Genomic DNA, 59,373 nt, shown 5'->3' with positions numbered 1-59,373 from the left:
GAATTAAAAAAAAAAAAAGGAAGGAGAGGCAGAATGGCTATATATTTAAGGCTAGAAATTGAACAAAATGTATCATAAAAGTCTGAACATATACCAGGCACAGAAGTACATGAAGTCCCAGCACCTGGGAGGTAGGTGAAGCAGCATCAGGAGCTCATGTCAGCTGAGCTACACCAGAGCCTGCCTCAACAAAGCAAAACAAAAACTCTGAAACTGAAAAAGCTCCAGTATTTCTAAAATACCATAAAGCACAAAGCACTTTATTCTTTGGTTAAATGTGTTCCTTTAAACAAGCTTTATGCTTGTTTTAGGATTTACCTATGAGACTGAGTACATACAGGTATGTGTGTCTCCTGTGTGCAGGAAACCCACAAGCCAGAGAAAGGGTTCAGATCTCCTGGACTAGTGAGCCATCAGATGTGGGTGTTGGGACTTGAACTCTGGCTTTCTAAAACAACAGCAAGTGTTCTTAGCTGATGAACTATCTCTTCAGCCTCAAGCTTTAAAGTTTTAGATTCCTTAAAATTACTGAGTAAATAGGTTGGAGAGATGGCTCAGAGGTCATGAGTTCAATTCCCAGCAACCACACTGTGGCTCATAACCATTTGTAAGGGGTCTGATGACTTTTTCTGGTATGCAGGTGTACATGCAAATAGAGTACTTATAAAATAAGTGAATAAATCTTTTTTTTTTATTGAGTAAAATTAAAGCTTTTAGTGACGAACTTTTAGTGTGCTTTAATTTTATGTGTATGGATATTTTGTTTGCATATCCTGTCCTGGAATTGAACCAGATCCTCTAGAAAAGCAACCAGTTTTCTTAACCTCTGAGCCCTCTCTCTAGGCCTGTCTATCCCCTCAAATTAGAGTTCCTTACACACTACTAACTTAACCAAGATTTAAACAGAAATACTAGGTAAGATGTCCTCCCTCCCCCCGTAAGGGTGGCGGTGGCAGAGTTTTTCTATATGGCCCTGACTATCCTGGAATTCACTATGTAGACCACACTGGCCTCAACTAAAAGATAGCCACCTGTGTCTGCCTCCTGAGTGCTAGAATTAAAGGTGTGGGTCACCGTGGCAGGCTTTTTTTTTTTTTTTTTTTTTTTAAGAAAAAAGCTATAGATATTTTTTTTTACTACTTTATAATAATTATATATGATTACATTTAAGGGAGGTAACACATTTCACCAAAATACTAGTAAAATGTGAATCTAGATTTAAATCCTTTAAAGTTTTACTTTTAAAAGCTATGTGTGGAGCCAGGCACATTGCATATGCCTGTACTCTCAGCACTCGGGAGGCAGAGGCAGGCAGATCTCTGTGAGTTCAAGGCCTCTGGTCTACAAAAGGACAGCCAAGGCTACACAGAGAAACCCTGTTTCAAACAAAACAAAACAAAACAAAACACAAACAACTATGTGGCAGCACAAACTTATTAATACCAGGACTTAGGAGGTGTGAACTAGAATATGCAGTTTGAGACCAGTGTGGACTCGGGCGGTGGATCTGAGTCATGGGAAGAGCGTGACCCAGAGGTAGAACAGCAGCTCGGGATGAGGGAAAGAGCTTAAGCCTGACGCTGTGCAGCACGTGGCTTTGGGGAATCAGAACATTTCTGAGTCTTTGTTTTTCCACCTCTAAAACACTGACTATTGCCAGGTGTGGTGGAGCAGGCCTTTAATCCTAGCATTTGGGAAGTGGGGGCAGGCTGACCTCTGTGAGTCCTGGCCAGCCTGAGCCACACAGTGACACTGTTTCAACAAAACCACTGAATGTGGTTAGGGAGCTTCACAGGCCCCAAGGGTGAACGACACTACTATTCCGCTAAATGGGCACAGTGACAAACTCTTCTCACCTCTTACCTCTGTACCAGGAGATCAGCACATCTCTCAGCCCTATTCAGACAAGTTTCTTGGGCAGTGGATGGTGGCTAACAAAGACTTTGCTGATTGATCAAAGTGTCAGCAGTGCTCAGCCACAACAGGACATTCACAGCACACACATGCCAAAACTCAGGGGCCACTGAGGAAGGTGAAGAGAGAGACCGTAAGAGCTGGAGGTGGAGAGAACAGGAGTGAAAAGGCAGACACTGCTTCAGGCAGGAGTGCAGCAGCACATGCAGGCAAGCCAGCCACCACCTCAGCATGGAGGAGGAGGTACCTCTGAGACCCTGTCCTCAACTGGGAGACCATTGACAGCCATGGCTTCTGGGGGAGGAAGAGTCAGGTTTCTTTGTGGCTGAGGCAGCCATGTCCCAGTGATGGCTCTCCCTCGTAAGTATATGGGCAGCACAAGGCAGACAACGGTAAGTTACTAAGCAGAGCAGAGGACACAAAGATGAAAGAGGGTGGGAGGTAGGGGTGGATCTGGGAGGAGTCCCGGCAACAGTGAGGTGGTGATAAATGTGATCAAATTGCAATGTGTGAAACACTCGAAGAATAAAATTATGTTAAAAAGCTGATAACATCTGTCTTGCTTTGTTAAAAGTCAATCTAGTTCTGCCAATGTAATAAAAGAATCAAATAGCAGATGTTTTCAGGTAGAGGAACTAGGTGGCTAAGAGCAGAGGGATTTTTACTACATCTCTTTCATACCTCATTGGATTTATACGAGTATTATTTATTCCCAGAATAAACATTATTAATGCTCATTCATAATATATTCAGAGAGATTAAAAAAAAAAATCAGTGTTCCTTCTTTCAGTCCTTAGTTCTCCTCAACTGTTATTGCCCTGTCTTTTAGCCTCATCTTCCACAGTGATGACGATTTTTACACCAAGTATATAGTCTATTAAAAAGACACTTTTAGGGGCTGGAGAGATGGCTCAGAGGTTAAGAGCACTGTCTGTTCTTCCAAAGGTCCTGAGTTCAATTCCCAGCAACCACATGGTGGCTCAAAACCATCTATAATGAGATCTAGTGCCCTCTTCTGGTATGCAGACACACACGTGGGCAGAATAAATAAATCTTTAAGGAAAAAAAAAAAAAAGACATTTTAGAAGATGGCGGAATAATTATGAATAGTTGCTGTCCTTGCAAAGAATCCAAATTCAGCTCCCAGAATCCACATCTTGCAGCTCACAATTGCCTGTGACTCTCCAGGGGATTTGATGCCCTTTTCTGGCCTCTGCAGACACTGCACTCACAGAGACCCCTACCACACACATTTTTGTAGTTAAAAATAAACTTTGTAGCTGGGTGATAGTGGTGCATACAAGCCTTTAATCCCAGCACTCGGGAGGCAGAGGCAGATGGCTCGCTGTGAGTTCGAGGCCAGCCTGGTCTAGTTAGTCCAGGACAGCCAAGGCTACAGAGAAACCTTGTCTCAAAATTTTTTTTGTTTTGTTTTCTGAGACAGAGTTTCTTGGTGTAATAGAGACTTGGCTGTTCTGGACTTGCTTTGTAGACCAGGCTGGCCTCAAACTCACAAAGATCTACCTGCTTCTGCCTCTTGAGTGCAGGGATTAAAGGTATGTGCTACCATGCTCATCTAAAAATAAAATCTCAAAAAACAAAACAAAAACCTCTTCTATAGGCAAAACTGTTATAGTCTCATATAACTGTGTAAGAGCATATGACATTGCTTATATATAATATTATCTTAGGTAGAATACCAATATATCTATGTTTTTTCAACCTATTGTCTTTGAGACCAACAGTATTTGTTGCCCTCAGGGTATTAAAGTGGTCACAGCAGGGCAAACTTAACTTCACTGAAACTGAATCTCCAGCCTTGGCATTGTTTTCAGTTATTCATTCAGATACCAACTCCAATAATAAATAATTCATTTCGTAAATTTTCATGTCCATATCAGACTTATAGGCAGACTGATTTTTTTTTTTTAAAGTTAAGTTATTTTAGTTAACCTGACAATTTTGCAATGCAGTTCTTTAGTTGTCATCCTGTACACACTGCTTAAAATCTGTTGCCCTCAACATGGTTATGGACTTGCTGAAGGCAGCACTCACAGTTTTGGAGGCATTCGGCATTTGAAAATTTTACAGGCAAATCCCCACTTTAAACAAAACCACTGAATACCTAGCAGCAAGAGGCCCTGACAGCGTTAGACCTCCGTGAGCATCTTCTATGGACTCGGATAATCTGATGGAACTAAGTATCACTGCTGTTTTAGAGGTGAGAAATCTGACATTCAGGAAAGTAAAGACACGCGCTCACACTCAAGGTCATACAATAGGTTAGGGCTAAAAGTAAAAACTAGAACTGTCCAATCTGAATAAGGCTGGATTGCTAAGGCAGGCCTGCTCACACCACTCACGGTTTTAAAATCAGATAGTATTACAGATACTGTGTCCAAAGTATTTACAGCTGTAACTCTTGCTCCAGTTTGCAGGTTTCTTTTCTTTTCTTTTCTTTTCTGGTTTTTCTACACAGGGTTTAAGGCTGGGATTAAAGGTGTGCACCACCACAATCGGCTCTAGTTTGCAGGTTTCTGAATGTTGGCTCTAAAAAACATTACTTTTAAGTCCCTTTATGATACATCACACTATACCTAATAATTTTTATTGCCCACTTACTTGGGCAAAAGAATTATAAATTGGATCATCTAAAAACTGAATAATTTCAAAATAAAACCAAGTTACTCAGAAACCAACATCTCAGGTATGTTCATTCTTGTGGGAAATTAGCAGTAGGACATTTTAAAACCAATTTCAAGCCGGGCATGGTGGCACACGCTTTTAATCCCAAGCACTTGGGAGGTACGGTGATCTCTGTGAGTTCAAGGCCAGCCTGGTCTACAAAGTGAGCCCAGCACAGCCAGGGGCCAGGGTTATTTTACAGAGAAACTCTGTCTCAGGAAAAGGGAAGGAAAGGAAAGAAAAATCCCAGGTTCTATTTGAGCACCTCCTCTTCTTGTTTGTTTTTTGTTCTCAAAGGCAGGGTTTTTCTGTGTAGCCTTAGCTGTCCTTGGAGACCCACCTCCCTGAGTGCGGGGACTCGAGGCGCGTACCACCACGCCTGGCTGAGCACCTCCTCTTAGTTTTTATTCACATACAAATCTGAGTGTCTATCTGGAGCCCTAGTTCTTATAATGCCTCACAACACGCCACTCTAGCAAGAACACCACTGTTCGAGCAATGACTAAACTTGCAACTTTAAAAAATGAATCTAAATTTAAGAACAGGGAAATCTACATCCACAAAAAAAAAAAAAAAAAAAAAAAAAAGTCTCAACAATGATAAGAATAAGTCTGACCGAAACGGTACAGTGGGTACCACAAAAACTCCGAGAGATTCCCTAAGATAAATATTAACGAAAAAAAAAATTTTTCAACAGAGACCAATTTACTAATACGGAGAACGTGAAGAAACAAGAAAAGCATAAACTTGACTGGCCGCGGCCTGACTTAGCACAGGATGTGTTTCGGACTGCAAGGATGAAAAGAAGTACTGGCCAATACGAATTAGAAGAATTCTTCCTTTAGATCTGAATGCACTTTAGCAAACTTCGGGAGGGAAGTAAATAGGAAACTCGAGTTAACTCTCTTACGCATCATCTAACTAGGGCGGCAAAAAACAAAACAAAAAAAACCCCCAACATTAATTTATCCTTTCTCACTACAGAAATGACCAAGTGAGGGCACCAAGGATGTCAAAAATAAAGGCTTGACAAGGTCCGTCTCTAACCCCGTCCGGGGGAGCTCGATCGGTTGCCCGGAAGGAGAGCCCGAAAGCCCTCGCGGCCACGCTTCCCGGTCTCACCTCTCTGCGCGCGGCTGGACTGGAGCCGTCGGGGCGAGCGCCGCCATCAGCACCGCCAGGCGCGGAAGGGAGGCGCCGGCCACTCCCGCTCGGCCTGCAGCTCCCGCAAGGCGGAGGCCTCTCCGTCAGCCCCCGCCCCCGCCCCACGGTCAGCCCAGTGTCCGACTCGCCGCCGTCTCCGCCTGCTCTCCGGGGAGCGCCACCACTTCCGGGTTCGGCTCCCACCTTTTCTTTCAGAACGCTCCCCTGCCGCGGGCTCTGGGCGGCGGCGCGCCTCTGACGTCACCACCCGGCGACCCCCCCCCCCGTCGGGACCTGCGCAGGGCGGCGGCGGGCCGCGCATGCGCACGGGGCGAGCGCGCCGGAGCGCGGGAAAGCGGCTCTGCGAGGAGACCTGCGGTTTCCCTCAGACGCCCGGGCTGCTCCGTGTTCGCGTTGGCCGAGCCTGCGGAGGGAGAGGCTCGTCACCTCCCCCGACGCGTGTGACATACCCTCCGCCGCACCGTGCCGTCGCTCCTCGGGTGAGGGAAACAGGACTGCGCAGCGCGCAGAGGACGACCCCCCTCCTGAAAAAGAGGGTTCAGGCAGGGAAAGGGAAAGATGCCGGCCGTACAGAAGCCCATGAGGTACGGACATACGGAAGGACACACCGAGGTCTGCTTTGATGACTCTGGAAGGTGAGCGTCTTTGGAAATGAAGGGGGGCGACTCAGGGCGTTCTCCGCGCGACCCGGCAGCGGAGGCGGAGAGGGGAGGGTGAGCAGATAGGGCGGGTTCCTGAGACTCTTGGCTTGGAATTGTCGTGGCAAAGCTAGGATTATCAGGGAAGTTAAAGTCCTTGCCCCCGAGGAGCGCTTTCTCGCCACTCGCATTTTCGTTCGGTGTCATGAGCGCGCTCACTGCACACTGCATGACAAATGCCTCACTCTGTCGAGAATGGCAGCCCCCTCTGGCTTTAGTGAGGCTGTTTCTCTCCGCTCCCTTCTCTTCCCTCCCTCTGCGTTTTAACTTGATGACTTCGAGCCGCCTTTCTTCTGTCTTATTACTAAGCTGTTATTTAATAGGGCCATTTCCTGCCCTTTAAAAAAAAAAGAACTATGCATATTTATTTTGTTTATGGCTATATGTGTGTGTGGCTGAGTATATTTGAGCTGCATGTGGGTGCTGGGAGCCGAACCGGGGTCTTTGAAAGAACACGTGAGTGTTCATAGGCCTGAGCCAACACGCCATCTCCTGTACGTCTCGTTTATCTTTTTAAATGCCATTCCTGTGTGGCTTCCAGTGCCACACCTCTCTGTTCGTTGCTCCGTGAGAAAAGGTATTTGTGTCTCAGGCGTTAAAGGCTAGGCTCACAACCAAAACAAACAAACAAACGTAATTCTACTTTCCTGGGGAGCTAAAGATAACGACAACAAGCCATAACCATTTTCTTTATTGAAGTTAAGGTCTTTTTGGATTAATAGGCATCTGGCACAAATCAAATACAAAATAAATGTATATTTAGGAGTAATCAGAACTACTAAGTGATTTGTGCAGCGGTAAGCACATGGGTAGGGAGACTGGCGTGGGGTGAGGACAGAAAGCCGCTCTAAGGGAGAGCGCCTTGAACGGAGAACTGAGCATTCAGTAGGTGTTAAGAAATAAGATGGCGCTAGGCCTGTGGCTCAGGGGTGCTACATCCCCCAGCCCATGAAAAAGAAAGACAAGGAAGTATAGAGAGTTAGATACACAACGAAAGGCAGTCACTCCTCCCCATCCTGAATTGTCTCTGCAGCCAATAGTTCAGGCGCAGGGCTGGGCCCCTCTCAGCCCCCCTTCATCTGCGTCTGCCTGTGGACTGGTCTGTTCTTGCACAGAGCCCGCAGGAGCATCAGAAGTTGCTGCCATTTGCAGTGGCTGCCTGTCTTGCCCAGAAGATGGAATTTCGCAGCTCCCTCTTCCCACAGTGTTCCCTGACCAGCAGAGGACGTGATGTTAACATCTAGTTTAGGGCTCGATGCTGAGAAGCTCCTTGTCAGCACCTTGTGCAGTCGTGAACCTCTACACTCACTACCCTTCACCCGAAATAGAAGCCTCTCTAATAAAGGCTGAGAGGAGCATTTGTAATGTACATAAATATTTAGAAGGCAGTTTGAGGCTACTCAGCTTAGCTAAACTATGGTACTAAGTATCCACTAGGGTCTGTGACCTCCCCTGCTATGGGCTTTTGAAAGGGTTTACCATACCAACAATGGGGCTCTCCTTTGTGGAATAGACTGAATCCAGACAGCACTTGGTTACCCCCATAACTGCCATGCCACATAGGACCACCCAAGTGGACATATCTTGCCTAGATGCTGGTGTTCTAGTCAAGGTCTCATTTAGCACAGGCCGGTCTCAAACGTAATGTGTAGGCGAGGCTGCCTCTGCCCTCCTAGCACTAAGGTAGTAATCAGTGCTACCGTACCTGGCTAAACACTTTTTTTATGACCCTTCTGGTTTCCCCGTGTGTGAATTAATAATTTTTTTCCTTTCTAAACATTCATTTTATTCGTACTCTTTCCTTCCTTCCCTCTCTCCCTCCCCTAGTTTTTCTTTTTAAAATTATTTTTTGCCATTCACCCTATGCTGTTTTTATTTATTGAAGTTTTTTATGTGTCCAGAGAGGACATAAAAAGAATGAACAAGCTGGGCACGCCTTTAATCCCAGCACTTGGGAGGCAGAGGCAGGTAGATCTACATGAGTTCCAGGCCAGCCTGGCTTACTCATCTTTCTCTCACATTATTACAAAGAAATAAATAATCTTATGTCAAGGAAGAACTGTAGAGAACATTAAACTCATCTTCATAGAACAGATGTTAACCGTTTATTATTGATGTTTATTTGGCAAAAATGAGAAAAAAGTGTTCACTAGTGTCTTGATTTTGTTTCAAAGTATGAAAAAGGTAGCATCTTATAGAGCTTTCCTGAATGTCCTTTACAGTTTTATTGTGACTTGTGGAAGTGATGGTGATGTGAGGATGTGGGAAGATTTGGACGATGATGACCCAAAGTCCATTAATGTTGGAGAAAAGGCTTTTTCGTGTGCTTTGAAGGTACGTGTTTCAGTTGGTTGAAGAAATGAGGGCATGTGACTTTAATGCATGTTTGAAAATTCCCTATTTGGGAACCTAACTCAGGTCCTTTGGAAGAGTAGTTAAGTGCTTGTTACTGCTGAGCCCAGGACTAAAACTATTTCTTATAGAAGCTTTGATTATATCTGATTCATTTTTCTTTCCCTCCCCGGGTTTATTGTTGTTGATGTTTGTTTGTTTGTTTGTTGAGGCAGGATCTTCTGCAGCGCAGGCTGGCCGCAGGCTCACCATATGGCCAAGGGTGGGACCTGTGGTCCTGGGGAGCTCGAGTCCAGGCCTCTGTGACTGCCAGGAGAGCACTCTGCCAGCTGAATTGCACCGCAACCCAGTATCGCTGCTTGTAATCCCAAAAGTTGGAAGCACCTGAGGGAATTCTCAGAGAATTCGTTTTATAATTTTGGTATAGTCACAAAATAGATATTCAACGACTAAAACAGGATAGCTTTTGTATATCTGCATCAGAAAAGATGTTTATAATTGAAAAATTTTTAATGTTGTAGAATATTTGTATAGTGTAATGTATTCCCAGCACCCACATGACAGTTAACAGCTGTCTGTTACTACAGGTCCAGAGTATCCCACACCCTCACACAGACATACATGCAGGTGAAACACCAAATACATAAATAAAATGCCATAACCTCCAAATGTTAGTAAAGATTACTTCATAAAAGTAGCAAACTCAAGCCATCATGGTGGTGCACATCTATAATCCCAGCACTCGGGGAGGCAGAGGCTGGTGGATCTCTGAGTACGAGGCCAGCCTGGTCTACAGAGTGAGTCTAGGACAGCTACACAGAGAAACCCTGTCTCGAAAAACAAAACAAACAAACAATAAGAGTAGAAAACCTCGTATATGCCCAGAGTCTTTTTATATTTTGTGGTTTTTCTCCAAGAATAATCGTGATTGTGTTTGTAATGAAGTCTGTAAGGAAGGAAAAGCTGCTTTGTCACAAATTACCACAAACTCGGTGGCTTCAAACACTAGAACACTGGCTTTACAGTCAAGAGGCAAACAGTTTGCCATGTGCGGTGGCAGCAGAACTGGCTCTTGCTGGTCTCGGGGGTCATCTGTTCCTTGTCTGCCTTCGGGTTGTCACTGTCCGAATTGATGCTTGTCTGCTTATCACTCCATCGCATCTGTGGATTCGCTCCTAGTCTTTATACCATTCTTTTTTTTTTTTTTTTTCTTTTTTTTTTTGGATTTTCGAGACAGGGTTTCTCTGTGTAGCCTTGGCCGTCCTGGACTCACTTTGTAGACCAGGCTGGCCTCAAACTCTCAGCGATCCGCCTGCCTCTGCCTCCCGAGTGCTGGGATTAAAGGCGTGCGCCACCACGCCTGGCCCTTTATACCATTCTTAAAGACAAGATTGTATCGTGGAAACGTAGGGCTGCGCTGTGGTGTCCGTGTCCTTTGCAAAGTCTTCTGCACTGAAACTGTTTTCTATGAAAACCTCTTTTGAGTCTCTTCATGTTTGTGATATATGGCATCTTTTAAAATATAACTATTTATCTTTACCAGAAGTGAAAGAAAAACTACAGGCTAGAGAAGGGAGCTTGTGAAGGTAGAATTAAGTTTTCCGAAGCTAGGAAATTTTCCTCACTAGTGTTCACTATAGGAAAATTGTATACTGAAAAGTTCTCTTTACATGAACTGCATGTATAAGGCTGTGTGGTTTTTCCCGTGTTTTTCATTATTATGGAGATATTAACGGATTTGGATTTGTTAAGCCAGTATGTCTAACCTTTACTTTTTCTTTAAGAATGGGAAATTGGTCGCTGCAGTTTCTAATAACACCGTCCAAGTCTACACGTTCCCTGAGGGAGTTCCCGACGGCATATTAACACGCTTCACCACCAATGCAAACCACGTTGTCTTCAATGGTGACGGCACGAAGATTGCTGCGGGGTCTAGGTGAGCTCATGTCCCACACAGTGTCTGACGGGTGATAGTTTTAGGGCGCTGTCTACCTTTGTTGTTGTTGCCAAGACTTTAATATAAAAAGTTTTTTGAGGACAAAATTGTGAATTAAAAATATGTATATATTGCTTTTAGAGCTGAAAAAGGTCAGAGAAAGGTGACAACGTGTTACAAATTTAATTAATTATTTTAGGTAGAACCCAAATCAGGATTTCTTCAGCATCTCTCTCTCTTTTTTTTTTTTTTTTCTTGGTTTTTCGAGACAGGGTTTCTCTGTGTAGCCTTGGCCATCCTGGACTCACTTTGTAGACCAGGCTGGCCTCGAACTCACAGCGATCCGCCTGCCTCTGCCTCCTGATTGCTGGGATTAAAGGCGTGCGCCACCACGCCTGGCTAGCATCTCTCTTTTTTATAATGTATTTACTGTTTGTTTGGTTGGTTTGCTTTGGTTTCTGAGTCAGAGTTTCTCTGTGTAGCCCTGGCTATCCTGGACTCACTCTGTAGATCAGGCTAGCTTCTCTCTCTTGAGTGCTGGTTCCTGAAGAATTCCTTAATCCTCCTTGTAGGCAAAATAAAATCAACTCATTGGATGCTGAGGTGGGGCTGGATAGATAGAGCTCTCTGCAATGCTTGTAACTGTTAGTTAGATTAGCACTAATAGAAGCTTAGAGGTTTCCAGAGAAACCATTTGTGCAGTGCTTGTGTTTCAACAAGGTGAGAAGTTTTGACTTGTGTTTTCAGGATTTTTATTGAACAAAATGAAACAGCAAGTTATTAAACTTGGGTGACAGTTTGCAAGTTGTTTTTTTTCTTTTAAAAACATAGCATTTACTCTTGGTTTTGAAATATTTAAGCCATGCATTAAAGAGGCTTTTATTGGCATTTATTCATGTGGTTCCTCTTAACTGTTTATAGTGATTTTCTGGTCAAAGTTGTGGACGTGGTGGATAACAGCCAGCAGCAAACATTTAGAGGACATGACGCCCCTGTTTTAAGTCTGTCTTTTGATCCTAAGGATACCTTCCTGGTAATTCTTTCATTCCTTTGTTGTTTGATCAGTTGTGTTTAAAGCTATGGGAGAACTGGCAAAAAAATTTGCCCTATTGGTATAAAAGACTTTAAAAATCAGTTGCACCAATTTCTGTGTGGCATTATAGCCATAATAATTATGTATAATTTTTATATGTAGTAGAGATAATACATATATATATATATATAATATGTGTAATAAATATATAGAGATAATTTGTTTACTTCTGCAGGCATCAGCTAGTTGTGATGGAACTGTCAGAGTGTGGAATATTTCTGACCAGGTAAATTAGTAAGTTTGAATTTAAAACATTTTGTCCCTTTCTATGATATTTTGAGTGTTGCCTATAATATCATTGATCAAAAGTAGTTATTTATCTTTTTAAATCTGTTTCTTTCAGTAAACTTTCATTACTCCAAAATAATCTGATAGAATATAAATGTATTGAACAATAATTCTTTTTTAACACCAACTCACAGGAGTAACTATAAATAGTATTTAACTTTTAAGCTTAATAAATTAAAGAGGGAAATTTAGTTATGTGTTTAGAAGACAACTGCCATGTTTGGGGCCTGTATTAGATGTTGGTAATAGAGAAATAAATAAGACAGAGCCCACATTTGACTGGAGAGTCACATTGAGCTTGAGCTTCCTTGAGCCCAGCCTGGTACAGGTTTTAAAGACAAAGTGAAGAAAAAAAAAAAACCTTTCCGGACAGACAGACGGACCAGTCTGGTCTCCCTGGAGTGATCAGTGGGTCTTTCATTCATAGAGATACTGTGGCTGATAAGGAACAGCCTTCCTTAGTAGCTTGACCAAATTATTTCTAGTTTTGATAATGTCATGCCTTAACCTCTCAAGATTTCTTTATTTTTGTTGGCATGTGTATTTTAATTTATTGAAGGTCTTTTTGGTTTGTGAAAGTCATGTGTGCTTCATGTGCACAGAAAATGCTCTTGTGTAAGACTTGTACTTTTTTGTATCCAAAAGACTTAACACTGTATAGGCTAAGGATGCTAGCAGTGATAAAGTGTGTTCAGTTGCTTTTCCCCAAAACATAATGAATGGAAGAAACCACCTGTTAAGTCTCAGCTTTGCATCTACTTTGAGATAAATTTTTGATTGTCTTTCTTTAAAAATCAGACATGTGCCATTAGTTGGCCAGTGCTACCAAAGTGCAACGATGTGGTGAATGCAAAGGCCATCTGCAGACTCGCATGGCAGCCCAAGACGGGGAAAGTAAGTGACACTGAGTTTCAACTCTTAAATTATTCTATTAGTCCTCGTTAATTTTTAGTGTGACAGTGTGTGCATATGTGCCCTGACATGCTTGTAGAGGGGACAGTGGGCAGCTTTTAAGAAGAATGTGGACTGGCAGGATGTCTCCTTCAAGGGACTGACACCTGCCAAGAAAGCCCGAGTCTCATAAAAGTCAGGATGGACCTTTTCAAATTGTATGTTTTACACGAGCTGTTCTTATATTTTTCTTTTCATTAATGCTTAATGTAACAACTCTGAGACAGGATTACATGCAGTGCTGAAGAGACATGGAAGTCTTACAATAAATGACTCAGTGCTACCTTCTGGGTATTTTCTATATTTATACATGTGCACTACAGCATATGTATAACAAAAAAGTATATACCAGTCTATGAGACTGCAAATGTCTTGGGTGTTCATTTATGCGGAACTGGTTAAATAAATCTTGGTGGTTCTCTCTAATTGTTAGAATAAGGACTGTCTTTTATGTTCTCATGAAGTAGACCTTAAGAACAAACCATCAGACTACAAAATAGTAGGTATAGATAGAATGCTAATACTTACTAGTAAAGAAATACTTCCATGCATGAATACTGAAACATACACATGCACATGCATGCTTTTATGCTTTATTTTGAGAAGGAGCTCAGGATCTAGCTTGCTGTGTAGCTCACCCTTGTTTCTGCCTCTGAGTGCTAAGATTAACAGGCTGGCCTCGAACTCACAGCAATGCGCCTACCTCTGCCTCCCAGGTGCCAGGATTAAAGGCGTGCACCATCACGCCCAGCTTTCGAATCCCTACTTTTATAGTCTGCTTATATTTGCTATTATGAGTAGAATTGGCTCTGATTTGGAGACTTTAAGGACAGGCCCTTCCTTTTGGACCTTGTGAATATTTTCTCTTTGACACAGGGACTGGCTGTATAGCCCAGGCTGCTTTTCCATCAGAATCCTTCTGCCTCTTTTTGAATGCTGAAGTTCTAGACATGTATACCTGCATGTTTTATTTTGAAAAGGAGTTCATGATCAAGCTAGCTATGTGCTCGCATAGGCTGAGTGAGCACTTAGGATATAGATTCACTGTGGTGGCAAATTGGCTAAAGGTGGAGGAGAGCGTCGCATGGTCCTCACGCACGGGTGGCAAATCTATGAAGTGTTCCATGTTTTCCAAAAACTTTATGTTATATAATGCCTTAGATGCTATTTAAAAATAAAATACATTATTAGATTTTTAACTAATTTTTATGTTTGGATGTTTTGCTTGCATGACTGTGCTTCATGGGCATTCCTGGTGTTTGAGAAAGCCAGGGGACATTGGGTTCCCTGGGTCTGGAGTTACAGAGCATTGTGAGCTGCTGTGTAGGTTCTGAGAATGGAACCCAGGCTCTCTGGAAGAGTGTACCCTTAACTGCTGTGCCATTTCTTTAGCTCTGCTTTATTAACCTTTTTCTTTTCTTTCTTTCTTTTTTTCTTTCTTTCTTTCCTTCCTTTATGTATATGAGTGCTCAGTTTTCCTGTCCACCAGAGGAGGGCATTAGATTAGATCCCATTGCATATGGTTGTTAGCTACCATGTGGTTCTTGTCCATTGAACTCAGGATCTCTGGAGGAGCCATCAGTGCTCTTAACCTCGGAGCCCTCTCTCCAGCCCCTAGAAGTAGATTAAAATATAGCGAAGGCTCAGTGCGGCGGCTCAGTGGGTAAAGGTACTTGCTGCCAAGCCTGACAACCTGAGTCTGAGCTACAGGAGCCAACAAAGTGGAAAGAGAACAGACTCACAGAGATTGCCCTCTGACCTCTCCGTACACACTGAGCACACTTGCTTTTTCACACATGCATACACGCAACACTACTATACTACTGCTTTGTTTTTCGCTGAAAGTAACAAAGTATGGACACTCTTTTATTTTTCCTATCAGAATTTCAAGTCAAGTGATTTTTTTTTTTTTTTTGAGTTTTGTTAGTAGCAATTGAAATTCAAATTTGCTCTTATCTTGTAAATTTAGCTAAATTAGCTTTATGCTATTTTCTTGCAAGTTGAATTTATGTAACTTTGTCTTTCCCAATAGTTACTAGCAGTTCCTGTGGGAAAATCTGTTAAGATGTACAGAAGAGGAACTTGGAGTAATCCATTTGATCTGTCAGATCACTCTATCTCTCAGGTGGGCTTTGTAAGTTACATGTGGAGCACTAACTGTAGAGAAGGGTTAATGTACACTTCACCAATACCCGTTGTCAACTATGAAGTGTGTGGGCAGGAGAGATGGCTCAGTGGTTAGAGCACTGGCTGTTCTCCAGAGGACCCAGGTTTGATTCCCAGCACCCACAAGCTGACTAACAACCATCTGCATGTAACTCCAATTTCAGAGGATCTGATGCTCTCTTTTGGTTTCCACAACAGTGCATGCAGATGGTACAGAGGTATACATGCAGACAAAACACCTATACACATAAAAATAAGTAAATAAAAAAGTAAATAACGCTGGATGTCATGGCTCACGCCTGTGATCCAGCACTCAGGAGGCAGAGGCAGGTGGATCTCTGAGTTGGAGGCCAGCCTGGTCTACAAAGTGAGTCCAGAACAGCCAAGGATACACAGAGAAACCCTGTCTCAAAAACCAAAATGAAGGAAAAAAAGTAAATAAAAGAAATGAGCTTATAGGCAGTAAAATTACCATTAATGCTAAGCAGTGGTGTCTCAGGCCTTTAATCCCAGCACTCCGAGGCAAAGGCAGATGATTCTCTTGAGTTCAGAGGCCAGCCTGGTCAACAAAGTGAGTTCCAGGACAGCCAACGCTACACAGAGAACCTATCTTGAAAAATGAAAAGAAATTTAGCTTGATATTAGAGTAATAAATTATTATTGAAATTTTATTGTGTTTCAATAAGACTTGTGATTCTAGTCTCACTTTAGTAGAAGAAAGATTATTAGGTTTTTATATTTATTTATTTATTTATATATATATTTTGGTTTTTTGAGACAGTATTTCTGTGTGTAGCCTTGGCTGTCCTGGACTCCCTTTGTAGACCAGACTGGCCTCGAAATTCACAGAGATCTGCCTGACTCTGCCTCCACCAGTGCTGGGATCATAGACATGGACCACTGCAGCTGGCTTATTTAAGTACTTGTTTTGTTTTGTTTTGTTTTGTTTTCAGACAGGGTCTCACCACATAGCCTTGGTTGGTTTGGAGCTCCCTATGTAGACCAGGCTGGCCTTGAACTCATAAAGATCCACCTGCCTTAGCCTTACTAGGATTAAAGATGTTTGCCATCATGCCTGGCTAGATGTATTCTTTTTTATTTTAAGTGTATGAGTTTGTTTGGTTTGGTTTGGTTTGGGTTTTTTGTTTGCTTCTTGTGAAAGTGGGCTGTGTATGTGCCTGATGCTTGAGGAGGCCAGGGAGGGCTCTGTGTCACCTGGAGCTGGAGCTCCCCATGGCTGTGAGCTGCTACGTGGGTGCTGGGAACCGAGCCCAGGTCCTGCAAAAACAGCCACTGCGCCTAGCTGCCGAGCCACCTCTCCAGCACCCTGTTATTTTTCTTATTCTGTCTCTATCTCTCATTCCCTCGTTTTTTCTCAAGTTTTAGATAAAAAAATAATTACTGGTCTATATTTGTTCACTCTATACTCATGTGTGTTCTTTTGGCTGGAGAGACGGCTCAGAGGGTAAGAGCACTGGCTGCTCCTCCAGAGGTCCAGAGTTCAAGTCCCAGCAACCCCATGGTGGCTCACAACCATTCATAACAAGATCTGGTGTCCTCTTCTAGTGTGCAGACACAACACTGTATACATAATAAGTTTAAAAAAAAAAATCAAAGACTCAGAGTATGAACAGTGACTTGTTAAAAATTCACTTCACTTACTGGCTGTCTTCATTTGATGGTGAACGTTAGGAGGATTCCCTGTAATTGTTTGCTTGTTTGTTGTTTTCCAGGATGGTAACATTGTTTTATATTTCATTTTTTAAATTTTATTTATTTATTGGGTTTTTGTTTTGTTTTGCTTTTTTTTTGAGACAGGGTCTCTCTGTGTAGCCCTGGCTGTCCTAGACTCAATTTGTAGACCAGGCTGACCTTGAACTCATAGCGATCCACCAGCCTCTGCCTCCCGAGTGCTGGGATTAAAGGCATGCGCCACCACGCCCAGCCCTCATTTTAAAAATTAAACAGGTATTTTTCTCTTGGCTAAAAAAAAATATATATATGCTAATAGATGAATATTATTGAAAAAAGTTAAGTAAATATACTTTGTTGCATTTTATATTTCAGATGTAATTAGAATAACTTAGAGTAGAGATTTAAAACTATTATTAACTGTTTCTTTGTAGACACTCAATATAGTAACCTGGTCTCCCTGTGGGCAGTATTTGGCTGCAGGTACTATTAATGGCTTAATTGTAGTTTGGAATGTGGAAACCAAAGACTGCATGGAAAGGTACACTTAATTGTTTTTGTTTAATTAGGAAACATTTGTACATTTTTGACTGTTATTTAAAATGAAAATAGCTCTTACATTATGAAAACCATTAATTTTAAAAAATATTTATTTACTCGTTTACTGTCTGTGTGTATGTGCACACTGTAGAGCACACATGCCACAGTGTATTGTGGACAGAGATCAGAGGACATTGCACAAGTGAGTTCTCTCCTCCCATTGTGAGCATTCTAGAGATCAGACTCAGGCTTGGTGACAAGCATCCTTACACACTGAGCCATCTCACCAGTGCCATGTAATCTTCAAATGGACGTTTTCTCAGACAGTAGAGATGCTCGGTTTATTGTTTTGGGTGGTGCTGAGGGTACATGCTGGACAGGGGCTGCTTGCTGCTGAGGCTCCTGCTCTACTCCAGGGGACTGTGGCTTTAACAGGGCTCACTTTTTGATTTTTAGGGTAAAACATGAGAAAGGTTATGCAGTCTGTGGCCTGGCCTGGCATCCTACTTGCGGACGTATATGTTACACTGATGTGGAAGGGAACCTTGGGATCCTGGAAAATGTTTGTGATCCCAGCGAAAAGGTGTCAAGCAGTAAGGTAAGAAGCAGTATGGCAGAACAGCTTCTTCCAAGTGTTTCTACACTTGTATTGACTTAGAAAATAGGTCATAAACTACCTTGTTTTCTTGTGAAATTACAATTTTTGTGTCTATGTTAGATGTTCAGTAATTATCTCTAGTAAAGCTACTTAAATTTGCTCAGCCTAAAATTTCTCAAATATATTTTGCAAGTAATCGTTTATTCCTTCATTTAGTGCTTTTCTAAATGCTTTTCTTCTTTTCGTTTTTATTTCTTAGTGATTTCCTTTGTAACATACTGTTTTTGCATTTTGTATGAGGATTGTTGGATTAATATATTAGAGATAAAACTTAAAATTTAATAGCTGAAATAGGTCTCTGTTGGCTTATAAACCTTTTTGCTTGTTTTATATCTCCTTGCTTTTTGTTGGTTCACCCTCCTTGACAAAGATAACTTTTCATATTTCAAGTTTTAGTGTAGACTTCTACTTGAAGGTTGTAGATTAAATGTTCCTCTTAAAACCCTATTAAATAACCTTTTCCCTCCCCAAGACAGGGTTTCTCTGTGTAGCCCTGGCTGTCCTGTATTTGCTTTGTAGACCAGGCTGGCCTCGAACTCACAGAGATTTACCTGCCTCTGTCTCTCAAGTGCTGGGGTTACAGGTGTGCACCACCACGCCCAGTTAATTAGATAACTTTTTAAAGTGAGAAATCATAAACGGTAAAGAAGCAAATTAAGTAATGGTAGAAATAAAATGTTGCAGAGGAAAAAATATAAGAGATTATTTTAAATAGATTTTCAGAAAGTTGAATCTTAATATTACAATGGTGGGAAACTGAGGAACAACCCAGCTTGTGTGACTAGAGCCCTCAAATTCAGAACTTAGCATCAGTAAGCACTTTCAAAAGTGAGGCTGGCAGCAATAGGTCTGGCTTGATGAGCAAATAGATCTTCCCGTCTCTTTTACCAGGTGCTGGAAATTTGTTCTCTAGAAAGGAAACACGTAGAAGGTCCTTGGTTGAGGAATTCTAGGTACAATCGAGTGTCTTGGGTTGGGGGGGTTGGGAATAATGGACTGAAGTATGTTTGCCCAAAGTGGTGATGCTTGAACATTCAAAGTGCCAGCTCAGAGGGTGTAGCACAGCGCGTTATATGTGTTGGCTGTCACTATTTTATCACAGTTTTTATTTAGCCGTAAATAGCTTATATGATGCTAGCAGCCTGAACACTGTGCACTGATTAAATCAAAGTGAGAGTACATGTATCTATAGAGAGAGAGTTGAGTTGGTGAACAGTGCAGCTGTGTACTTGGAATACAGATGGTTGTAAAAGGTCACCAAAGTCTCATTTTCCACAGAAGGAAGTTAAGAGGATATGTTAAACAGATGGATAAAAATGGGAGAAATTTTGAAATAACACTTGAATATTGCTTCTAAGCCTGGAAAGAAATACTCAATAAAACACTGAAGGCCTGGAGTGGTGGCACATTCCTTTATTCCTAATGCTTGGAAGGTAGAGGCAGATAGATCTTTGTAAATTTGAGGTCAACCTGAGATACATAGTGTTAACAGAAACAACTATAAGGGGGAAAATGTGAGAAGTGAGTTGGTGTCTGTGCAGAGGGTTGTTTTCAGTTGTATAATACACTTTATAAGGCTGTTTGAGTAATACATGCAAACACACATAGGCGACCTTGATCACAAACACAAGGTGGGCTAGTGAGATGGCTTCTTGGGTGAAGGCAGGCAAGCCTGATGACCTGAATTTCATCCCGGAACCCACATGGTGGAAGAGGAGAACCGACTCCTACAGATTCCCCTCTGGTTTCCACAGCTACATCTCACCCACCACACAAAATACATTAAGTAAATTAAGATACTTTTAGCTAGGAGTGATGGTGTGTGCCTTTAGCCCAAGCACCTGGGAATGCTGGTGCAGAAGTGTCACAGTTTGGAGGACTGCCCAGGTCACAGCAAATTCAAGCCAGCCTGGGCAACTCAGAGCCTGTCTCAGAATAATAAGGAAGGAAATTTCAGTCCAGAGCTCTCTTACGAATCTTTAATTCTATTTGCAATTGAACGTTCTTTCCAGTTTGGCTTTTGAGGCATAGTACGTATTTCTTTCTTACTATTAGTTAACATTCTATCCACTTCACCATAAATGCAAGGCAAAATTAATTTTTTTCCTAATAAGAAAATCCTAAGATATTTTTAGCTAACTTTTGTTCATAAAACTTAAACTTAAGGTTGTTGGGACTAGAGAGATGGCTCAGAGGTTAAGAGCACCACTGCCTGCTCTTAAAAGGTCCTGAGTTCAATTCCCAGCAACCACATGATGGCTCACAACCATCTACAATGAAATCTGGTGCCCTCTTCTGGCCTGCAGGTGTTACATGCAGGCAGAACACTATATACATAATAAATGCATAAATAAATCTTAAAAAAAAAACCTAAAGGTTTTTATTGGAATAGTTAAAGTAATAACATATAGCATCTAGTTATCAACTTAATTACTCATTAAATACATGAGCTTGGTGGTACTTTTTTCTACTCTTTTAAACACTAGTTTCCTAAACATAATTATATTTACTTCCATCTAAAAGAGTTGTGATATACTGCTTTCTAATCTCTTAATGTTTTGGTTAGAATCTGGGGGTACAAAAGTATCAGTGTGCGTTAGCATTTATGGCTTCACTGGCCTATGGGAATAACTCGGAGTCTTTGTGGCGTGTCTGTTCACTATTTCACCTTGCAGTGATCTGAAAGCTTGTTAATAACGACACCTGGTTCCTTAAATGTGTTTTACAGTACAAACGGGAGACTTCGTTGTGACTTTTTCATAGTCATAGGTGACTTCTGTTCTGGAGAACGGACTTTGAGGAGTAAACTTTAGCTTGCATTTTGGCATATTTTTTTTGTTCTCTTTCCTTTGAAGAGGACTGTTAATTTTTGATAGGCTTAGCGGAGTATCCAGCTATATTTGGTTTACAGGGCTTTTCCTGGGGGCTTTCTTCTCTGACGCCCAAGGCTTGACTCAATGGTGAGCCAGGATTTCCCTTTAGGTACTTGGATAGATGCTGGAGGGGCTAGAGCCACAAGTGAGGTCTCTCCCAAGGTGGGTTCGGAATTGTAGCATCTCCTCTGTTCTCAGCAGCTTGTAATTTGGCTGTTTCTAAATTTTATGAATAAATACAAGATATTCCAGATCAAGCCAGTCTAATCCTCTCCCTCTTCATCCTGGCTAATCGAGAAGGAATGTGATTCATGCCTCTCTTTACTGTTAGCGGGTAGTCAGTCAAAGAATTTTCTTTAACTTAAAAAGTAAAAATAGGGTTGGAAATACAGCTAGGTGGTTAAGGACATTGTCTGCACCTCTAAAGGACTTGTGTTCGATTCTTAGCACCCACATGAGAGCTCACGCTGTCTATAACTCCAGTTCCAAGGGGTCTGATACCCTCACACCAATGCACATAAAATAAAATTAAATAAATTATTAAACAATAAAAATAGCCAGGCATAGTGGCACATGCCTTTAATCCCAGCACTCAGGAAGCAGAGGCAGGTGGATTGCTGTGAGTTCAAGGATAGCCAAGGCTACACAGAGAATCCCCGTCTTAAACAACAACAAAAACCAATATGTTTATTCATCAACATGATACAATTTAGGATGCAGTGAAAAAACAAAATTCTCAATCTTTTCCCTCATAGTCAACTTCCTGACATGTTACTCTGAGATTCAGGGACAGTAAGTACATCAGCATTCCCAAGTATTCTCAAGAGTTTTCAAAATTATGGTATTTTGAACATACTTCTAATGTTCTTTACATTCTAATTTGATTAGCTAAATTTTAAAGTCAGGCACCTCGTGGAGCCAACCACATGTGGACCTGCCCGTTTAAAGATTTACTTCGCACTGAAAATGTTATACGTTGAGAGAACACTGAGAGGACTTATACAAAGTGTGCTGTGTGTGTGAATTCTTGGAAAGTATTTTCCTATATATATTGTGGTGGAACATTTCAAGTGCTTTTGGGAGACGGCACCTCGGAACACACAGTGATCTCGTTCCTGCGACGGTCACAGCTCTTCTGCCAGATCCCTGGCTTTCGCCTTGCCCTTGGCTCTCCCCTGGAGGAGCTGCGTGAAACTGGCAGCATCCATGACTCCCTCTACAGGGTGGGTCTGGCCAAGGGTGAGCTTTGAAACCTGCTTCTCTTTTTGCCTCCTTTAGCCTCCCCCCCCCCCCCTTTACCACAAGCTTTTTCATGGGCATTTTGGCAGTGTAGAGAGTGTCCCTTCATGGACACTACATGTTATGAAGGAAATTGGGGTTCCCTTTTGTGAGTTCTTAGTCTTGTTAATTAAAGACTTCAAACTGGACTTAGAAGGACGCCTGAGGACTATTTTACTGGCCTTTGGAAGGAAAGCAATGGTAGTCAAGCTAGAATCCCTGCTAGTTGCTGAGAGGGGGAGATGGAGAAGAGAGTCATGTCATTAAATTAGGAAAGAGCTCAGCAAGCAGCTGTAGAAAGGTGTGAGGGTGGGTTGGGGACATCGCCAGAGAGACAGAAAACCCAGAGTGTAATGGAAAGTACGCCTAGTCTTGTAGCCAGTATCTGAAAAGGAGATGAAGAGTTACTTTTCTTTTTTTTACTCATAAAAGGAGACAGGTTTAGCAGGGCTGCGTGGTGATAGCACTTCAAGTAGCTGACTGTATATGGCATTCGCTTCTATGTCTCTCCCTATAATCCTGACCTGTCCCCAGAGTATAAGGCATTTAAAATAAAGGTATGTGCTAATCATACATTCTTAAATCATAAGTATGTGCTTACGTGGTGGAGTTTGTGTATGTCTTCAGAGGCCGCATGTGTTGGCGGCAGGGTCAGAAGTTTCAGGTCAGCTTCAGTAACATAGTGAGTTTGAGGCCAATATTGGATCTAGGAGACAGTGCTTCAAAAAGCAAAAACACAAAATGATTGCGTTTGGGAATCAAGGCTGTACATTTATGTGCGAGATATTAGGTTTATCTCCACTGTGTTAACAGGAAAATAAAAAGAGCTGCCTTTTGCCTAATTGTTTTTCTAAATCATTTACTAATATGCTTTAATTTAATTTTTCAAGGTTTCTAGTAGAGTGGAAAAGGATTACAATGATCTTTTTGATGGAGATGAAACGAATAGTGCTGGTGATTTTCTAAATGACGATGCGGCTGAGATCCCGTCCTCAAAAGGCCTTGTGAACGATGATGAGGATGAGGACGACATCATGCTGGCTGTGGACCGCCTTAGACAGAGAAGCCGGGTCTTGGTAGATGATGAAAACTCAGTTGGTATGAATTTAGCTTTGTACATGTGATAATCTCTTTGCTGATAAGTTTTCCATGTTATTAAAAACTACCACAGATGGCTTAGTGTTTAGAGCTACATTCTAAGCCCTGTGTTTAAAACATTTCAAATCAACAACCTAAGCCCTGACACCCTGAGTTCAGTCTCAGGGACCCACAGGTGCACAGCAAGCACTCTTATCCTCCAGGCCATCTCCACAGCCCAGCTTTAAAGGAAGCTATGGTGTGTGTGTGTGTGCGCGCGCGTGCGTGCGTGTGCCTGTGTGTGTGCGTGCGTGCATGCGTGTGTGTGTGTGTGTGTGTGTGTGTGTGAAAGAGAGAGAGAGAGCGCATACGTGGAGTTGGTTTTCTCCAGATTTACATGGATTCTGGGGATCAAACTCAGGTTACTAGGTTTGTACAGTAAGCAGCTTAAATTGCTGAGTCATCTCACTGGTCCACCCAGAACTTTTTCTTTAAAAAAAAAAAAAAAAAAGAACCTTTATAAAAATCAAGAATTAGTAAAAAGAGTATTTTTATTGTAAGTGGGTGGTAGCGAACAGTGCAGTGACTGCTAATAAAGTTTGGTGGTGGTGTTAGATTAACAGAAGGCACCATCTGTTCTGCCTCCCAGGACTTTTGCATTATTACTGCATTTCTTGAGCTCAGTGGAAGATGCGAGTCATGTGTCAGTTACCACTAAGTCCACGTGGGAGCTTCACTGTAATAGTCCATAATGCTTTTCTTTTTCTAGATTGTTCATTTTGTGATTGTCTGTAATCCTTTGTTCTGTAGATGCCGCAGTGCTAAAAACTGATCTTCACAAAGAGGAAGGGGAAGAAGATCAGGCAGGCTGTAGTCACAGTCTGCCCCGTATAAAACCCCAAAGGCCATTTTATGATGGGCCCATGCCCACGCCCCAACAGAAGCCGTTCCAGCCGAGCTCCACCCCCTTGCATCTCTCTCACAGGTTCATGGTAAGCCTTCCTGCATCGTTGCCTCCCTGCACTTTACTGCATAGATTAGAAAATAGTTTTGAAAACCTTGTTTAAGTGGCTAAATCATTTGGTCGATTATTGTTTTATGGTAGGTTTATTTCATGATTAACTCAGATTTTTTAATCTTATTTCAGTATTATTATTGAAAAACTTGTTAATTCTGTTTTGCAAAATGAAATAACCTAAAAACATGACTATACATCTTGTAATATTTACTGGAATATTTTCAGCCTTATTTCTCAGATTCACTTAGCAGCCTAGAACTCACTGTGTAGACCAGATTGGTCATAGATCTGTGTCTGCCTTCAGCCCTTTCCTCCTGAGTGCTGGGTTATGGATATGTACCGTCATGGCTAGCACGCTCACTCGCTCTCTCCCTCTCTCTCCATACACACACGTTTGGACTCTAAAACACTTGTTTTTAAAAGGCAATTCTTTTGTTGGGGGAGTTGTTTGGGGTTTTTTGTTTATTTGTTTGGTTGGTTTGGATTTTGTTTTGTTTCCAAGACAGGTTTTTTTTGTGTGTGTGTGTGTGTAGCTTTGGCTATCCTGGACTCACTGGCTGGTCTTGAACTCACAGAGATCCACCTGCCTCTGTTCCCAAGTGCTGGCCTTACAGGTGCGTGCCACCACCGCCCAGCTTTAGAGGGCACTCTTACAAGAAGGTGGTAAGTGCTACAGACAAAGAAGCGTTCTTTACCCTGGTTTTGGGAAAGTGAAGTCCATTAGAACAGAGATTGTTCTTTCTTAGATGTAGGCTCTCGGGCTCAGCGGTTATGAGCACTAGCTACGTTCAATTCCCAGCATTCACATGGCAGCTTACAACTGTCCTGAATTTCATTCTCGGGGATTCTGGCTTCCACGGTGATACACAGACAAAAAACCCACACGTAAAAAACTTTAGATGGTTTTTCCTTTTTCCTTTTTGTTTTTTTGAGACAAGGTTTCTCTGTGGCCTTGGCTGTCCTGGAGCTCACTCTGTAGACCAGACTGGCCTTGAACTCACAGAGATCCAAGTGCTGGGATTAGTATTTTTCTTTAAGTTTGAAATCTTGCACAGTGTAGTATGTTATTTGATAGTTATTTGATGATTTTCATTCTGCAAATTTTGTTAGATGTTTTTATTGAAGCCATAGTTCCAGGATAAACACTTGTGAAAATAGGAAGAATGGTGTTTCATAATAAATATTCTTGTTATTAAGAATCATCATCGAGTAATACGTCGTAGTGTTGATATTTTACTTACAGGTATGTTAGCGTTAACGATACGCTCTTCTGGCACCAGACGTGCACATGGTGCATTACATACAGGCATGCAGGCAAAACACTCACACACATTAAAAAGACAGAATGCAAGGAAGACAGACAGACAGACAAGGACCGCTTGTGAGCCCAACATGTACATCAGCAGAAAATGAACTTTCCAGATGCTACTAATTTATGTTTTACAATTTACATGTTTATCCTATAACAAACCAGTTCAAACAGAAAAATAAATATGTTGACATTTGTATAGAAACTCAAATTTTGAAGTATTTGGAAGAATTTGGTAGTTTGGTTATTGAAAGGTCAATTGTAAGTACTTTATTAATTATATTACTAATGTAGTTTTTCACATGTCAAACAGTCCATTTGCTAATTGAGTACGTAGACTTTTTATAAAGGAAAGAGTAATTAGCGATTGAAGTCCTTGTTACATGAAGGGTGGTGAGTGTAAACACAGACAGCCTCAGTGCTGCTAGTCTGTTCTTGTGGCATATGCAGTTTTAGGAGTCCCTGTTCTTCTTACTTGATCTCACATACTTGCAGGTGTGGAACTCTGTCGGCATTATTCGCTGCTATCACGACGACCAGGACAGTGCCATAGACGTGGAGTTCCACGACACCTCCATCCACCATGCCACCCACCTGCCCAACGCTCTCAGCTACACCATGGGGACGCTCTCCCATGAGGCTGTTCTGTTGGCGTGTGAGAGTGCTGATGAATCAGCAAGGTAAAACGGGAGCGTCTGGCGTTGCTGAACCGTTAGATCAAACTGTATCTTTTGCAGTATGAAAACCAGAAACTAGACTCTGCGTGAACACCTCAGAATATGGTTTGCTCTAGTTGTCTTCTCATTGGGCCTTCTACATATGAAAATGATAGGATATGGTTTATACTGCAAGAGGCATGGGATTATATCCTATGTTGTGACAGTAGTTATTGCTATTATAACAGTAACATTTGTAGAACACTCAGAAAAGGAGTCTCCTTTAGAATTCTTTCATAATTAATAATGAGCTAAGAGGTGGTGCTGCACACCTTCAACCCCAGCACTCGGGAGGCAGGGGCTGGAGGGGCTCTGTGAGTTCAAGGCCAGCCTGGTCCACAAAGTGAGTTCTAGGATAGCCAGGGCTACACAGGGAAACCCTGTCTCTAAAAAACAAGCAAACAAAAAGAATTAACAGCTTGATGTGTATCCTCTTGACATCTGTGTGTATGAATCCTCCTTTAAATTTAGTTTACTATGGTATAATTTATGTACAATAAAATGTAATCATACTTCAGGTTGATGAGTCAACACATTTATATATACTTGCGAGTAACCATTACTACAAAGTATAGAATATTTTTTATTATCTGAAAAGCTTTTATAATTAACTCAGTCTTAGCCTTGGATAACTGCTGGTCTCAGGGTTTTGGTTTTTTTTTTTTGGGTTGGTTGGAGTTTTTGTTTTGTTTTGTTTCTTTTTGGTTTTCTGAGACAGGATTTCTCTATGTAATCTTGGCTGTCTGTCCTGGATTCGCTTTGTAGACCAGGTTGGTCTCAAACTCACAGTGATCCACCTGATTCTGCCTCCCGAGTGCTGCCACCACACCTAGCTGGAGTTTTTGTTTTGATTTGTTTTGTTAGGTTGGTTTTTGCTATAGGTTAGATTTGAAATCTTTGAAAAGGAAAATTTCAAAGGAAGATAGCATCACAATATAATATTTATCAAGTTTTTCTTTTTGTTTAGTGGACCATGGATTAGTTTCAATGGTTTAATAAGTAGATGGATATCCTTTTTGTTTTCCTTAGAATGATTGCTTTAGAATGATTTCTCTCCATTTGGTCTTCCATGTTATTTATTTATTTATTTATTTAAAATGAGAACTGGGCCTGGAGAGACGGCTCAGAGGCTAAGAGCACTGCCTGCTCTTCCAAAGGTCCTAGTTCAGTTCCCAGCAACCACATGTGTGTAATGAGATCTGGTGCCCTCTTTATTTATTTATTTTTATTTTTTATTTTTATAAATAAATCCTTAAAATAAATAAAATAAAATGAGAACTGTTGCTTAAGGTTTTGATACTTTGTATCTTTTAAAGTCTTGGTTGTTGTTGTTGTTCAAATTTTATTTATTATTTATACAGTATTCTATCCACATGTGGGCCAGCCTGCCACAAGAAGGCACCAGGTCTCATACAGACGGTCATGAGCCACCATGTGGTTGCTGGGAATTGAACTTGGAACCTTTGGAAGAGCAGACGGCGCTCTTAACCTATGAACCATCTCTCTAGCTCTTTTTTTTTTTTTTTTCCTCCCTCTCTCTCTCTAGCTCTTTGATTGTTGTTTTGTGTGCACTTTATAGCCATTACCTCCAATTTTTCATTTAATATTATCTTGTGAATATCTCTTCAAATACACTTAAAAATATGAGTTAAGAGTCGTAATGTAGATCATGTGGAGTTTATTTCATGGGCTTGGGATGTAACAGTTTGTTTATTGCCTTCCAAGCACTAGTTGTATCCCCAGTAGCAGCTAAGCACACACATCCAAGTGAATTTCATAATTATTTTCTTTAAAAACCAGTTGTAGTAATGGAATAGAAAAATAAACTTTGATTAGTTATATATCAAAACATCCCATATAGTGGGGACGGGGGGGCACCCCTTTAATCCCAGCACTCAGGAGTCAGTGGCAAGTGGATCACTGTGAGTTCGAGGCCAGCCTGGTCTACAAATCAAGTTTCAGGACAGCCAAGGCTGCACAGAGAAACCCTGTCTCAGAGAAAGGGGAAATCACATATAAAAATTTGGTTGTTTCTGTCTTGTTTTATTTTTTAGCAAGCTCCACTGCCTGCACTTCAGCTCTTGGGACTCAAGCAAAGAGTGGATAGTAGACATGCCTCCGCACGAGGACGTTGAAGCCATCTGCCTCGGCCAGGGCTGGGCCGCTGCTGCCACCACGGCTTTACTCCTGCGACTGTTCACTATTGGGGGTGTTCAGAAGGAAGTCTTCTGCCTTCCTGGACCTGTGGTGTCAATGGCGGGCCATGGAGAACAGCTCTGCATTGTTTATCACAGAGGTAGGCTTTTCCTTGTCTTACATGACACTACAACTTAAGTAAAATGGAGCTGCTTGGAATTTGGGGGAGTTTTGTTTTGTTTTGAGACAGTGTTTCTCTGTGTAGCCTTGGCTGTCCTGGCCTGCACTCTGCCTCCCGGGTGCTGGGATTAAGGAGGTGCGCCATCACTACTTGGATTTTTTTGTTGTTGTAATTGATCTCATTTTGTTTTGAATTGTATACATCCTTTTGCATATACTAAGTATTTTCATCATTGTAATCGTTGAATTTAGAAAACCTTGCTATATTTCTGAGCAAGAAAAACAAGCATGCTTCACTGTATAGACTATTCAGAGGGTAAAATCTGGTTATTTGCACGTGTAAAGTTTATCCTTTTTAAGTACCTCAGAACTAACCTACAATTTCTAGTGCAAAGGATCAAAACAACTGCGAGTGACTTTCTGAACCTGGGAGCTCCTTCCTTTGCTTTCCTGCTCCTATGTTAACCCCAGCCTTAGCAAGGTTAGTGTAAGGTTATTTGTTTTATTTTAAATGCTTTGGTGGAAATACTGTCCTCTGGGCTTATGTGACATCCTCTTCCAGCTCTTTTCCTGACTGACAGCTCTCTTTCTCCTTTTGTTCCTCCTGTTTGCTTTTGTGGGAGTTGGTCTCATCTTCCCTGGTGCTCTCGAAAGGTCGGACCTTTGCAGTCTACTGACAGCATAGCTACAATAAAAATTAGATTGTCCATTGCCGTTTTGTACATATCTGCAACTGTAACTGAAATAAAACTGTAGTGGACAATATTTACTTTTTGATTTCACCTTTTAAAAATGCTGCTTGTAACTCCAAATTGATATCATTACTCATGTTAAAAATACAGTTTGAAAGCCAGACATGGTGGCGCATACCTTTAATCCTAGCACTTGGGAGGTAGAGGCAGGCAGATCCCCTGCTTTCAAGGCCCAGGTCAGTCAGAGCTATGTAGTGAGATCCTGTCTCAAAACAAACAAAAAAGCCACCACAGTTTGAGAAACTTCCTTAGGGAATTTATTTTAAAATGTGTGTGTTTTTTTTTTTTTTTAATGTGGTTTTAAATATATGTGTATGTGTCTTCTAAGTTAGCTTATCAGCCCTATCTCTAGACTTCCATATTCAGTTGCTCATTAGAAATCTGTGTGCTGTGGGGTTTTTTGGGGGGTGGGAGTTTGGGACAAGGTTTCTCTGTGTGGCCTTGACTGTCCTGGACTCACTTTGTAGACCAGGCTGGCCTCGAACTTACAGCGATCCGCCTGCTTCTCCTCCCGAGTGCTGGGGTTAAAGATGTACCCCACCACCCCTGCCATCCCACCCTGGGCTCTGTGTGCTGTGTTTTAACAGGCCTTTTTTGTTTTGGTTTTTTGAGACAGGGTTTCTCTGTGTAGCTTTGGCTGTACTGGACTCTCTTTGTAGACCAGGCTGGCCTTGAACTCATAGAGATCCACCTGCTTCTGCCTCCCGAATGCTGGGATTAAAGTCATGCACCACCACCCCCTGGCTTAATGGGACTTTTGAACTCATCTTGGCAATATAAGTAAAACCTTTACATTTTTTTTTCTTCCATACTTTCTGCTTAAACAGTTTGGTCACCTCAATAATTAGCTTTAGTTTTTAATTTTTATTTTTTAAGATTTATCTTCTGAAAGCACACCTACATGTCAGAAGAGGGCATCAGATCACATTTATAGATGGTTGTGAGCCTCCATGTGGTTGCTGGGTATTGAACTCAGGACCTCTGGAAGAACAGACAGTGCTCTTAACCTCTGAGCCATCTCTCCAGCCCTGTTTGGGTGATCTTTAAAAAGCATAGATCATCTGTCTTTTCTGCTTTAATTTTTCTGACTTCTTTTCATTTTTAGAGTAACAAGCAAATATTTGTCATAACAAACTGTTTCACTGGTCCTACAGGATCGGAACTTCGTCTGTTCCCTTCATCTTCAGCCTCATGCCTCACTGTTGTCTCTTGTCATGGCCATGCTGGCCACTCTGTCCTGCGAACACTTTATCCTTATTTCTGTCTTAAGATCTTTCCACTAGGTATTCCTCTTTCATTGCACCCATCTTTTAAAATGAGCACATAGAAGGTTATATGACTGAATGGAAGTCACAAAAAATTTCAGCAGTAGCGAAAGGCTTCTAAATGCAACCATAAATTAACTTAAAGTTAGTGTGCAAATGAGTCTAGTGGTTGTAGCTGTGCTTGTCTCTGTTGATGCAGCTTCACTGCAGCCTGAGTTCTGAGTGCCCAATGTGCTCAAACTGTGCCTGCCATCCCACCTCTGAGCACCAAGGAGCGATACTCAAATATGTGAGTGCAATATGCTTACAGTACGTGGGACGCTTTCTACTTTTTTTTTTTTTTTTAAAGATTTGTTTATTTATTTATTTTTGAGATTTATTTATTTTATGTGTATGTGCACTCTATCTCCATGTATGCTTACATGCCAGAAGAGGGCATCAGATCCAGTATAGATGGTTGTGAGATACTATGTAGTTGCTGGGAATTGAACTCAGGACCTCTGGAAGAGTAGTCAATGCTCTTAACTGTCTCTCCAGGCCTGTTTTCTTCTACTCTTATAGAGTATTGGAAGCAAAGGCAATATTTTTCTACATCATTCCTGAGCATGTAAAAATCAAATAAGGCTTGGACTGTGGCTATGCCAGGATGCTTGCTTGTACAGCTTGCTGTTTTAGTCTCATAAAAATTGGTGGGGGAAGCTGGGCGTGTTGGCGGCGGCAGCGCCTGCCTCTAATTTCAGCAGGGGCAGGTGGATCTCTGAGTTTGAGGCCAGTCTGGTCTACAAAGTGAGTCTGTGACAGCCAGGGCCAAACAGAAAACTCTGTCTTGAAAAGCAAAACAAAACAAACACACACACAAAAATGGTGAATGGATTTGGTTTGGGTTTAGGGCAGAGTATACAACCATTTTTGAATGACCCTGTCGTGAAGTGCTGAGCCAGGCGGTAGTGCCACATGCCTTTAATCCTAGCACTCAGGAGGCAAAATCAGGTAGCTTCCTGAGTTCAAGGCCAGCCTGGTCCACAGAGAGTCCCAGGACAGCCCGGGCTACACAGAGAAACCCTGATGTATCCAGTGGAGGGCGAAGGTTTCGGTCTGGCATAGCCCACCATGGTGGGGACGTGAAGGCAGTTGGGCTTTATGACGTTAGCTGGCCATATTACATCCACAGTAAAGGACAATGTGGTGAAAACGTGTCGCTCAGTTCCCTTCAGTCCAGACTCTAACAAGGGATTGGTACCATGTTCTCCATAAATGTTGTGTTATCGATCACTCTGCTTCTAATGTATTAAATGATTCCTCATGTGGCCTAACTGTAAAAAGCTTGCTGTTTTAAGAATGTGTCACGGGAGCCAGGCATGGTGGCGCACGCCTTTAATCCCAGCACTCGGGAGGCAGAGGCAGGTGGATCACTGTGAGTTTGAGGCCAGCCTGGTCTACAAAGTGAGTCCAGGATAGCCAAGGCTACACAGAGAAACCCTGTCTTGAAAAAAAAAATGTGTCATGGGATGTGGTGCCTCATGACTTTAATCCCAGCACTACGGAGGCAGAGGCAGGCAGATCTCTTTTCTGAGGCCAGCCTGGTCTACAAAGTGAATTCTAGGACAGCCAAGGCTACACAGAGGGACCCTGTCTGGTGGGGAGGGGTAGTGTCACAAAGTTAATTTACAGAAAATAATTTAGACCTGATTATGGCTGATTGATCTCTGTTGCTGACACATATGTGCATTTCTCCAGGCACAGGGTTTGATGGAGATCAGTGCCTCGGAGTTCAACTGCTAGAGTTGGGGCAAAAGAAAAAACAGGTTTTGCATGGCGACCCTCTTCCTCTTACAAGGAAATCCTACCTTACATGGCTGGGGTTTTCTGCTGAAGGCAAGATAATTTTCTTTCTTTATATTAAAGACATATTTCAAGAAGAAAATAATTTCCTTATTTTAATCTTAATTGATTTAAAAGTACTCTTTCTGTTTTTTGTTTTAATTTACTTAGGTCTATGTATGTGCCAAGGAGTCCAGAAGAGGACATTGGAACTCCTGGGGCTGTAGTTGCAGGTGGTTGTGAGCTGCCTGTATGTGTCCTGGGAACCAAACTCTAGTCCTCTGTGAGGCTAGCAAGTGTTCTTAAGCATTGAGCCACTTCTCTAGCCCTAGAAAACTATATTTTCTAATATTTACTTGTTATATAGCAATGAGGAGATATAAATTATTAATGTCTTTTCCAGTAAATTCTATATATGTTAAGTTTCTAAAATTGTGCTCAATCTGTGTGGCTCTTGAGCACTTGAAATGTGGCCAGTCTGAATTGAGATATGCTATAAATATAGAATACTGAATTTGGAAGACAGTATTAGGAGGAAAAAAATATTTTTAAAAAACTGTTTACATTGACTACATGTATGTTTAAGTCATAATATTTGGCCATAGCTTAAAGGCTACATTTGTGATCACATGATATTTTTCAGGCTGTCCTACTACTGATCTGTCTGCAGTGGCTTATGACAAGTCTTTGCAGAAAGCAGGTGCTGTCATCGAATCATCTCTTAACCAGGATACATGTTTACACTTAGAATGTTCAATAGCTTTAAAAATAATTATTGTTACATTCCAGCAGGGGGCAGAGTTTTCCCTCAAACTGGTAGGGTCTGTTATGTTATTTTTGTGGGGTTTTGGTTTGTTTGTTTGTTTGTTTGTTTTTCTTTTTCCTCTTTCTTCCCTTTTAGTAAATTTTACCCACATGCAAATTTTTTTCTTCAATTGTGTCTGTGTGGTAATGAAACTTTACAGAAAGCAGCCCTGTATTATCTCCCTTGTCTTTAGCTTTTGAAGTGAAAGCTGAATCTTTGGTATGTATTTTGAAAGGTTTATTTAACAGTACATAGCCATATTCTCAGGTGATGTTGTTGCTGTTGGTGGTGGTGTTTAGGTACTCCCTGTTACGTGGATTCCGAAGGCCGTGTCCGAATGCTTAACAGAGGACTTGGGAATACGTGGACTCCTGTATGTAACCTACGCGAGCACTGCAAAGGAAAGTCTGACCACTACTGGGTGGTTGGTATCCATGAAAATCCCCAGCAGCTAAGGTGGGCCGTGGCAAAGTGTAGAACATTGGTTAATTTAGGCTCAGAGGCTGAGATAAGATCTTGTACCACCAGCATGTGTGGCTCCAGCCTCCCCTTTGCATAAGATTTTTTAATTATATTTATTTGCTTTTCATCTTCTGCCAACTGATGAAGGGAAAATTAAAATGTGGTCTGACTATAATATTGAGCTATAGAAAGGTATAAACTGATACATACTTATAACTCAAATGAATCTTTTTTGGGGGGACGGGTTTCGAGACAGGGTTTCCCTGTGTATCCTTGGCTGTCGTGGACTCGCTTTGTAGACCAGGATGGCCTTGAACTCACAGTGATCCGCCTGCCTCTGCCTCCCGAGTGCTGGGATTAAAGGTGTGCGCCACCATGACTGGCTGCAAATGAATCTTAAAAATACTATACTAAGTGAAAGAAATCAGATCCTAACGGACTACATATTGTATGATTTTACTTATACAAATATCCAGAGTAGGGTGTCTCTAGAGACAGAATAAGGTGACAGAAATTCCTGTACTCTGTTCCTGGCATCTTTAGGCAGATTATAAGACAAGAGCAGGAATGTTTATGGAGGTGGTAGTCGGCATTGTGGGGATTTGAGAAGAGAAAATACAGTCTTTTTAGACAATGCAAAATTGAACTTAGTAGAAAACCATACAGGTTTTAATGTTTATTTCCAAGTTTGCCTTTATAGAATCTGCATAATTCTATTGTTTATATATTTAGTATTATAAACTGTATTAGTTGGCTGTGGATATGGCTTAGAGGTAGTGCTTGCTTAACATGCAGGAGGTCCTTCCACAGTACAGGGAACTGTATTATTTTTTAAAGAAAAAAACTTCTGGGTATGGTGGCACAGCACTCAGAGGGCAGAGGCTGGTGGGTCTCTGAGTTTGAGGTCAGTCTAGTCTTCAAAGCAAGTTGTGGGTGAGCCAGGTTACATAACAAGACCCTGGTTTTTGTTTCTGTTTTTGAGACTAAATTAGTTAACTTTTTAATTGATGTTATGATGTATGGCTGTCCTCAATAGTTTCTTGCATTTCCAATTTTACAAATCAAGTTATTTAGTAGTTTGAACTAAAAAATTCATATTATATCTTAATAGGGATTTATTATTATTTATTCCATGAGGAATTTTGCTAGTCTCCCTAGTGCTTACTCAAATTAACATGAGTCATTTTGTTATTAAATGTTTTATCTTATTTTTTGAGACAGCGTCTAATATGTAGACCAGGCTGACCTCAAACTCATAGAGCTCTGCCTGGCTCTGCCTCTCAGGTGCTTGGATTAAAGATGTGCGCCACCACGCCCACAGTCTTTCCATTCTTAGTCAGAGGTGGAGTTGGTGAGTCAGTGATCGGGTCTGAACTCAGGACCTCACAAATGCTAGGCCAGCTCTCTGTAACTAAGGCTGTTTCCATCTCCTTCACTGGGGTGCATTTCCTAACCCGATTCAGCAGTATTCCTGCTGTCTTTTTGTTCAGTAATCCTTTAAAAGTGATTATGGCTTGTTAAAAATAATTCACATAGGGGCTAGAAATACTGTTATCTGGGAGAGTGCTTGCCATTTTTGTGGCCCTAGTTTCAATTCCCAAAACTGTAAAATTAATTAATTGAATAATTTGTGAATTCAAAACACCTTTCTTTAGTTATGAATTTAAAAATGATTGTTACAATAGAAATAGCACCTATACTTGTGTGTGTGTGTGTGCGTGCGCGCGCCTGTGCCTGTGTGTGTCTGTGTTTATCTGTGTGGTGAGAGGCAAGTTCTCTAGCAATGGCTGGCCTGGAACAGAGACCCGCCTTCCTCTGCCTCCTGAGTGCTGGGGTTGACGGTGTGTACTGCTTACCCAGTTCACTTGTACTTATTTTGAACTGAACTTGGGTTTGGCAAAATTGCTATCCTTGTTTCTTCTAAGGACTTTTTTCATCATTACTAGTGAGTAATATGTCACTGGGGATAATGTATTAATACTACAGTCTACTTTGCTACGAGCAAAGGGCAGCCTTCCTCCCTTTGGTCTTGTTAAAAACCCAAGTGTTTTGTTCATTTTTTAATGAACCTGAAAGTAAATTTGTTTTTCTTTTTATTGTGCATGTGTATAATGTGTGGGTGTGTGCGTGCGGTGGTGCATGTGTGTGGAGTGCTGTATCTGCTTCCCCATGGCCCCGAGGGCTTGTAGCTGAGGTCATCAGTCTTGTTGGCACCTTTACCCACCAAGCCATCTCACTGACCCAGATTTGTTTTTTAAATCATGTTCATTTAACAAGCATTAATTATAGTAAAGGCCACATGTACTATACTACACACATAAACTGCAGCCTGGAGGAGGTGGCTTGTACAATCATGTTCCCGAATGTGTGCTCTAAAAGCGGTGTGAGCAGTCTTCTGAAGCAAGGAAGAGTCTGGCCAACTCAGACGAGAAAGAAAACCTTGCCTACCACAGAAGGTTAATCTACACATGGACCTCAATTGTCTACAGGTTTTGTTGTTGTTGTTTGTTTTTGTTTTTTAAGATTTATTTATTTATTTTGTATACAGTGCTCTGCTTGCATCTACACCTGCAGGCCAGAAGAGGGCATCAGATCACATTATAGTTGGTTGTGAGCCACCATGTGGTTGCTGGAAATTGAACTCAGGACCTTTGGAAAAACAGTCAGTGCTCTTAACCACTGAGCCATCTCCCCAGCCTCCTTCCCCCTTTTCTTTTTCAGTTCTTCCTTTAATCTAACAACAAAACAGACTTTGTGATCAGTTTGAAAAAGCAATTAATTAAAGCAACTTTGTCTCCTTAGTAACGTAGTTCACCCTTTCGCATTCTCTACTCCAGATAGTTTAAAGATGGTTTATAGGAAACACATTCATAGATAATTACTCCATGAGGAAAACATCTTTAGCTCAAGCCGTTAAAGCTAAGAAAAATTATTAGTGTCCTGCTTTGATGTACGGGGACTTGGAAAGTGACTTTTAATAAAACCCTAATTGTATCTCTGCTCCCCCCCCCCTTGTTTTATGACGAAATCAACAAAGTATTTGAGCTGGGAAAAGTTAAACAAAAGGCTGGTCGTTTTATAGACAGTGTTCAGCCGCACACTAGTGTTCTCGCTGCTTCTCAGTGGCACGTATGTGTTCTTTTCCTCCATGAATGCGCACGTTCTGCCGTTTTCATTCACCAAGTAGCAAACTGGTGCTTGTGCATAAGTGCGTGGCAGTTACTACAGCAGACTTTTCATATTTGGAGTGTTCCTGTCTTATGCTTTTTGCCTTGGTCGTGATAAAACCATAAAAGAGAAAAAAGAAAATAAGTTGTATGTTCCAAAAAATATTAGAGCTTTAAAACCAAATGTGGTTGCCTTTTGTTTTTGTTTGTTTGTTTGTTTTGAGTTTCAAGACAAGGTTTCTCTGTGTAGCCCTGGCTATCCTGGACTCACTTTGTAGACCAGGCTGGCCTTGAGCTCACAGAGATCTGCCTGCCTCTGCCTCCCAAAGGCTAGGATTAAAGGCGTGCACTACCACAGATGGCCCATATTTGTGTTTTTATTGTATTGTCAGTCTATAAAGGAAAGGTTCATGTTTTACAACAAAGGGGTGTGTGTCATGTGTACAGCCTTTGTGGGTGTGGCTGCTTTTTAATTTCTCCAGTGGTCATATAATATTACTATGATAGTTTATTAAAACATTTTAACCCCAGAGGCCTGTTACAGTAGCATCACTGCTGTTAGTTCCTGGTTTGTGAGGAGTTTATTTAGCAGTCTCTGTGATATTGTAGGAAGGCTCAAGGTGTGGCTTTTGTGTTTACTGACAGGTGCGTCCCCTGCAAAGGCTCTCGCTTTCCTCCCACCCTCCCACGACCCACCGTAGCCATATTATCCTTTAAGCTTCCTTACTGTCAGACTGCAACAGAGAAGGGCCACATGGAGGTACGTGGATGCCTTACTGCTCTAAATACCTGTGACACAGATGATTCTAGACCATCGCAGAGCCCGCGTTGAATATTGCTACACTATGATTGTTCACAAGGCCACCTGATGTGCTTGCTGGCTCAGCTTCCAGGGCTCACCGCAAAGGAAATGGTTATGACTGGGGGCCTCCCAGGGTTTGGCCTTCCCTGGTAGGGTCAGGTAAGCCCCCTATACTGACCGTGAGCTCATCCTAGCCTAGACCTAGCCCTGTTGTCATTAAACAGCATTTGACAGCTTGCACTTAGCTACGCTAGTTAGGAAGCCAGTGGTCTACAGAACCAGCTTACCAAGCTCTCCAGACTAACATAGGAAGTCAGAGTGTTATACGCTTACACATAGACACCTGTTTTCAAAGGCTAGAACATAAGCCAAGCTGTAATAGCACACGGAAATTAGAATTGTATGTAGCTTATATAGAAAGGATTCAGAAAATATTTTAAAGCTGGTATCTTAAGATATACCTAACATTTGCCTGGTGTTAAGGGAATGTTCAGTTTTATCCACTTTGATCCATTTTCCAGGAACAATTTTGGCATTCGGTTCTGTTTCACAACTACCTTGATTACTTGGCTGAAAATGGTTATGAGTATGAGGGCGGCATTAAAAATCAGGCGGTGAGAGAGCAGCAGGAGCTGTTAATGAAAATGTTAGCGGTGAGTAAAATATGTTGAAAAAATTAAAGCTTAATTTTTATCTTAGGTTGAAATTATTTTTTGGAACAGGGTTTCTTTATGTAGTCCTGACTATCCTGGAACTCACTCTGTGGACCAGGTTGCCCTCGAACTCACAGAGATCCCTCTTCCTTTTGATGCTACGGTTAAAATATTTGCTGTTTCTCTATAGCTAAAGCCATAGGTGGGAGAGCCAGCCTCAGGTGCTGGAGCAGGGGCTTCAGGTGACTTGCAGGTCTGAGAATCATTGTTGAGACCCCTCGTCAAAGCCACAGAGCTTAGGTGCGACCTGTCAAGAGATCCAGGCCTGAACGGTTTTAAGAACGTCCCTGGGTTTTGGGTTTCCTGGCCCTTTGTCGTCACGGTGCCGGGTGGTGCCTAGTGTTCTTCACTACAGCTCTCTGGAGCTAGGTCGGCTACGGTTCACGCCCTCATGGCAAGCTGTTGTTTATTGGAGGGAATGTAAGCACGTGTCTTCTCTGGATGTGTACTGGTGACCTTTGAGAGACATGACGGTTGATTCATTCTAGCCACTGCAAGAGCCACACTGCCCCCTGACTCAGAGTTCCACCTTGATTAGAATACTCCTTCTGGACTAAACTACCAACAATCTCGAGGCTCGGGTGAGCATGCTCATAGGTCAGGTGTGTAAACTACAAACTGCCCCTGCACCATGAGTCACAAGACCTCTAGTGTTCTTCAGAGTGGCAAGAACTCATTTTGAGTTTGAGTTGTCATGTGCTAAATTGTAAAAATCCAAACCGAAGAGAAAAAAAAGCCTACAACAAACTAAATGAATGTTCCTCCCCAACCTCTCCTTTTTTAAGATTTTTGTTTTTGCTTTATGTATGTAAGTGTTTGCCTGCACGTGTTTATGTGCACCATGTATGTGCCTGGTGGTCAAGAAGACCAGAAAAGGGTATTGGGTGTTCTGGAAGTGGAATTCCAGACAATTCGAAACCACTGTGTGAATATTGGGAAGAGAACCTAGGCCCTCTCCAAGAGCAGAAAGTGTTCTTTGAAAGGACTGGAATTGGCTGGGTATGGTTGCACACACATGCCTATACTCCCAGGACTCTGGGAGGCAGAGGCAGGCAGATCACTGTGAGCTCAAGGCCAGCCTGGTCTACGAAGTGAGTTCAGGACAGCCAAGGCTATACAGAGAAATCCTATCTGGGGTAGGGTTGGGGGAGAGACAAGGAAGGAAGGAAGAAAGAACTGAAATTGGCACAGGATACCCCAAGCACAAAGATTTTTTTTGCCCCAGAGGGACAAAGGACGAGAGTAAGAGACAAGAGAAGCCAGGCATGGTTGTGCACACCTTTAATCCCAGCACTTGGGAGGCAGAGGCAGGTGGATTGCTGTGAGTTTGACGCCAGCCTGTTCTACAAAGTGAGTTCCAGGACAGCTATGGCCACACAGAGAAACCCTGCCTAGAAAAAGCAAGGGGGGGGCAGTGGGGGGAAGAGAAGAGAGAAGATGATGGAGAAGGAGCTGGTATACTTGCCCTGAAGGGACAAGGGACCGCCTCTGGATGGAGAAGAGACAGATGTGCTCCAAGGGTAAGTGGTGGGTATACTGGGAAACGGAAAACTCCATGTTGGGATGAGGTGTTTAAGTGGACATGTTAATTAGGTGAGCTAAAGGGGGCTTTTGAATGTTGGATTTCAGTACTTTGACAGCTGGGCCTTGGTAGTCAGCTTCAGGAGGAGGAAGTGGCCAGCTAAGCGCTAGACCCTGGCGGCTGCTCTGGGACTGCAATGGTTTTCAGCAAGGCAGAGGGGGTGGGGGAGAAGGACAAGGCCTGCAGAGCTGAAGCTGGCCAGAGTCATTCGTGCAGTATTTGGACTTTTCAGTGTAAGTGCATTTTTATAGTAAGAGAAACTAACTGGTGTTGGTAGCATTTTTGTAAGGAACTAGAGTCCATCTAGTCACTGTTCTTTTCAGAGCTGTCCTCAGGAGGAGGTCAAGTAAGTGTCAAGCTTTAGGAGTGTGATCTATGGTTTAGCAAGGAGGAGGGAAGGGGAAGGGCAGGCCTGCCAGAGCCATGTTTGCTATGCTGTGACCTACTAGAGCCCTTTATTCCTGACCACTGAGCGATTCCTCTTGCCCCAGAACACCCTTCATTTTAAATTATAGACATAAAAAAATGAAAATGTTAATTTAGAACTTGTATAGCTATTTCTGGTAGTTGAAGATCATAGACAGTATCACACTGGAGAATGTAAGGATGTCCACTCTACTCCTGTCCACGTTGAGTTAGCATTTGTTGTTGGCCACTTTTGAGCAAAGTAGTAACTGTTCTCTTTTGTTTTTTAAGATTTATTTACTTATTATGTATACAGTGGTCTGCCTGTATGTAATGCCTGGGCACCAGATCTCATTATATATGGCTGTGAGCCACCATATGGTTGCTGGGCATTGAACTCAGGACCTTTGGAAGAGGAGCCAGTGCTCTTAACCTCTGAGCTGTGTTTCTATCCCTGAGTAACTGGGATTTTTTTTTTTTTTAATTCACTTTCTAAAATTCCCTGCCATATTATCATGGGTGGCAGCTGGAAAAAAATTAAAATTTGGATTTTAAACAGCTGTCTTACTTCAGATGTTAACTGCATGAAATATGTCGGGTTTCATTGGATCTAAGCTACTATTTGTAAATGCACCATTATTTTATCCATTTAAACCATCTAAGAAATACCACCCATCAAGCCAGCCCACCATTAATTATCAGATACTTTTCAATTTTGTAGATATAAAAATGTACATTTTAGAAGCAGTAAGATAGTATACCCAGAAGACTTTTATTTTACTAGTTTGACTTACCATGACTTGATTTTGATTCCCTCTGATTAGCTTTCTTGTAAAGTGGAACGAGAATTTCGCTGTGTGGAGCTTGCTGATCTAATGACTCAAAATGCTGTGCATTTAGCCATTAAATATGCTTCTCGCTCTCGGAAATTAATACTGGCTCAAAAACTTAGTGAACTAGCTGCAGAAAAGGCAGCTGAATTGGCAGAAATCCAGGCAGAAGAAGAGAAAGAAGAGGATTTCAGGAAAAAACTGAATGCCGGGTAAAAGAACAATTTGAGTTTTCCTTTACTCTCTTGAGTGTGAAGTTGGTGTTTGCACTTGTGTCTTATTGTGTAACACTGTTACCCACCAGTTACAGTCACAGCACTACAGAATGGAGTCAGCCACGGGTCAGAAGTCAAGTTGAGGAAGATGCCGAAGACAGAGAAGAGACTGTTTCAGAAGAAACGCCAGAGCCACATAACCACGGTGAGACATGTTTTCAAAACAAGTAAAGATAAGGAGGTCCAGCAAGTGTCAGTGCTCCCATGCAATGCTGATGCTCCCATGCAGTGCAGCTGCTCCCATGCAGGGCCAGCAGCCTATGCTCTACTCCAGACACACTGAAGGGAGAGAAACCTCACTCTGCAGAGTTCTCTCCTGACCTCCATGTGCACAACGTGCCAGCCCCCAACAACCATCGGTCAATCCATAAAAGCGATTGCCTTTTCCATTTTGGATGGCTGAGAGAAATTGAGTTCCCATGTATTTTTTAAGGTATCTCTGCCGTCTAGATGCTGAATAGCAAGGATGAGTTCATTCTCCTCACTCACGTTTTATTTTTTTCAACTATAGAGAAGAACTCATTCCGAAGTGCAAATTCCTCTGACGTGCCAGCTCTTAAATCAGGTGAGAAACACATGTAAACTCGGAGCACATAACAGTGGCTGCAATCCAGTCAGAGCAGGGTAGGCACCTGAGGGCGTCTCAGGGACTGCTGACCGCAGAGGTTAGAAGATGGATCAGCCAGCAAGGGGGTGGAGCGGGAGCCCGAGCAGTGGAAGCAGTAGGTATGGCAGCTGCAGAAGAGTATAGGGGACAAAGAGCCGGTTCTGTAGGGCCCTGGAGGCACAGGCAGGGCCAGGTCTTAGGGATTTTCTAGGCTGTGTTAAGAATCACAACCTTTGCCCTAAGGCCCCTGGGAGGCTGCTGTAGATTCTAAGCAGGAACATAGCCGTCTCACGTGATGCTGGGCGCGTGTGGACGTAAGACGCAAGGTGACATGGTGCGGCGCGGGCTAGAGAGAAGGAAGAGGCATTGAGGTGTTTCTAAGGTGGAAGAGGGTCAGAATGAAGAACATGACAGCATCAGAAACGCTAGAGAAAAGCAAGCAGGCTCGTAGGGAAACTGACGAATTACCATTAGCCAGGTAGGCCACAGAGTTAGGCGTCTGCTTCAGGAAATAAGTCTCAAGCCATTGGCACAAGTGCAGCAGTTTATACCGTGGGCACTGGTGAGCACGCAGCAGTTTGTAAAGCAAGAAGAAACTGGATTTCCAGCACTTGAGCATCAAGTACAAAAGGAGAGGAAGCTCAGGAAGAGAGAGGTCCCGGGGCCAGAGAGCAAGGGCGGAGTCTGGAGTGCAGTCTCCAAAAAGTCAGGGAGAAGACGGAGGAGTCCACTGTGTGCAGAGCCACCGAGGGCGCAGATACAGGGGCAGAGAGCAGCCAGCACATTCGAGGCTACATAGACATAGGTCGGAGCCTTCAGCTGCCGTGTAGGAGGGTGGCACATCATCCACACCATGGGGAGATGTGTGGGCAAGGAGGAAACGCTAGTAATGTGTGTGGCCTTTTAGATTGTTTGTAGGGGTTGTAAGAAAATACTGTAGTTGGAAAAGCAAAGAGATTGGTTTGTTTTGGTTTTTGGTTTTGTTTTGTTTGTTTGTTTGTTTGTTTTAAGATGTATTTATTTATTATGAATACAGTGTTCTGCCTGCATGTATACCTGCAGGCCAGAAGAAGGCATTATAGATGGTTGTGAGCCACCATGTGGTTGCTGGGAATTGAACTCAGGACCTCTGGAAGAGCAGCTGGTGCTGTTAACCTCTGAGCCATCTGTCCAGCCCTTGTTTTTGTTCTTAAATTGAGAGACAGGCAAATGAAATGAAAAGAGTAAAAGTCAAAAGATGGGGAGAGAGGCATCAGGAGGTTGTTTCCTTGACAAAGTGGGCGTGGTGTCCACGTTGAAGGGATTGCTAACTGCTGCTTGGCTGGTGTGCTTCTCAGCAGCAAGTTGGACAGTTCCCACCCAACAGTATTCTGTTTTGGAAGAAGAAAAGTGGTCATCTGTGTTTGTTAGTTGTTTTAAAGTTACCTGGGGGATGGGCATGGCAGGACACACCTTTAGCATTAGCACTAGAGAGACAGAGGCAGGGGAGTTTCTGTAAATTTGAGACCAGCCTGGTTTACATAGCAGCTGCAGGCCAGTCATGTCTATAATGAGACCCTGTCTCAAAAAAAAAGAGAGAAAGAAAGAAGAAAGAAAAAAAGTACCTTTGTTTTCATATGATACAGGTTAAAATATTCTGTTTAATATTGTGAAAGTCAGAAGTTGTCTTTAAAAAAAAAAAATCAAAATACCATTGAGAGTTTTCTTCTTGGAATAGGTGCGGTTTTCTCTAGCAGCCAAGGACGTGCAAACCCCTTCAAGGTAACCAGCGATATTTTCTGTTTGAATATTACCCATACAAAGATATTCCCATATGATCAATGTCCTCCTTAAACTCCAAAAATGAAGGGGAGGCTGTGGCTGCTCACATCTGCTCTCAGCATTCCTGCTCTCGGTTCTGAGTTCCTAGTGCTGAGAATGTGGCAGAGTGTCCATGCCTCTTTGGGATGTGGTATTTGTGAGAATATGCAGGCAGACCTCTGTGAGTTCAAGGCCAGCCTGGTCTACCAAGAGAGTCCAGGACAGCCAAAGCGATATAGAGAAACCCTGTCAACAAAAACATATATTGTGTGTGTGTGTGCTCTTATCTCTTTAGGTACTAGCCAGTTCCAAAGAACCAGCCGTATCCGTGAACTCAACACGCTCAACTAATATTTTAGACAATATGAACAAATCATCCCGGAAGTCCACTTCTCTTAATCGAGCAGCAAATAATGAAAAGTCTCCAGTTATAAAGCCTCTCATCCCCAAGCCAAGGTCTAAGCAGGTACTGCCTTGGTGAGCCCGTGCACTCTGCTGAGATAGCTGAGGTGCCTGGCTTGTCACTGAGTATATAGCAAGGGAGTGTATTCAGTCTTCGATTAGACCCAGAATCCCCTTTCTAAGTGTTCGTGCGTTTGTTCCAAGACTCACACGTGTGTTTGTTTTCAAAGGCATCTGCAGCATCCTATTTCCAAAAAAGAACTTCACAAGCCGATAAGACTGAGGAAGTAAAAGAAAATGCTAAAGATTCATCATGTGACACTCCAGCTGTGTGTCCTCAAAACTCTGAAAGCCAAAGGTCAGTCAGTATATAGAGTTTAAGATGCAGTGTCCCCAGTCAGGAGTGGTGAGACGCCTTGAATCCCAGCACCAGGATGGCAGAGGCAGGCAGCTCTCTCTGAGTTCAAGGCCAGCCTGGTCTACAAAGAGAGTTGCAGGACAGCCAGAGCTACGTACTGAGACCCTGTTCAAAATTAATTAAAAATAAGATTTTAACTATAAATACCTTTGTCATTCATTCAGGCTAATGTTTAAGATCTGTTCAGCTTCAGCATGGTGAGAGGCAGTACAGCTAGCACGTGGTCTAAACAGGGGGCTTCTGGTGTCAGACTGCTTAGCTGTTCAGCCTCAGATCCTACTCTCGCTCCTTGTGTTACCTAAACCGAGTCACTTCATCTCTCTGAGCCTCAGTTGCCCGGTGTATCAGTTAACAATTACTTCCAAATCATGGTTTTGCTATAAGAGAACACACATAAAGCATCTAGGATGCATGCTAGCAAGTCCTGAGAAACTCAGCCTTCTGGTGACCTAAGCACAGTTTGCGCAGAAGGCATAATAGAATTTAGTCAATTTTACAAGTGTGTTTTCCCAAATAATGGTACAGGAAGAACCCAGGACAGCCAAAGGCTACACAGAGAAACCCTGTCTCAAAAACCCAATAATAATAATAATAATAATAATAATAATAATAATAGTAACAACAACAACAGTAATATATTTGGCATAAATTTTTTCACGTAATTATTACTTTAGGCCAAAGACTGGTTTCCAGATGTGGCTGGAAGAAAATAGAAGTCATATTTTATCTGACAATCCTGACTTTTCAGATGAAGCAGACATAATAAAAGAGGGAATGATTCGGTTTAGAGTACTGTCTGCTGAAGAAAGAAAGGTAAGGAGTATCGTGCTGAGGTGAGACTGTGGTGGGCTTCCCAGGGTTAAAAAGCTCTTGTAGAAATGCCTTTTTCTCAGGAAAACCGAATACCTCACAAGGTAAAGCAGGAATTAGATGTGGATGAGTTTTTGACACGTGGACTTGTGGCTGTTACTGAGCACCTGCAGATAGTTTTAGAAGCCAGCTGTGTCCTCAGTTAGGGAACTGCCCCTCCCAAAAGAGATGCTTTAGTTATGAACTGGAAGCAAAAGAAGAATGAATAAGCAAAAATGAATTTAACATATTTTAATAACTACTACTTTCAAGTCCATGAAAGAAGAAAAAAAAATTAATGCAATCTACTTACAGGAGAGTAGATCCTTTGGTTGGAACACCTGGGTAGCTGGCTCACCTCTCTTATGTTCGGGGAGAGAGGACTGTCCTCAGCGTGCAGTGTAGGCGCCTCCCGGTGTAGATAATGGCTTTGATGAGTCGTAGGTATTGCGTCATCCAGAAGCTGGGAACTGGGCTAACCACTTCCAGCCTCACTGAGAACCTTTTGTAGCATTTTTGTGTTTCTGTATACATGGACATGAATGAATCTGTTACAGAAGAGGAAAAGACTTAACAAATTGTGCAATTATGTATTTGGTTGTTAATTTGGGGGAGCTTTGTGTCTCTGGGTGTAGGATGTAGGGTTTTGTGGGTACTAGGCAAGCACTCTTCCAATGAACGGTACTCCCATCCCATGACTGTGGCTTCGGGGAGTGTTTCATTTTTGTGACTGAGGCCTTGCTCTGTAGCCCTGACTGGCCTGAGCTCACTATGTAAATAAGGCTGGCCTCACACTCTGGGCAATCCTCCTGCCTCTGCCTAGCGTGTCCCCCCCCCCCCCCCCATGTACTGAGGTTACAGTGTTGAACCTAGTTGCTGATTGTGTTTTGTTTTAAATTTTTAAAAAGATGTGCGTGCATGTGTATTTGCCTACATGTATATATGTGCATCATGTATGTCTTTGTGTGCAAGGAAAGCACACTCTTTTTTGGTTAACCTCAAGTGACTATGGTTGTTTTAAGACAGGATCTAATTGAGTAGCCCAGACTACCCTAGAACTCTTGACAATCCTGCCTCGGCCTTCCAAGTGTCCAGAGTGGCGCGTGCTCTCCACACCCTGTCCATGTCGGTGTTACCTGAGCGAGCGTGGTTTGTGCCCTGGTGGTTAGAGAGGCCGCAGCTTTTCATGTACCCACTGGCCATTTGTGTGAATCTTGAGAATATCTGTTTACGATCTGTTGGGTATTTTTCACCGATTGTTTGGGGATTTGCTATTGAGTTTTCAACGTTGCTTAAATATTATGGATCGCTATCCCTTGTTCAGATGGTTAGTTTGCAAATATTTTTAAAGAATAAAATCTAAATCTCATACAATAGAACCTTGAATGATAAGCTTAAAAATGTTGAGTGCTAGTTACTGTTCTGTATACAGGCTCATTACCCATGAAAATGAGCAGACCGTTTTCGTCCTGTTTCTTTTTTGTGCATAAAAATCTCTTCACCTCTCTGCTGTTCTATAAAGGCATGGACTGACAAGGCCAAGGGAGACACTGCCAGCGACGGCGCTGAAGGGAAGAAGCGAAAACGTGTGGCCGGCGAGGCCTGCGAGACAGAAAGCCAGGAGGAAGCAGCGAAGGACAGCCTGGACCTGTCTAAGAAGAAGAAGGCCATAGATCTTTCTACTAATCAGAAGTTGTCGGCTTTTGCGTTTAAGCAGGAATAAAGGAAGGAGGTGTCTGGAAGTAAGGAAACTTGCTTCTGATCCTGATGGGTCCTGGACCTATCAGTAGGGAACACATTGTTGTACTACTGTGCTTAGAGACAGCTTTGTTTCCTGAGGCAGTGCGGATGGTGGGGTGTGCAGCTCTGGTGGGGTGCTCGCTCAGCAGGCACAGGCCCAGGGTTCCATCCTTACAGCCACAAAAGCAAAAGAGTAGTGTATTGATTTCCTGTGTCAGGAACACCACGTGCAGCAGCTGTCTGCGCGGATTATTCTGCCTTCCATGGACAGAAGTGTCCTGACTGCATTTACTACCAGGGACACCATCATGTCCCCCTTGGAAGCCATTGTTATTGTTTCTTATCTTTAAACGTCACTAAAAGCGTCTGTCTTAAGACTGCTGCACATTACAGTGCCTTCAGGGCTCTCCTGCTGGTCTAGCTTTCCTAGTGGCAGTGCCATGGCCATGGGCTTCCCAAGTGAATTTTCATAGACTACTCTCTTGTCACCTTGACCAGCAGGACCGTGGCTTTTAGTATGGACCTGGACCCCAAAGTGTAAATAAATAATCTTGTAAATGAGAGATGTTATTTTGTGTGTTTTGGAACTTTTGTTTTTTTATGTATGGCTTTCTGTTATTTTTGTACAGCTTGGGTCTTCTGAATAAGTAAAACTTCCTCGTTTGCATATTTGTCTCTGTATGGTTTTAGCACTCTCTTCCACATCTCTTCTTGAGGTGGAGAAAGGCTGCAGGCCTGACTTTGAGATTGGCTGTGTGAGCATCCATGCTGCTGGGTGCTGCCCTTGTTATCTGCAGCAGCAGTGTTTTGCTGAGTGAGTCTTTGAAGGCTTGATAAGACCGTAGTTAGGGGAAGGGAAGTGTCTGGCTGCTCTTTTACACATCCACAGTTTAATTGTTTTGTGCGTTTTGCCTATTTTGGGTGGTGTGTGTGTGTGTGTTGTGTGAGTGCAGATTCATAAGCCACAACATGCATATGAAGGTCAGGACAACCTTAAGTTATCAATTCTGGCCTTCACTTTGTTTGAAGTGGGGTCTCTGCAAGGGGCTGGTGAGTTTCTGGGGATTCTCCTAGCTCCGCATCCCATCCCACTGTAGGAGCCCTGGGATTGCAGGTGTGTGCTGTGGGTTCCAGGGACTCAAATTCAGGTCCTTAGGCTTGTGTGGTGAGTGCTGTGCCCACTGAGCCGTCTCCCAGCCCCACATTTTGTCTATTCTATCCAGAGATTAATACAAACAGAAGGACATAGCCAAAATATGGGTGCAGGTAGTAAAGAGAGGTGACTCACAATCAGGGGTAGTTTATAGGTTGAAAAGAACCAAGTAAGTTGAAAACTTACATGTACAGGAGGCAAAGGATAGTCCTTACCCCATAGTGCCGAAGCCTTGGAAAGATACACTTCTGCTTTTGAAATCAGACAGCACAGTGGCTGGAGTGCAGACTCCAAAGCCAGGCTGCCACGCTTGAAGACCCAGCTGGATCCCGTGGGCATGGTCTAGCCTTCACACTCCCTGGTGTCATGGTCTTGCCTTCACGCCCTCCCTGGTGTCGTGGTCTAGCCTTCATGCCCTCCCTGGTGTCGTGGAGTTGTAATGAAAATGAGAAAAGAACTTGGTGGGTCTTATACAAATGTTATGTTGCTGACTCCATCTTGCTCCTTCATGAGGTCTGATTCTGAATACATAGGAGCTATTTTTGATGTCAGGATCTTCTCTGTAGCCCTGGCTGTCCTGGAACTCACTCTGTAGAGCAGCCTGGCCTCTAACTCACAGAGATCCGCCAACCTCTGCCTCCCGAGTGCTGGGATTAAAGGCATGTGCTACCACTGCTCATCTGATAATCTCTATTTATAATTAAGTTTTATAATCAAGACCACTCAATAAAACACACCAGCTTATAGTAACCTTGCGGTTAGAACTGACCCCGTGGTAAGAATGCATGAGGGAGGGAAGGAAACAAACTGAACCCATGTTCCAGGGTATTTGATCCTATTGTGAACCCCGAGACTGTGAACTATAAAAGCCTGTTTCTAGTACTGGAGTAGCTCAGCCCTAGCACACAGCTTTAATCCAAGAGCTTTCTGTACACAGGATTAAATAAAGTTAGCCTAGGTCAAGAGGTGGAACAGTGGGCTGGAGAAATGGCTCAGCTATTAAAGCCTGGGCTCACAACCAAAAATACAAGAGGTGGAATAAGAAACCAGCTGGCAGGGATTAAAGGAGAGACACTGAGAGAAGGGTATTTAAGACTGTGGAACAGCTAGGTTTGGTGGCAGAGGCTCGGGGATCGCTGTGAGTTCAAGGCCAGGCTGGTCTACAAAGAGTCCAGGACAGCCAAGGCTGCACAGAGAAACCTTGCTTGGGGGAAGAAACAAAAACAAACAAACAAAAAACAGTTGCCAGTGTAGGACTTTATAAAGAAACTTTATTTTGAGCTGGAGAGATGGCACCTCCAAAGGTCCTGAGTTCAAGTCCCAGCAACCACATGGTGGCTCACAACCAATCTATAATGAGGTCTGGTGCCCTCTTCTGTTGTGCAAGCATATATGCAGGCAGAACACTGTATACATAATAAATAAAAAAAATTTTTTTTTAAAGAAACTATTTTTCGAGCCGGGTGTGGTGGCGCACGCCTTTAATCCCAGCACTCGGGAGGCAGAGGAAGGCGGATCGCTGTGAGTTTGAGGCCAGCCTTGTCTACAAAGTGAGTCCAGGACAGCCAAGGCTACACAGAGAGACCCTGTCTCGAAAAAACCAAACTATTTTTCATTGCGTCTGTTTCATTTAATGTGTGCACACAGATGTGAAAGTCAGAGGGCAGCTTGAGTTAGCCCTTTATCGTGTGACCTACAAATAGAACTCAGTTCTCAGTCTTGAGGACAAGCACCTTTACTGGTTGGAGCATCTCGCCAGCAAAACTTTAAAGATTTTTGTTTGTTTGCTTGTTTGTTTTTAAATGAAATGACCTTAGTTTCCTGCATGGTAGATTAAATATGCTAACCTCACACACTGGCGGTATGTGGTAAAATTTCTAAAACGTCACACGGAGTAAAGCTAGGAAGGAATTTTCAGAAGCCACAAATGAGGTGAAAGTGGTACCCTGAGCCAGCTGCCTGTCCTTCTGGAGGCATTCGCCAGACTCCTGCACTCCTTCATTCTGACTGGAAAACAAAGTATCCTGATATGGAATGGCATCTAAAACAGTAACAGTATGGGGCTGGAGAGGTGGCTCCGTGGTTAAGAGCACTGGCTGCTCTTCTAGAGGACCTGGGTTCAATTCCCAGCACCCACATGGCAGCTCACAACTGTCTGTGACTCCCGTTCCAGGGAAATCCAACCCCCTCACCATGCAGACAAAACATCGATGTACAGAAAATAAAAATTAACTTAAAAAACAGTAACAGCATTAATTGTGTTTGCCAGTCTGCAGTTTGGGTCTAACTCGGCAGCAGTTAATCTGCTCTTGGTGTCATCAGGAGTTGGGCTTATTTGAAGGTTCACTCCATTAGAAACATCTGGCAAGTGCTAGGAGATTCTCTCAATCTTGACTGCTTCTTATGATCTTCATGGGTGAAGGAGACCCCCTAGGTCAGAACTAGAGGCTGCGCCACTTTTGTAGCCTCAGAAGTCAGCAGAACAACTTAGAAATAAGTCATTTCAGTCAGATTGTGTTCAAGGGGAGAGCACCCCCCCCCCTTTTTTTTTTTTACACAAAAGAATGTATGCATGAGGAAGCATGTGAGGTCACGGTCATTGGTGTATGCGTCTTTGGGAAACACAAGCCACCATTGTTGTATGACTTTGCCAAAGGCGATGTGGCTGAATGTCTCCTCACCCTGGAAAGGACACCAGTGACAGACCAAAGAAATGATTCTGTTCATGACTGATTGGATGAACCAGTTAATAAATTGGGGTTATTAATAACATGGATGAGGGGTAGCCACAGCACTGAAGAAGAGCCCTGTTTGGTTTCTATCACTGGGATAAAGATCATGACAAAAAATAACTTGGGGAGGACTGGGCTTATTTGGTTTTACATCTTATACTAAGTACACCATGAAGGGAAGGCAGCGGAGAACTGGAGGCAGGGATAAAACACACACCATAAAACTTACTGGCTTACTCCCTATGACTTGTTCAGCTTGCTTTCTTGTGCTACCCTGGCCTATCTGTCTAGGAGTGGCACTGCCCACAGTGTTTTGGCCCCTCCCACATCACTGAGGAAAACCCCCTCCACACACAGACTTGCTTACAGGCCAACCTGAAAGGCATTTTCTAAACTGAGATTCCTTCCTGTGTCAAGTTGACACTACCCATACCCTGGGTAGGGGCACTGCCATCCCGAGCAATGACACCTACTCCACTTTGATGAGGGAATGTCAGTGGGCCCAATCTTGTGCAGGTAACCATACCTGCTGTAATGTAAAGACACCAAGAAAAGGCTAGGTTACACACACATGGAGGACAAGGGCCCTTGCTGAGAGAACCACAGTTAGCATGGCCTCCTGGAGTATGCACTGGAAACGGGAAATAGCCCAGGGCCATCTGTAGTGTGCAGCATAGCATGCCTCTAATCTCAGCACCACACAGCCTGGGAGATCCATATGAGTTTGAGTTAATCAGGGCTACATAGCGAGACCCTGTCTCAAAAAACAAAAGGCAACAAAAGTCAAATCCAAAGTATGTTGCTTTCCAGTCCTCTGCCTCCCCTTCCCCAACAAGAACTTTGTGGACAACTTGGTCTCTAGTATTATCAGGGATTGGGGGAATCTTTTTCTTATGTATATGATTGTTTAGTAAGAAATTAATAACTATAACTCGCTCTCGGTATGTAGTGTAAATTTGTGTTCCATAAAGGAAATGCCAAAGAAGAAAACAACTAGTCGTGTTAAGAAAACACACCCCAGCACTCGGAGGCAGAGACAGGAAGATCGCTGTGAGTTCTAGGCCAGCCTGGCCTACAAGTCCAGGACAGCCAAGGCTACAGAGAGATCCTGTCTTTTAAAAAAAAAAATTTTTTTTTTTAAAATGCCAGAATTCAAAGTGTGTCTTTGTGCCACGGAAGGCAAAAGGTGTGGCTGATCCAATTTCCCCTTAATCTGTGATGATACTCTACAGTGAAATAGATGGAAAGTAAACAGAACTATAAAACAGCCAGGAAAACCAATAATTTAGAAAAATCTCTGATGAGAGTGACAAAAATAGAAAAGGATAAATACACATAAATGATCTATGAGTGAAGAGAAAATTATTAGCTAACAGCAGATGAAAAAGGCTGGTGACGCCCAATTTATATATCAACTTGGCAAGGCTGCAGGTGGTGGTCAACACCAATCTGTTGTTGTGAAAGCACTTCGTGGAACATGTTTACAGTCAATCATTAAGAGACTGGAGTAAGTAAGGGAGAATATTCTAGAAAATGGGGTGGGACTGGTTAGATCACAGAAAGAAAGAGTTACCGCTGTGGATAGCATCACCTTATGCCCACTATTTCCAATCTACTCTACTGGAAGACCTGCCCTGTAGACCCAGGGTTTCAGACCTGCACAGCAGCCCATAGGCGTATGAGCCAATTCTTCCTTTGTAATAGACTCGCCCCATTTCCTCTCTTAGACTTGAAGAATGTCATTCCCAACCTCTCAGTGTATGAAAGCAAGTGACTTCAGAGGTAGTTTGTTTGTTAAGCAAGCCTTTTTCTTTCTTTCTTTCTTTTTTTTTTTTTTTTTTTTTTTTTTTTTTTTTTTTTTTTTTTTTTTTTGTTCTTTTTCTAGACAGGGGTTCTCTGTGTAGCCTTGGCTGTCCTAGACGTGCTTTGTAGACCAGGCTGGCCTCAAACTCACAGCAATCCACCTGCCTCTGCCTCCTGAGTTCTGGGATTAAAGATGTGCATCACAAGCCTTTTAACCTTAGTGTGTTTAGATCTATCATGTGTCACCTGTTGAAAGTGGCTGAAAGGCGGAATCTGTTTACAGTAGGTGGAAGACATTTTCCTCATAATTAGAAAATGACCGAAAGAAAGAAAGAGAAAGAAAATGACCAAAGGATGTGTGCCTTGTCCCTGCAGAACTCTGATAGTGGGGGGGGGGGGCAGTAAATGACAGACAAAGGACACAGGAAAACTGGGGTCCAGTGGCCCGGGCTCTGATGGAGACGCTACAGGACTCTGAAAGCCCAGTGTTTATTATACATAGTTGAACAGGGTGGCAGGGTTATTGCATACAGTTGAACAAGGAGGCGGGCTTAGCTAATCTTTGTAGGAGCAGTCCGCCGGGGAACAGTCTTCTGGCTGTAAATCTGAATGATTGGGAGAAAGGTGCAGTGGACATTCTCTGCACACACTGAATGTCTGCCTTCACAAGAAGGCTCTGCCATCTCTCTGAGCCCCGCCTGGGGAAGAAGGCGTTAGTAGTCTCATGAGACCAAGGCGTTGATCCTTGACGTGGCTGGATTGTGTCAGCAGCACACACACATCCGCTCAGGACTTCACTCACTGTCTACAGATGTGCTCAGACATCGGCTGGGACAACCAGATGGCAAGTAAACACATGAAAACATGTACAGTGACAGGATGTTTTCTTTTTCAAAAAATACGTACGTAAGTTATGGAGAGATGGCTCAGTGGTTGAAAGCACTGGCTGCTCTTGCAGAGGACCTGGGTTCAGTTCCCAGCACATACATCAGGCAGCCGGCAGGTGTGTGTAACTCCAACTCTAGGGGATCCCACCCTTCCATGTGTAACAGCCATGTACACAGTGCACAGACGTACATGTAGGCTCTCACACACATGAAATAGATAAAACTTTTAATAAAAAGTATACATGTATACTCTTGAAGAATAATCTAAATCAGATCAAAGACAAAAAGGTTTGCCCACTGCCAGGCATGGTAGTGCACCCCTTTAATTCCAGCACTTAATAGAAAGAGGCAGGTGGATCTCTGTGAGTTCAAGGCCAGCATAGTCTATGTAGCCAGTTCTAAGACAGACAGAGCTTTGTATAGAGACCCTGTCTTGAAAAACAAAAACAAAAAACCAACCAACCCAAACGAACAAATATGTTTTGACTACGGTTGTAAATGGTCACCTTCAAAGAGTGTCCCTCTGAAGGAGGCTGGCTTATAATTGATAGTTTTTCTAGAGGGAGGGTGTTAATGTGCTACGGTAAGATAGCGACTCTGTGACATTCCCCTCTAAAGCAAAATGTTACAGTAGCTGATAAAAAAAATTGTAGCTGGGTGTACTTAGACATATTAAAAGCCTCCAAACCCTACTTTGGAAAATAAAGCACATAAACATACAACCCAATTAGCAAATGAGCAAAATGTGCACAGACAGCAAAGGAATAGTGAGAAAATGTTCAGTACCATTCACCCATTTCAGGATGCAAGTTGAAATTACAATGAGGCATCACTACATGTCTGGCAGAGAAGCCAAAATAAAAAAACAAAAGTAGTGGTTACAACAAATACTACTGAGGATGCAAAACAAAAAAACAAAAACAAAACAAAACCAAACCCTAATTGTGCACATATTGCTGGTAGGAATGTAAAACTGTAGCCACTCCACAGTACAACCTGCCTGGCCATTCCCTTCAAAACTGGTATGTACTTGGGCAGTGGTGGTGCACTTGGGAGCAGAGGCAGGTGGGTCTCTGTGAGTTTGAGGCCAGCCTGGTCTACAAAGTGAGTCCAGGACAGCCAAGGCTTAAACAAAGAAAGCCTGGTCTTGGAAAAAACAAACAAACAAACAAACAAAACCAGGATATGGCCATGCGCCGGCAAGCACGTGAGCACCAGCACTTGGGAGGTAGACACGAGAAGAGCAGGGGTTCTAGCTCAGCCTTGTTTACATGGCAAGGTTGAAGCCAGATTGAGCTAGATAAGACCTGTCTCAAAAGACAGACACCTGCGGATGTCGGTAGAGTGCAAAGCCCCGGGTTGATTCTCAGCACCACATAAACCAGATGTACACACCTGAGATCCAAGCACTTGGGAGGGAGAGACAGAAAAATAAAAAACTCAATGTTTTTGGCTACATAAAAAATTTTGAGGGCAGCCTGGACTCCACGAGACTTTGTGTCAAAAAGCAAACAATGATTACAGAACCCACTAAAATAGCCTTGCCGAGTGACTTAGCATCTTGCTTCTGTATTTATCCCAGAGAAATGAATTTTAATTTGTAAACTCTAATTGTAATACTCCCACGCTGATAACTATACATGCTTTTTGACAGAAGTAGTCACCTGAGATGAAGGCCCCTTAATTGCCTCCACCGGATTGGCCTGTGGGTCTATCTGTGGAGCATTTCCTTAACTGGTGATGCTGTGGGGCCCAGCTCACTGTCTGCAGTGCCATTCCAGGGCAGATGTTATCCCTTGGCTATTGTGTTAGTTACTTTTCTGTTGCTATGAAGACACCCCATGACCATGGCAACTTATGTAGCAAAGAGTTTATTTGGGGCTTACCCTTTCAGAGGGTTAGAGTTCTTAACCATCACCACAGGCAGCAGGCAGCAGGCAGCAGGCAGCAGGCAGGCAGGCAGGCAGGCAGGCAGCAGGCAGGTAGGCAGGCAGACAAGCAGCAGGCAGGCAGGCAGACAGCAGTCAGGCAGGGAGCAGGCAGGCTGGCAGGCAGGCAGCAGGCAGGCAGGCAGACAGGCAGCAGGCAGGCAGGCAGCAGGCAGGCAGGCAGGGAGCAGGCAGGCAGGCAGGCAGCAGGCAGGCAGGCAGCAGGCAGCAGGCAGCAGGCAGCAGGCAGGCAGGCATGGCATATTTGAGAGCTAACACCTTGGCCCACAGCACTAGGCATAGAGAGCTGAGAGTCTTTTGAAAGCTCAGTGCACCCTCAGTGGCAAGTCTCCTCCAACAAGGCCACTCCTCCTAATCCTTCACTTTGCCAGTTGAGCTACATGCCCAGCTGTATTTGAAATTTCTTTTTTTTTTTTTTTTTTTTTTTTTTGAAACAGGGTTTCTCTGTGTAGTCCTGGCTGTCCTGGACTCACTTTGTAGACCAGGCTGGCCTTGAACTCACAACGATCCGCCTGCCTCTGCCTCCCGAGTGCTGGGATTAAAGGCGTGCGCCACCACGTCCGGCCTTTTGAAATTTCTTTTTAATCTTCAGAGTTACAACAGTCATCGTAGTGAGAGAGTGGAAACACTGACAAACAGCCTGAGAATGGCTGTGGACAAATTTGCCAAGAGCTCAAATCCTTGACAACATGCTGAATGCTTCAGCCATGTTTATGCCACCACGTTCTGGGCCTGGGGTATCTATGTGGTTCAAGCCAGTGACACGGAGCCTTGGAGACTCGCTTCATGCCCCAGCCTCCCAGGGATGGGATCAGATCTCTCCAGGAGGAAGCAAGCGGCTTCCAGTGATTGCAGTGTGCATTGAGCTACGAGAGCCACTGGCTTAAGCCACGCTTAGTGGATTTCCAGTTCCTAGCAGGAGAAAAAAATTACCCGGGATGGCGTCTCATTGCAAACATTTATTTTCAGTGAGAGAGAACCTAGGGCTCTTGAGTATTGAAAAAGATCAGGACCAGTTCATTTTCCCATCAGCTTTGGTTCAGCCATCTGTGAAACTCGCCTAACACTGACATTAATTTCCACAAGTGCTTGGACGACTGACTGGGACAAATATACGGTGAAGCTGCAACACTGAAAACAGAACCAGCCAAAACAACAAGGAAACACGGTTTGGTCTTCTGCCTTGCTGGAACCTCTCATTGTCAGTGGCAGTGTTTCTCGTCCTTTCCAGATGCTAAGCAACCAACCAAAGGCACCAAGAGACGCTGGCATGAGTGGCTGTCCCATTAGCTTCAGAAGCATTGCTCATGATTTTTCACAGCTGCGCTTGGGAAGATCAAGCAAACAACAAAGAAACAGGCAGAAAAAAATATAAGAATTGGCACTGGGCATGGTGTGGCATGCCTTTAATCCCAGGCAGAATCAGGCAGATCTCTGGGAGTACAAGGCCAGTCTAGTCTACACAGTGAGTACCAGGACAGCCAGAGCTATCAATGTAGAGAGATCTTATCTTAAAAACCAACCAACCAAAACAAAACAAAACAAACAAACAAAAAAAAAAAACAAAACAAAAAAACCCACAAAAAACCAAAAAACCACAAGAATTGTTGGTCACTTCAGTGTTTAAGACATGACTCCAGTCTCAAAAAACAAAACAAAACAAAACAAAACAAAACCAAACCAAAGACATGGCTCCAGGTTGCTGGGCATGGTGTTGCACACCTTTAATCTTAGCACTCGGGATATAGAGGCAGATGAATCTGTATGAGTTCGAGGCCAGCCTGGTCTACAAAGCCAATAAGGACAGCCAAGGCTACAGAGGGAAACCCTGTCTCGGAAAGAACAAAACAAAACCAACCAAACAACAATAACAAAAACCCCACCAAAAAACCACCACCACCACTAACAAAAAGATGTGCTGCCAGCAGGGCATGGTGGCACATGCCTTTAATCCTAGAACTACGAAGGCAGAGGTAGGAAGATCTTTGTGAGTTCGAGGCCAGCCTGGTCTACAAAGTGAGTCCAGGACAGCTAAAGCTACACAGAGAGACCCTGTCACAAAAACAAAAGAAAACAAGTATAAAGGGGGAGAAAGAGTGGGAAGATATCCAAACCTAGAATTCAACAAACTTAAGAAGACCAAAAAGGAAAAAAGTCCAGTGAGCAACACCTGGAGGCTAGCATCTTGGAGTAGTCCCCAATGCTGGTGTAAAAATGCAGATTCTGACTGAGCCAGTCTATGGTGGGGCACAACGGCCTGCATTTCTAACTGTATGCAGGTGACAGCACCAAAATTGTTCTGATCAGCAGGCCACAAGCACAGAGGAACCTGAGAGCGGCTTCTGGCTGTGAGGCAACGGTCTGGAGCCATGGAGAGTCATTACAGCTCCAATGTGCAGTCTGGAACCCATGCCCACACAGTCCACACGACACAGAAGCAACGAAGTTGTAGCCAGTCTGTTCTGTAAAAATCAAGTTCAGAGTTACCTGATGTTAGTTAAAAAACAAACAAACAAACTAGAATTTCTGTGAAGCACCTTGCCTTCCTCTTCTTCTGGCAGCAGACAGAAGGCTTCTGTGCTAAAGAAGACACGCAGACTTTCTAGGGAGGATCAGAGTTGCACAATCTGACACTCCTGGGGTTCCTGTCTGCTCACAGCACACCCTTGTGTGCCCACTCATGCACATACACACACCATAAACACATACACACACCACACATACATACACAAACACTCCCCCCACACCCCACACACATCATACACACATAAACAAAATAATAATTATAAGGGAAAAATTAAACCAAAGAGCGAGCACACACATATTAAAAGGCCTAGCCTAGCTGGGGTGGTGGCGCACATATTTAAGCCCAGCACTTGGGAGGCAGAGGCAGGCGGATCTCTGTGAGTTTGAGGCCAGCCTGGTCTACAAAATGAGTCCAGGACAGCCAGGACTACACAAGGAGGCAGAGGCAGGCAGAGTCCAAGGCCAACCTGGTCTACATGAGGCCAGCCAGAGCTATATAGTAAGACCCTGTCTGAAAACAATGAAAAGATTTCCAAATGTCGACACTACAATGTATAAAACAGCGGTTGCAAATACATATGCATCCTATAGCTGATCACTCCTTACATTCCTTTAGGAAACTGGAGAGTATACTGTTGTTGAGATTTGTATCTTTAAACACATTTTTTAACCTTTATTTATGTATTTATTTGTTCATTTGTTTATTTATTGAGGTAGGGCTTCTCTGTGTAGTTTTGGCTTTCCTGAAACTTGCTCTGCAGACCAGGCTGGCCTTGAACTTGCAGAGATCTACCTGCTTCTGCCCTCTGAGTGCTGGAGTTAAAGGTGTGTGCCACCAACTCCCAGCTTAACCTTTATTTATATATATATATATATATTTTTTTTTTTTATGTCAGAGCAACAC

General features: G+C 42.9%; 1 protein-coding gene across 1 annotated transcript; it reads left to right on the top strand.

The window, feature by feature from the left end:
- Positions 1-6,082: 6,082 nt before the first annotated feature.
- On the top strand, positions 6,083-47,402 carry Wdhd1 (WD repeat and HMG-box DNA binding protein 1). Its single transcript, XM_051142959.1, has 25 exons — positions 6,083-6,398; positions 8,684-8,795; positions 10,598-10,749; positions 11,671-11,782; positions 12,018-12,068; positions 12,929-13,024; positions 15,114-15,206; positions 17,374-17,480; positions 17,936-18,077; positions 23,179-23,386; positions 24,176-24,357; positions 26,188-26,372; positions 28,463-28,704; positions 32,479-32,616; positions 33,667-33,823; positions 37,642-37,756; positions 38,320-38,451; positions 41,323-41,540; positions 41,633-41,748; positions 42,115-42,168; positions 43,928-43,971; positions 44,306-44,476; positions 44,643-44,770; positions 45,505-45,643; positions 47,202-47,402. Exons 1-25 carry the CDS (start codon positions 6,322-6,324, stop codon positions 47,400-47,402), a joined length of 3,372 nt encoding a protein of 1,123 aa, XP_050998916.1. The 5' UTR covers positions 6,083-6,321.
- The last annotated feature ends 11,971 nt before the right edge of the window (positions 47,403-59,373 follow it).

The sequence above is a fragment of the Acomys russatus genome, chromosome 3 (genome assembly GCF_903995435.1).
Source record: "Acomys russatus chromosome 3, mAcoRus1.1, whole genome shotgun sequence".
In the NCBI taxonomy this organism is placed as follows: Eukaryota; Metazoa; Chordata; class Mammalia; order Rodentia; family Muridae; genus Acomys; species Acomys russatus.
This window is presented reverse-complemented; position numbering and strand designations above follow the sequence as displayed.

Bases quoted from the DNA above. Each gene is read 5' to 3' on its own strand.
- Wdhd1 (XM_051142959.1), top strand. From the start codon at position 6,322: ATGCCGGCCGTACAGAAGCCCATGAGGTACGGACATACGGAAGGACAC. The intron at 44,477-44,642 runs GTACTGCCTTGG...TTGTTTTCAAAG, and splicing joins CCAAGCCAAGGTCTAAGCAG to GCATCTGCAGCATCCTATTT. The intron at 44,771-45,504 runs GTCAGTCAGTAT...TTATTACTTTAG, and splicing joins CAAAACTCTGAAAGCCAAAG to GCCAAAGACTGGTTTCCAGA.